Below are 72,089 nucleotides of genomic sequence, written 5' to 3' on the forward strand. Positions count from 1 at the left end.
TCTTCACAGCTGGAGGTGGGGGTCGGGTACCAAAGACTCAGTTAAGCCTGATTCAGCACCTGCAGTTGCCTTAGTGTGCAAGAGTGAGACAGGAAAACTACATTCAACACATCAGGATTCAGCCCTGCCAATGGCCCCGAGGGTGACAAGTTACACAGACAGGGGTGGGGGGTAGGGGGTGGAGGGTAGGGTGAGCTGGGGTGGGTGCCCAAAGGAAGCAGCCTGATCTATTTATTGGTGCTACCGATCGTCTGAGCCACAGTCCCTGCCTCCTTTGCCTTTTCTCTGTTCAGATCTCCTTGTTCAGGCCTATTCCAAAGACCATTACTTCAGAGAAGACCCGATTCCTCACAATGTTGTTCCAAACTGCACCACTCTTCCCAGATAGCTACTGTAAGGAAGGACTGCTCAATTCTATTGGTATCTAACTGTTCGGCTCTGGACTAGTTAGAAGGAAGGATAATGTGATTAGTTGGGTGTTAAGTTAGGGTGTTATTGTTGTGAACAGGCACCATGACCACAATAACTCTTAAGAAGGAAGACATTTAATTAGGGCTGGCTTACAGTTCAGAGGTTTAATCCATTATGACCATGGTGGAAAACATAGTGGCATGCAGGTAGACATGGTGCTGGAGAGAGAGCTAAGACTTTTCTATATGTGGGTCCATGGGCAGGAAGAGACTGTGACACACCACCCAGGATTGGGCTTGAGATCTCAAAGTCCGCTCCCAGTGACACAATTCCTCCAACCAGGCCACACCTACTCCAACAAAGCCACACCTCCTAATAGTACCACTCCCTATGAACCTATAGGGGCCATTTTTATTTGAACCACCGCAAGTATATTGTTTTAGGCCTCTAATCCCAGTACCAGGAAGTAGAGGCAGGAGGATTGCCTTAAATTCGAGGCTAGCCTGAACTATTAACACATAATTAATTCAAGGCCAGTCCTAGCTGCAGAATAGGACGCTGCCTCAACTTCCCCCTCCCCACACACAGAGGTCTATTTCACTGGGCATGGTCGCTCATTTCAGCACTTGGAAGGCTGGGGCAGGAGGATCACCACATCCAGTTACATATGAGCTGTGCTAAAAAAAAAAAACCAGAAGATCAAATTTATCCAAGGAGAGAGGAAGGCCAGCAAATAATGCAGTTCCTATTGCCTGAACAAGGTGCCGTAGGTGAGGCACAAATGCGGATGCTCAACATGTCCCCGAGGGAAGAGCTGCGGAGCTTCAAGTTTCCCAGCCCACAGAAACACCAGGGGCGCGCAGAGTGGCCGCTGCGGGGCGGAAGTGCATCCCCGGAGCCGTTCTAGGAAACCGGGAAGACCCTGCGCGTCAGTGGTCCCGGACACAGTGGGTTTCGCTAGGTGCACTGGGACATTGCCACAAGCCGACCCGCCCTGCCCGGCCTGGCGATGATGGGGTGAATCAGGGCGAGAGCAGCAGACGGGAAAACTCGGACCGACATGGGGGCGTGCACCCGATGGCCACCTGTTCCTCCCGCGAGTGCAGCTCGCGCGGATTGGCCGCAGTGCCGCCCGGCACCGGAAGTGGCCGGTGTGGGTCGCCGGTGACACCAGACAACAGCTGCGGTTCTGTGCGCGCCGCGGTGCAGCGCCCCGGGCCCAGCGGAGTGAGCGTGGGCGGTATCCGCCAGCGGTGAGGCCTCTCTGGTTCTGTCATGCCCGGGGGAGGAGGGCGCGGGGCTCCCAGCATGGAGCCGGAGTCCTGACCGTAGGCCCGCCCCTGACTCGGGTTTGCTGTGTGACCTTGGACGTGATAGCACTAGGGGCTCCTGCTCCTTTGCACACGGAGAGGGTGGAGCCTGGGCACTGTCAGGGACGATTCTAATTCTGCTTCCAGGCCTTGTCAGCCAGGGAAACTGGAGAAGCAGGGTCCGATATGGGCATGCCTAGAACCCATGCCTATTCTTTTCTCTCCCCTCCCCCGCCCCCCGCTTTGGTATTCCATTCCGTAAGCCTACTGCTAGAACGAATAGCAGGCAAAAACCGAGGCCCCCGTGGCATGTTGTGACCTGTGCTGGCTGACAGGACATTGGTTTATTAAGGTTAAAGAAAGACGATAGAATTGGGACTAAAGAGATGCCTCAGCAGTACTCGCTGCTTTTCCAGAGGACCCCGGTTTGGTTCCCAGAACTCAGTCTCATATCATTTGTAACTCATGTGCATACACATCTAAAACTCATACAGCATCATACATCTACACATAATTAAGCGTAATAATAATTATAAAGGAGACTAAATTGAGCACAGGTTGCCAGAGTTCCCTTGATCCGGGGTACCAGAGGAGGAAGATGATAGTGTCTTGAGAGAAAGAACATTATTTTTTTTTGTTGTTGTTTTAGTTTGATTATTTTTGAGATAGGGTCTCACTACATATCTCTGGTTAGTCCAGAACTCACTATGGAGATCATGTTGACCTCAGACTTTCAGAGATCACCTGTCTCTTCCACGTGCTGGGATTAAAGGTATGTGTCACCATGCCTGGCTAAGAACTTAGTTTTTATAAAAAAAAATGATTATCAGTTATCTATCAGACACTGCTGTGGTCTCTTTAGGGACAACGGTGAATGGGATCTCCAGTTAACCTTCAGAACAACTGCAGGTTTGTCACCCAGATAGCACACAAACCTCACTTAATATTTACCAGGTATCAGAAACGTGCTAAGCACTGAAATTAACAAGATGAGGAGAACACATCCTTGTTCATGGTCTAGAGCAGTGGTTCTCAACCTGTGAGGTGCAACCCCTCTGAGAGCTGAATATCCCCATTACGGGGTTGCCCAGGACCAGATATATACACATTACCATTCAAAAGGGCAAAATTATAGTTATGAAGTAGCAATGAAAATAATTTTATGGTCAGGGGTCACCACAACATGTGTGTTATAGAGTTGAAGCGGCACTAGGAAGGTTGAGAACCATTGCTCTAGAGAAAAGCAAGTATGGTGGCATAATGTCTAAGTATTGATTGTTGGGGCTTGCAGATCAGAAAGAGGATGGAAGGGGGCTGTCCGTATGAGCTGCATCTGGAAGATGTTTTTGTTACGGGCACAGGTGAGCAGCAGTATCCCAGGAAGTGAGAATGGTTTGTTTCCAAAGGCAGAGACATTTTAAAGACTGGCTGGTGTTTGGTCTGTGGGGTGCTGAGCACACCTGCAGCTGCCTGTTGTTGGAGAACATGAGGTAGGATATGGGGAGAGGAAACAGGCTTGATTAGGAGAGCATTGTGAGCCTTAGGAAGTAGTCATTCTGGAAGCTTCGAAGAGTAACAAACAGGAAGTGATGTGGAAACTGTAGTTAAGAAAAGGTGAGAAAGGGATTAGGGGAAAACCGGCCTTAGAGGACTGAGGGCTCCTTCCTGCAGATGTTCCTGAGGACTTCCAGAGGAGGTGGGCCTTGTGCCAGATGAGTAATGGAATTTGACTCACCCTGGCTCAAAAATAGGCAGTTTTCTTTCTTTTTTTTTTTTTTAATTTTGTAATTATATTTATGTACAGAAAACTTAAGTGTACATTTAACCCAGTTTAGTGGCGAGTTCTTTAGCCTTTGCCTTTTCTAGCTTGGCAATTCGAGCCACAGACTTAGGACCCAGAACGTTGCCTCCCCAGTGGCGGTGGGTCTCGTCATATCTGTCATTATAATTGGTCCTAATAGCTTCTACCAGCTTAGCCAGAGCACCCTTGTCTTCTGAGTTAACCTGTGTGAAGGCAACAGTGGTGCATGTCTTCCTGTGGATCAGGCACCCTAGCCTGGCCTTTCCCTTGATGATGCAGTAGGGCACCCCCCATCTTTCGACACAGGGCAGGCAGGAAAACCACCAGCTCAATGGGGTCTACATCATGGGCAATCACCACCAGCTGAGCCTTCTTGTTCTCCACCAAGGTGGTGACTGTATTGACTCCTGTTCAGAGGACAGGTGGTCTTTCAGTTGGGATGTCCCCTTTGCCAGCAGCTTTCTTCTCAGCACGGGTCAGTAGCCTTTGCTTCTTCTCTTGCTTTGTCTCTGGCCTGCACTTGTGGGCAAGCTTAAGCAGCTGAGTAGCTGTTCGCCTGTCCAGGGCCTGGGTGAACTGGTTAATGGCTGGAGGTACTTTGAGCCGCTTATAGAGGATGGCTCTTTGCCTCTGCAGCCTGATGTAGCGTGGCCATTTGACGAAGCGTGTTAGATCTCTTTTGGGCTGGATGTCCTGCCCAATGCCGAAGTTCTTGGGCCTTTTCTCAAACAAAGGATTGACCACCTTTTTGGCCTCTTGCCTCTTGACGACGGCGGGGGGCCGGGGCCACCTTCTTCCTCTTGGCCTTCTTCCCTTTGGGCATCTTGCTCTGCTGGAGGAGAGAGCGGCAGTTTTCATTAGTTGCTGTTGGTTAATAGCTGTGCTGTCAGAACTCTACGATGCTAGAGGTCTGCCTGTCATCCCCCAACATGAAAACCAACTGTGTTCAGCCTCCCTCCTCAGATGGTAGCCTCCATTTTCAGGAATAGCTCGTTTAGTAAAGAGACGGGAGGCACAAAGATGAGAAATGCTTAGGAATACGCATCTAGGCTCTGGGGTCTTTCTGTATGAGAATGAGGGTTCATGGATGGCTTTGTTTCTGAGAAAACTTAGTGCAGAGTGTCTCTGATTTCCATGTGAGAGCACACCTAGAAATAACACTGTCATGTCGCTGGCAGCATTCAAAGTAAACATAAAAATTCAGGAGACTGAATCTGAGCCCCCTCCTCTTTGTTAGTTTTGTTTGTTTGTGATAGGGGCTTATTGTAGCTCAGGCTAGCTTCAATTTGTAATCTTCCCGCCTTAGCCTCCTGAGTTCTAAGATTACAGATATGGGGTACCACACCCAGCTCCCATATCTAACTTTTATTCTGTCTTGTTTTACGATGATCAGGTGACTATCCATATCTTGTACAGGTATAGATTTTCCAAGTGCTGGCTTCCTTTAGAACAAAACAAACCCTAGAAGGTGGTGAGCCAGGTGTGACACGATTGTCTGTAATCCCAGGCACTCGGGGTGGGGGGGAGTGTGTGGGGGGGCTGGGGATTTGGGGGGGCTGAAGCAATAGCATTGTGAGTTGGAGGCCAGCTTTGAAAACTTAGTGGAGTTTGTCTCAAATAAAATAAAAATAAACAGGGTGTGATGACACATGCAGTTAATTCCAATACTTGGGAGGAGGCAGAGGCAGGTAGATCTTTATGAGTGCCAGGCCAGGCTGGTCTACATACAGAATTCTAGGCCATCTGGCACTATGTACTGAGACCCTGTCTCCAAAAAAAAAAAAAAAAAAAAAAAAAAAAAAAAAAAAAAAAGAAGGGAAGGGCTGGAAGTACAGCTTAGGTTCAATCTTTAGAATTCTAAGGTGAAAACACCTATCAAAAGCAAAACTAGAAGATAAGCAACTATAGAAGACATGAAGGTTTGAAAAGGAAGGTCGGAGGGAGGTGGGAAGTAGGTACTGAAATACCAGCTCCTGAAACCTCTTGGCTGGGTATTTCAGAGACATTCACTTGTGGGAATAAATTATTCTCTTCTGTTTTTATTTTTATTTTATGCAGCATCCTGTATGTAATCCAGACTGGCTTCAATTCACGAGTCTTCTGCCTCATCCTCTTACACGCTGAGATTAAAGACACTGGGAGGGAATTTCTGTAAGACAGTACTTCCCAAATGAAATGATGCCATGGGTAGAGAAGAAGCTAACAGCTCGGCACGATGGTGTGTGCCTTTAACCCCAGTGCTCGGGACACAGAAACAGGCAAATCTCTGTAAATTTGAAGTCATCTTGTGATTTCTAGGCCAGCCAGACTTACATAGTTCCAAAAACTATGCAAGTTTTGATAGTCACGACTCCATAATATGTATCTTTGCAGTTGCACAGATCGTGACAAACGAAAGGAGACATCTAGTTTTGGGAAACATGAGGAGATGCTGGGGCTTCTGGCTCACTTTGAGGGAGATAACAGAGAGCTTCCTAGGCTCCATGGTTCCAGCAGAGGTCAAGTTCTTGTGGTGGGTATCTCCCCAGGTAGGGTGGTGGTCACCAACCTCTTGTGGCTAAACATGAAGCTAGATATGGAAAAGGTCAGACCAAAGGTCACCTGCAAAATCACTTCCTTCTCTCATCTTGTGATTCATCCTCCAGTCTCTCCTGCCTCTTGGGTTCTTTATTCTAAAGTATTCCTGTATTCCACCCCCTCTAATATTTAAATCTAATATGAACCTATTTAAACCAGAGAAAATCCATGATCTTATAACCCCTTCATATTGCAGCAAATTGATTTCTCAGTCACTGTCACTATTGTTGTAGGATATTTGATGACACCGTGAACCTCAAGATTGTGTTATTTACTGGGGGAAAAAAAGAGACCTTTTTCTAGTTGTGGTGTGGCTCAGCCCTTAGCACACACCTTTAATCCCTCTGGCAGGAATACAGATATGCCCTTAGTACTCACCCTTAATCCCAAACAATGAAGGTAAAGTTAGTTTGTAGAAGGAAGTGTCCATGTTTGAAAGTGGTGTTTAGACAAGATGATGAATCAGAGATCAGTTTGACGGAATAGGATGTGCCCAACTCTCATGAGGAGAGGAAAAGGAAGCTACTCTTGGGGCAGTGCAGCTAAGTCAGTTTTACCAGGACAGTTGTACAGAGACAGGTTGCAGAAAGAGAACAAGCTAGACACAGACAGTGAAGACAAAACAAGCCAGAGAACGAGAAAGACAAAAGATTAGAACACATTGCCAAAGTTAGTATGAGGCTAAGTAGAGGAAATCAGTTAGAAGGTGAGAGAGAAGTCAGATTGAATTAGTCAGGTTGGAGAGGAATTTTGAGCCAGAGCAACTGAGTTGAACCAGCCAGCCAGAGTTCAGAGAGAACTAGAAAGGGTGAGCTCATTCAGCGGTAAGTCTCGGAGGATGCCATATTCTAGACCTAGATAAGATTGTATGGAGGCAAGAAGCTTCCAGAAGCTGCCTAAGGTAGCAGAGTGAGGCAGTAAGCCTCAGATGACAGTTGCACCAGGAGACTAAAAACACTTTTATACACTATGCTTCCATTTCATCTGTGGCTCCTTTATTGTCCCAGTAGACAGCTTCTCATTTGTAAACTGTCCATTCTGGGGCTTTGCATGCTCTGGTAAATGTCACAGCTGTGTTCCCAGGCTTTGTTTTGTTTTGTTTTAATTGAGGGGAGCATGGTTCTTGTTAAGTCGTCCCAGTTCACAGCCCTTCACAGCTTTCAGAGAGACTGGGATTCCTGGCATATCCCACCATACCTGGTAACATTAGATGCTTTTCAGTTCCCTTTCATGACCTTGGTGACTTCTGTGACACTATCGTGGCTCTTCACTACCCATTGTTTTTCTCTTGGTGTCAGAGTTCTCTTCTCTACTTACCCCTTATTTTCAGACGATGAATAAGAAACATCATCTACTCAAGTTAGGTTCATTTTAGTTGCCAGGAGGTTAATTGTATGAGACAGGACTGAGCAAAATGTTGAAGAACTGGGCAGAATAGACTCCCGGAGAGGACTTTTACTTGAGGGACACTGACAGCCTATGGCAGTGTCACGGGAAGTGGTCAGGAGGGTAAATCCTATGACCATCCTCCAGAGGACCTATTAACCTGTGACGTGCCTGTCGTACAAGCTGATGTAGGGAGGAGGAATTGGTAGGGCAGTGTTCTCATCATTTTGGATTCTAGGTTTCTGTTCTCCATGCCTGATTGATGGTTCTCACATTACACACGTGCTCAGTCCTCTCAAATCTGTGTCAAGTGTTGACTATTTAAAGCTTTTAGATCAGTTTGAAAATGGACTCTATATGGATATCTCAAAACACATCTCCAAAACAGAGCTCACTCACCACCTCCCTGCTTAAACAAGCCCCCCCTCAGGTATCATTGTCTATCTCATTACCATTCCTCAAATTAAATGCGATCTGACACATTCTTTGATTCTTACACTTTTTTAAAAAAAGATTTATTTATACATAAGTACACTGTAGCTGTCTTAAGACACACAGAAGAGGGTATCAGATGTCATTACAGATGGTTCTGAGCTACCATGTGGTTGCTGGGATTTGAACTCAGGACCTCTGGAAGAGCGGTCTGTACTCTCAATGATGGAGCCATCTCTTCATCTCTTTACACTTTGCTACTGCACACCAAGTGTTATGAAATTTGACCTTTTAAATATTCCTCCTGCTTTTCTCCTCTTCATTCCCACAGCCTCTGCTGCCCTCCATCTTGTTTGTTTTCGCCTGGATGGCTACACTAGCCCCCCAATCATCCTGTCTACTGATTCTAGTTCATCTATTAAGTGGCCACTAGAATGCATCTGATTTGAAGAGACTGTACTGTAGGTTGATGTTAAGGTGATCCATGATTGGACAGAGGAAAGAGTCGGGAGGAGCAGAAGAGAGGGAGAGTAGGCGCAGATTGCGGAGCAACTTGGAAGCAGATGTGAATGTTTCTCTCGGTGCATCTCTAGCTTGATAAGGTTGTTATGATTATTTCTAAGGGTTTCTGTGGGTCTAATTTATCTCATAGATGGGCAGCTTACATCTTTGTTCATTGGTTGTAAGCTTATTGTGTAGAGGGTTTGTGGATTAAGAACCTAACATATAAACCTGTTTAATAAGTTAATGGATGTGGAGTCATGTTTGTATGGGGCGGTGGAGAAAAGAGAGTGAAATCGACACGTTGGAGAGGTTGTATCCACTCAGGACAGAAGCAGCAGGGGCGGTAGAGTGAACCGCGCCTGAGTTCTCAGAGGCAGCATGGAGCGCCAAGTTAGAGATCCCCGCAGTGCCAGATGGCCCCGAGGCTGCAGGCCCTAGCATGGGATCAAAGGCCTCAACTTTTTAATATTTACTGCAACACTCCTCAGCTTCAAATCATTCTACAAATAATACTTAAAAAAAAAACTTTTATTATGGGGGAGTGTGTTAAAGTTGGGGTTTCTCTGTATGTAACCCTAGCTGTCCTGGAACTCACTCTGTGGATCAGGTTGACCGTGATCCCCCTGACTCTGCCTCCCACATGCTGGGATTGAAGATGTGCACCGCCACCAGCCAAATCTACTGTTTTCCTGCTCGTTCCCCCATAAGGGTCACCTTTGGATTTATTCAGTGATCTCGTGTGTGTGTGTGTGTGTGTGTGTGTGTGTGTGTGTGCGTGCGCGCACACACATATCTGTTCCTGGGGCATGATGTGCTACTTGGGACACCACCTTTGATTGTGATGTCCCCACATGTTCTAAGACTAGGAAGGCCTTTACTACTCTGTCATACCAACCCTGTAATGCCTACCTTCGGACTTCTTTTATGCAATACATAAATAAGTTAATGCCTTGGCTAAGGCATATGGTTCTTAACAATCTTACTATTGCTAGGCATGGTGGCACATGCATCTAATCCCATCATTTGGAAGGCAGGGACTAAACAGAGAAACCCAGTTTCAAAAATAAATTATATTTAGGCATAGTGCCTATAATCCTGAGGCAGAAGTAGGAAAATCCTGAGTTTGAGCCTAGATCAGACATAGTGAGACTCTGTTATTTTTGGTTTTTTTTTTTTTTTTTTTTTTGGTTTTTTTTTTTTTTTTTGTTATTTTTTTTAAAGTATACATACATTAGTATATGAAGCCAAGCCTATTTCTAACTAATATAATAGTTCTGGGAATTTCACTATCCCTGCCACAGAAGTGAGTTCGAAATGACAAAGTGAGCCTGGCCTCTGCTCAGCCAATGAACACCACAGAGATAATCTTAAAGTGGCTCTTTGGGGAGGTCAGAATGCTAGTGCAGTTCAGCAAACTTAGCCTCACTTCACCCAAAAGTAAGGCGCCTAGAAGTTACTCAAATCACCCCTTTGAGTAGGTAATCCCCCTACACTGTGCACTGCTCTATAGGGCTTTTGGGTAATACAGATAAGAATACATTTTCTTGCTAAACACTGTGGCTCTTTCATCTTAATCTCAAAAGTTATTTCTGCTATCACTTTGTTTTTCTTATTAATATGGCCATTGATCCCCTGTGGTGCTTTCTCTGTCACTGAGTTTTCCTGTAACTCTCTCAGTGCCAGCATCTCTGCGCCACACACTTCCTGTTGCTATCAAACGTTCTGCCTCGGGTGGGTTTTACCAACTCCTTTAAGTCAGTATCTACCATGCGGACAGCAGCGGTCTGCCGCTGCCTCATTGGCGGGGGCTGTCTTTGTCCAGGCCCTGGGTTCCCACCTGCAATGTCTCTTGGATAGGACACAGAGCAACCTCACAGAAGTGCTCTCTCTCATTCCAGGTTGTGCTATGGGGACTGAGAAAAAGGAGGTGCTTCCCAAGGAAGACATTCCTGAAGACTCTGAACCGCACGGGCCGACATTAGAAAAACTTGCACAGGAAGTTTACCGAGGCCATGAGTTTGGAGCAGCAAGTGAGGAAGACATATTAGAGGGACATTTGAGAGAGTCCTCGAAAGAGATTATAGAACAAATGTATACTCAGGAGAGAGACTTTGCATCAGGGTTAATTGTCTTCAAGAAGTCTTCCTTAGGTGAGAAAGACCAGAAAAACGGCGAGAGTCCAAGAGGCTTCAGTCCTAACACAAGTGTACTGGTGTGTCGTGGAGATGCTACCGCTGAGAGTGTCAGCGCATGCGCTGCCTCTGGCCAGAGTTTCCCGGAGCGGAGAGAGCTTACTGAAGCTCAGAGGACGCCTGTGGGAGAAAAGCCTCACACGTGTAAAGAATGTGGGAAAGCTTTTAATCAGAACTCACATCTCATCCAGCATATGAGAGTCCATAGTGGAGAAAAGCCCTTCGAATGCAAAGAGTGTGGAAAGACCTTCGGGACCAATTCCAGCCTTCGAAGGCACCAGAGAATTCACGCTGGAGAGAAGCCCTTCGCTTGCACTGAGTGTGGCAAGGCCTTCATTCAGAGCTCGCACCTGATCCACCACCACAGAATCCATACCGGAGAAAGACCTTACAAATGTGAAGAGTGTGGTAAAGCCTTCAGTCAGAACTCAGCCCTTATTCTGCACCAGAGAATCCACACTGGAGAGAAACCGTACGAGTGTAATGAGTGTGGCAAGACCTTTCGGGTTAGCTCACAGCTCATCCAGCATCAGAGAATTCACACAGAGGAGCGGTACCACGAGTGCAGTGAGTGTGGCAAAGCCTTCAAGCACAGCTCCGGCCTCATCAGACACCAGAAAATCCACACAGGAGAAAAGCCCTATCTGTGTAACGACTGTGGGAAGGGCTTCGGTCAGAGTTCAGAGCTCATCCGCCATCAGAGAACCCACACAGGCGACAAGCCCTATGAATGCAGCGAATGCGGGAAAACTTTTGGCCAGAACTCAGAGATTATTAGGCATATCAGAATTCATACTGGGGAGAAGCCCTATGTGTGCAAAGAGTGTGGGAAGGCCTTCAGGGGAAACTCTGAGCTCCTGAGGCACGAGAGGATTCACACTGGGGAAAAACCCTATGAATGCTTTGAGTGTGGGAAGGCTTTCAGGCGGACCTCCCATCTGATTGTCCACCAGAGAATACACACCGGAGAGAAACCCCATCAGTGTAACGAGTGTGCAAGAACCTTCTGGGATACTTCTGAGCTTCTGCTTCACCAGAAGATTCATGTCGGAGAGAAACCTTATGAGTGTAGCGAATGTGAGAAGACGTTCAGCCAGCACTCCCAGCTCACCATCCACCAGAGAATCCACACTGGAGAAAAGCCATACGAGTGTCAAGAATGCCAGAAGACCTTCAGTCGGAGCTCCCACCTCCTCCGGCACCAGAGCGTTCACTGTAGCGAGTGATCTACCAACCAGGAAGGTGGTGTCGGGAGGCTGGAGGCAGACTTCTCCACTGCTCTGTACCCAGGCCCTAGGATCACATGAAAGGACAGGGCCTCCCCGGGCCATCTGCTGAGCGTGTGTTAGTCGTTGGCTGAAAGTGATGAGGCAGCTTTATGAACTTATTTATTGAGAAGTTTCAGTGTACTAAATTAAATCATAAAAGTTGTTTCAGGCCTTAATCCTCCTCTGGCCATTCCTTCCTTCTTTCTGTCTCCACAGGGGTCTGTACACATGTCTAGCCTAAACTGTAGTTCTTAATGAAAGTGAGGACAGGATTCACCACTCCTGAGAACCAGAGAGTTGACTCAGTGTCCCCTGAAACATGAGAAAGTTATAACCCATCCTGCCCGCTGCTTAGTTTTGGAGTACTTTAGTAAACCCTTCCCTCCATTTCTTCTTTTAAGCCTCAGAATCTCCCAGCCATAATGAACACGTTATCATTAACGAGCAAACAGGAAGCTTGCCTCTTTTTACACCCCCTAATTGGTTCCTTATTTATTCGAAGAGGTTCCCATGGAAAGAAAACAGTTTACAGGACGTGAAGGCCTGAAAACTCCGAGGGTGGAGAAACTGAAAAGCAGGCTACTGAGTGTGGCGGGAGAGGCTCCTTAGTAAGCAGACTGCCCAGGCACTCCCGCACGGTCCCAGCTCCTGCTGTTCCAGCCATCCTGTCAGGAAGTAGTAAGCAGGATCCTGTGGCCTTTCCCTGCCACACTGCTGGCCATGTTGAGCTGGAGAACCGGATTAACCAGGCCTGGGCCTTCCAACTTCGAGCTTTCCTGACCACCCAGCTGGAGGCTGAGTAATGGATGGAGATTGACAGCCTTTTCAGTTTGTCTGATGGTCGTAGATTTTTTCTTTTTCTTTCTTTCTTTCTTTCTTTCTTTCTTTCTTTCTTTCTTTCTTTCTCTTTCTTTCTTCCTCCCTCCCTCCCTCCCTCCCTCCCTCCCTCTCTCTCTCTCTCTCTCTCTCTCTCTCTCTCTCTCTCTCTCTCTCTCTCTCTCATCTCCGCATGTCTTCTGTGCCCTCCATCTTTCATGTTTCCATGTTAGGGTTAGGTAGTGGGAACAGCAATGGCACTAAAGAAAACCGAGGAACCTGAGCTCTCGTCTCGTCTGAGAGTTATCTCTTCAGGAAGGCCCTTCAGTCCCTGCTCTCTGGTTCTCTCATCTGCAAAGGGAGGGGCATTGAGTGACATTTCTCAGTTCTTAACCAGCCTCTAAGAAAATAGACTAATCTCAGTGTTCAGCACTTGTGTTTAACAAGTCTTGGGGCCAGGCAAGCACTACCACTAAACTACAGTCCTAACCCTACTCCCCTCTTCCCCAACACCCACTTCAGAGACAGAATCTTGGTGACTTGTCCACGCTGGTCTTTTACTCACTGTGTAGCTCACACAGACCTTAGATTTGTGATCCTCCTGCCTCAGCTTCCTAAGTAGTTGGGATTACTAACCCTTGTCTGCACACCAGGTTTCTGATCATCAGTATTTATTATTAAGTATGTGCCAGGCAGTGTGCTGTCAACTTACATTTATTTCCCATGATATCTCTATGGTGTGGGCACACCTCTTAAAAATAGCTTTTTTAAGGTACAACTTACATGCCATAGGGTTTGTGGTGTTAAGTGCTCAGTCCTATGAGTTTTAGTCAATTACAGACTTTCAAATTTTTCCTCAATGAAGTGTTCTGGAGCCAACTTAAAGATGGGCGAGTTTGGTGGGGCAGGGGATGTTAGACAATTTACCCGTGATCGTATTGGGTCTAGAGCTAAGACTATTAGCCACTGTTCTATTAGCCACTGTACTGTGTACAGGCGGATTCATTACTCATAAACCCTTTGCACCCCTTTTTTTCCCCTTACCAGTCACTACCTAGATTTGAATATAAAGAATTTAAACCATATCTTTGCAGATGTAACTCACCACAGCTCAGTTCTGCCGAGCAGGCTTGTTCTACAGCCTGACCGGTTCTCAGGTTTACACACCGGCCTTGAGAAAAGGCTGATCACTCCATTCCCAGCTCTGCAGGTAGCACCGCTGGCTCAGTGTCTGGCAGGCGGCTCTCTTGCGGCCCTGGGGTGTGGCCTCATTCTACGGATGCTTTGCTCATGCTCAAAGTGAGTTGTGCTCACACCATCTTTCTCACATAACACCAGGGCATCACCCACTTTAACTTCTGGTTTCTGTGTGGCTGTACTTTACTTCCAAATTCATCCCTTCCCTTCCTCATATAGAACCAGCACCTTATAAACCCTATTTGTAACGTGATTAAATAATTATAATAAAAGTTAAAAAGCCAGGTGAAAGCCCTGTCTGAGAAAGGCATCAGCACTCTGGTTCTCCTCAAAGGAATCTTGCACAAAATGCCCAGGACTTCACTGCAGGTGAGCGTGTCATAGAGGGTGAGGTGAAGGTTCGCACTGTCCCTCCTGTTAGACGTTACCATCAGAAGTTCTTTCGTGTTAAAACCAATGGCGCAGGGTTTGTTTTGTTCTGTTTGAGACAGGGTCTCTCTGTATACCCTGGCTGGCCGAAATGCTGTGTAGACCAGGGTGATCTTGAAATTGGAGATTCACTTGCCTCTGCCTCCCTGTGGTAGGATTAAAGACTTGGACCACCATGCCCAGTCCTTTTGAGGATTCCATCGGTTTGGGCGGTTACTGTTTTGGCTTTTGGTTTTCCCAGATATCCAAATTCTTCCACCCAAGTTTAGCACATACTTTCCTTTTTCCTTCCTTTCTCTCTTCCTTTTTCTTTTTTAGACATGTCTCAAATAGCCCAGACTGACCATGAACTCCATTTGTAGCTGGGGATGACCGTGAGCATCTGAACCTCCTGCCTGCATAGTGCTGGGTTGCAGTCCAGTTCATGACTGCTTTGAGTGTGATCGGCAAAGCACCAACTGGGCCGTTTCCAACCCAGTTTCCTTAAACCCTCGCTGCTCAGCAAAGGAAAAGGCCTTTTACTCAGTTTGTTCACCTGAATATTAGTGACAAGTTGTTATTGTGCCCGACGTGCTTGGAAGAGAGCGAAGGCCTCACGTTCCCCCAAAAATCTGTGTGCCCGTTGCCCGAGAGGAATTCTGGTTGACGAAATAGTCTTCGCCTTACGTTTGTCACACGTATATTCTCTGTCCTCGTTTGTTCATCCCTCTGCCCGCCACTTGGTTGTTTCAAGGAGATTTCTCAATTTTCCTCATTTGCTTTCCTTCCCCCTCAACTCACCTGGTGTCAAACGTCCCCCAGCGTAGCTGTGGCTAGCAGTCACAGTTCTATGCAAGGGGAATCTTGCCAAAGACAAGTCATGAGTCCACTTCAGACCCACTTTCATGACATAAAGTAGGCCTCTCAGTCTGGAAGCCGTTAACGACCCAGAGAAATTCTGCAGAATCTTCAAAGGTACGTCAACATCTGTTTTCTCCCTTCCCTAGCATTTTAAGCAAATAAAGTATGTCTGTGCAGATGTCTCAGTATGCTTTCCTATTGTGTGTTTTTCTAAGCTGCGTTGTATTTCCTTATGCTCTCAGCATGACTTCGGGTTTCGTTCCCACCTTGGCTCACCTTTCCCTAACTGCACCAGCGTGCCTTGTTTTCAGGGTGCAACCTTGCTTCCTGTTCCCTCTGTCTGCTTTGCTGCTTCAGATTCTTTCTCTTTCATAACAAGATGTTATCTTTTGAACTCGTGTGTGTGTGTGTGTGTGTGTGTGTGTGTGTGTGTGTGTGTGTTTGTGCAGTACCCATGGAAGCCAGAAGAGGGCATTGGGTCTCTTGGAACTCAAGTTCCAACCAAAGCTTCTTGATTTAAAGTATTAGGGACATGCCTGAGAACTGGTGTCACTAAAACACATGCAAAAACAGAGTGGTAGACAGCTGCCATTGCAGCCCTGAAATATCAGCCAGGGGTGATAATTAAAAACAAAGAGCCAGGACTCATAGGCTGGAGAGATAGCTCACCATCATTCCGCACCACAGCTAATTTTAGCGAAGGTCAGAAGCACTGTGCAAGATTGGCTCTGGCAAGACCTTACGTTGGCTCTAGTTTACCTCGCAAACAGTCCTATAGCTATCGGTGTGAGCTTCACTTGTCCCAGCAGGCCTCAGCCATCATGGACCAAAGAAAGCAGCTCTTGGTGCACAGGTACCTGGCAGAGTTAATTTATGCCTGCTGGTTGACCTTGCACCCAGGTGAGATGCGGGCCAACAGAACTGTAACAGGCACGGAAAGGCATGCACAGGATGAAGGTCCTGGGTAGTGTGCAGTGAGCCCATCCCCGTGCACTTCGCACCGCTGCTCTCCGTCCCTGTGACCTTTGGCCTCTCTTGGTCTAAGGATACCAAGGGGCCCCCGTGTCTGTGAATGCAGCAGAATCACTTTCAGACCACCCCTACTTCCAGCTCCACCAGGGGACTGACTGACTTAGTATCACGTTGAAGCGCCCAACCTCAGACCCCAATACCCTGTCAACCTCCACTCCCGGGGCGCTCTCTAACTCGAGGGGTGGTGGGTCCCTTGAACCCTACCCTGCTGAGCCCACCCACCCTCAGCTGCCTTCCACAAGCTGGAGTGTGCTGCGTAGGTGATGGTGCGGGCTGTGCCCGGTGAGCTCCGATTGCGGAGAGCTGGGTGGGTGGAAGCTGCCCTCTAGTGTCCATAGAAGCATCTGCAGCGATAGCGCCGAAGGAAATCGCCCTGCCCCTTTTAGAAATCACGGTTTGTTCATTGTACGTATTTCATCAGGACACTATACAAATATGTAGTGTACTCTGAGCACACTCTCCCAGTCTCCTCCCATTTTCCTGCTCCTCAGACCCGTTCTTTATACCGTTACCCTTCTGCTTTCATGTCATAGACTATCTATATGAAATCCAGGATTCTTAAAAAAGATGTGATAACTGTCTTTCTGAGACCGATTCAGTTTGTTTAATACGATAATCACACACACACACACACACACACACACACACACACACACACACACACACACATCCCACTTTTCTACCCAATCTTCTGTTCAGAGACACCTAAGTTGATTTCATAAGTAAGCTATTGTAAGTTGTGTTGCAATAGATATGGGTGTGTCTGTAAGTGTCTGTAATATGTTAGCTCAAGAGTGCTTTGGGTAAATACCCAGGAGCGCCGTAGCCAGGTCCTGTGGTCCATGCATTTTCAATGTTCCGCAGATTGTTCATACTGTCTCAGGCGTTGGGCCCAGTAGTGTATAAGGTTTCTTTGTCTCAGCATCCTTGTCTGCACCCGTTATTTTCTGTTCATCTGTGTGGGCGTGTGTGCGCCTGTGGATGTGTTTCCCTGAGTGCAGGGGCACCCAGAGACCAGACGTGTTGCCTGACCCACTTGACATGCGCATTGGGAAAAGAGCTCGAGTCCTCTGGAAGAGCATCAGGTGCTTTTAACCACTGGACCATCCCTCCATGACCTGCTGCTGTTGTTTCCCCCCCCACTTCCCTTTTTTTAATGAAACAAAAAGGGGGGGATTTGTTTCGGTACTTTGAGCTCATTATAAAAGTCAAGACAGCAAGACCTTGAAGGCACTGGTCATATATTATCCACAGGCAGGAAGGAGAAACCATTACATATTGTTTAGCTAGCGTTCTCTGTCTCATGTAGTCTGAGAACCAAGACCAGAAAGTGATGCTACCTTCTTTTAGGGTGAGCGTTCTACTTTAGTAACTTAATCAAGGTAATCCCCTGAAGGGATGCGTCCCCAAACAAGTATAGTTTAAATAATTCCTCATAGGGGATCCAGAAGGGTTACCTCCTGGATGACTTAAGATCTTGTCAAGCTCACAAACACAGAGCTTCACAATCTACAATACATTTCCTGACACACTTATATAAATCATTAAAACACCATAAAACTTAAAATTCATTATATATCTATATTTTTCTGACTACTTTTATAGGTGTAAGTTTTATTTTTTTACTTATTCACCCTACATCCTGCTCACTGCGCCCCCTGTCACCCCTCCTACAATCCTTACCACCACCCTCCTTCCCCTTCTCCTCTGTGTGGGTGGGGGCCCCCTGGGTATTCCCCCATCCTGGCACACCTAGTATCTGTGAGGCTAAGTGTATCCTCTCCCACTGAGGCCTGACAAGGCAGCCCAGACAAGAACATATCCTATGTACAGACAACTTTGGAACACCCCCAGCTGCAGTTGTTGAAGACCAAACTGCACATCTGCTACATATGTGAAGGGGGGCCTAGGTGTAGCCCATGTATGTTCTTTGGTTGGTGGTTCAGTCTCTGAAAGTCACAAGGGTCCAGGTTAGTTGACTCTGTTGGTCTTCTTGTGGAGTTCCTATCTCCCTCAGGGTCCCAAATCCTTCCTCTCACCTAGCAGCTGACTCAGACAGATGCAGACACCCACAGCCAAACAGTGGATGGAGCTTGTGGTTGTTTTCTTAGTGACTGTCATTTCCACTGGGCTGAGAAGGAATCTCGATGTAGTTTGGACTTACATGTCTCTAATGGCTGATAAGGTTGGATTTTGTCCTTGTTTGTTGGTCATCATTTTTGGAGAACTGGCTGTTCATTTCATTAACTCATTTACTGATTGAGGTTTTTTGATTTGTTATTTACTTTTATGAGTGTTTGTACATTCTAGGTATTAATAATCTGTAAGATGTGTAGGTGGGGAGAAAGGATTTTCTGAGAGAGAAACTTTCCATTGGTTCAAAGACCTGCACATTGGCATTTTCGAGAGCTTAGGTCCTCCAGGGTCCTAGACCTGCCCAGGCCCTACTTTGGCCTGGGTTCAGAGTAGACAATCCATCCCAGAAGTGATTTCATGTTTTTCTTCTCTCTCTCTCTCTCTCTCTCTCTCTCTCTCTCTCTCTCTCTTTCTCTCTCTCTTTCTCTCTCTCGTTTACATGTTTTTCCTTCCTTTTTATTACCTTCTGTTGGTCTTGCCCTGCTAAAGTCTTATGATACAGAGATAAACAAGAAGAGCATGTTTAAAAAAATTCTAGGTGCACGAGAGTGTGTGTGTGTGTGCGCACGTGCTCGAGTGCGTGTATGCATGTGTAAATGTGTTTGCATGTGCATGTGTGTGTAGCAATTGCTTAGTAGGTAAATCTGTTTGCTGATTCCCAGAACCCACATAGTGGAGAGAACCAGCTCCCAGCTCCTTCAAGTTGTCCTCTGTTTTCATCTGCACACGAGTACACTCCCACTCCTCTGCACACAAGTACACTCCCACCCCTCTGCACACTAGTACACTCCCACCAAATAAATAAATAAGTGTAAAAAAATTAAAAGGTCAAAAATCATGCACTAAGAAAGCCAGAGCCCTTGTCCCTCCACTTAGGGGCTGTGTATCTTTGGGAAAAAATAGCTTTATCTCTTCAAGCCTGATTGTGTCTTCTGTAAAGTGCAAGAAATGACAGTTCCTCACCTCAGAGACACAGGACTGTGAAATCCTAATGTAGAGAAATCGGTTAATTGTTAGTGTTATTGGTACATATTTTAGAGGATCATCATGGGAGTCCCATATGATGCGTGTAAAATGTAACTCTAAATCTTTCCCCTTACAAATACTAGCGTGCAGAGCACGTTGGATTTGGTCTCTCCTCTCTGAAGTTTCCACTGCACAAATTAAGTTTTGTTTCAAGGCAGCAGGTACACCTGCTATTTTTCTTTTATTTTTCACAATTAGTTTTGAGATAGTATTCCCTTCTATGACATCATGTGTGTGTGTGTGTGTGTGTGTGTGTGTGTGTGCATGCCTGTGTGTATGTGTGTGAATAGTATGTGTGTCCGTGGGTGTGTGTTGAGGGGCTGGTTGGAGAAAGCTATTTTCTGAACAAAATGGCCACGTGTTTCTTAAATCAGCGGTGCCAGTTTGCAAGAAACTTTGAGGATCTGGGCTTGTTGATGGTTGACGTCCCTCCTTTGTGGGAAGAATGGAGGGAACCTCTAGGCCCCACCTGAGAGTCCTGCTGCTCCTAGCCGGGTCTGTACAGTTCTGCTGTGATCGCTCATGGCCTCGGCATCTCGGCACAGTCTATAGGCTGTGCGTGGAGGGAAGTTCATCCGTGCGTGTGGAGAAGCTGTCAGCCATGCTGGGTGAGGATTTTCCACTGCTGACACTGAACTCTCACTAATACCCTGTAAGCTCAATAAACTCACGTTTTCCAGGGCTGGAGAGACAGCCCAGCTGGGTAAAGCACTCGCTGATTCTGCAGAGGACCAGGTTTGATTTCTAACACCGCTGTGGGCAGCTTCCCACCATCTGTAAGTACAGTTCCGGGGAACCCAGTACCGTCTTCTGACATCCTTGGCCACAAGACACAGTGTACAAAAATGCACGCTGGCAAACATTCATAAACGTAAATAAATACATCTAAAAACACAGCAAAACCCAAACGTAATAGTTTCCCAAGGTGACCTTTGGTAACTCGTACTCCCCTTTGTCGTTGGGATTTTATGAAGAAAGGGATCCTTGAAGTGTGGGACATGTGCCATGAAGTCAGAGGCTACTGTGGGAGTCAGCTGTGTCTTCTAATGTCTCCAGCCTTGTATCAAATTGATAGAATGCTAGCCAGCACACTTAATGGTATATCCTGTAATGGGAACACAGTCTAAACATGAAATTAGTTTATGTTTCATTTACACACACACACACACACACACACACACATATTTTACAAAAGATTTCTGTTTGTTTGCTTGAGACAGGTTCTCATTGTATCATCGTTTAAAACAGTAACAGTCTCTGTTCACAATGTGTTGAGATGTTGATTCACCTGTAGGTGGCAGTGTTTGCAACCTGTGTTTTTAAACCATAGCTTCAGGTCAAGACATTGGAGATAAACCTTCATTTTAGAATAAGTAAATAAATAAACAATTCCCCAGACAGGTGTGGTGGCTTACACATGCAATCCACATACTGGGGAGATTAAGGCAGGGAAATTGAAGGGTTGAGAGCTGCCTGTGGCTGCAGAGTGAGTTTGATGTTAGCCTGAATTACCTAGCAAGTGTCTGTCTCCAAGAGAGGTGTGTGTGTGTGTGTGTGTGTGTAGGTGTGTGTGTGTAGAAGTGTGTGTGTAGGTGTGTAGGTGTGTGTGTAGATGTGTGTGTAGGTGTGTGTGTAGGTGTGTATATAGGTGTGTGTGTATGTAGGTGTGTGTGTATGTGTGTGTATGTAGGTGTGTGTGTAGGGGTGTGTGTGTATGTGTGTAGGTATTTGTGTGTAGGTATGTGTGTGTAGGTGTGTGTGTGTGTGTAGGTGTGTGTGTGTAGAAATGTGTGTGTAGGTGTGTAGGTGTGTGTGTATGTGTGTGTAGGTGTGTGTATGTGTGTGTATGTAGGTGTGTGTGTATGTGTGTGTATGTGTGTGTATGTAGGTGTGTGTGTAGGTGTGTGTGTATGTGTGTAGGTATTTGTGTGTAGGTATGTGTGTGTAGGTGTGTGTGTGTGTAGGTTTGTGTGTGTAGGTGTGTGTGTAGGTTTGTGTGTGTAGGTGTGTGTGTGTAGGTTTGTGTGTGTAGGTGTGTGTGTGTGTGTGTGTGTGTTGGGAGCTAAGTCGATGGTTCAGTGGGTTAAGTGTAAGAAGGAGGCATTGAGTGTGTATCCTCAGAACCCATTAAAAAATCTGTAATCCTAACTGAAGGGTAGACATGGGTGATTCCCAGACCTCACTCGCCAGCCTGGCCAAGCCCCAGTGAAAGACCCTGCCTCAGAAACTAAGGTGGAACATGACAGAAGAAAACACCAACATTGGCCTCCACGTGACCACGTACAGGTGACCACACACATGCACCAAGCACAGCTTTGTTGTTCTTTTCCCGTTTGGTCAGTGTTAAATTAAAATGTCAAGTTTCAAGTTGTCCCTAATTTATTGCCTTTCTTCCCCTCTCCCACAAAACCTTAGCAAGCATCATGTGCTAACCCAGGCTAAGTGACAGAAATGTAACATTTGTGTGGCTTCCACAGAGTGGAAAGTCCCTTACTGATGGACAGGTATGCTGACTCCACTTTCTCACGGCAAGTGGCAGTACAAGGGACATCTCACACAGGCTCTCGAGGACATTGGTTCTCAAAGTGTGAGCTGGGTCATGAGACGAAAACTATTTTCGTAACGCTAACAGGTTATTTCCAGTTTACTTGGTCTCGTATGAACACTCAGTGGAACTTACAGAGAGACCATGACAGGGCATTGTGACAGACTGACTGTAGAAACAGCAATCTAGATGTTCTCTGTTTAACTATAGCAAAAGATTTGGAAAAGGAATATAACACACACAGTGAGAATCTTCTTCTTCTGTTCTTTTTTTTTTTTTTTGGAAAATATATGTTTTTATTATATTTTATTTGTGTGTATGTGTGCATGTGTGTGCACATATGTGTATAAGTAACAGAGCACAGGCTTCAGGGAGTCAAGATAAATCTATACACATGGCTGAATTTTGCAGTAGATGGGCCACGGGTTGCTTTTTGTACAATAGTTTTGCACATGGGAACTTCCCTATTCTTGCTTTAGTAAAATGAAAAGAGGCCACAGTCAACATTACCTGACTGTATCTAGTGGAAAGCCGTCTACAACCAAATGGGAACTGAATGAGAGTTCACTCAGCCACTCAACCAAGGCAGAGCGCACGTGTGTCCTACGGGAAAGCAGACAGGCTAGGTTATCCATGGAAGCACACCCCAGTCCAGGAGACATACTACTGAAGCAGTGTGTACCACATGAACACACAGAGGTTGGCTTTCATCTGTCCTTAGCAGATCATCCACACTACCGGTGGGACTGAGTGAGAAGGGATTTACTGTATTTGTGTGTGTGTGTGTACACATGCATGTGTGTATGTGCGTATGTGTGTCTGTATGTATGTATGGTATATATATTTGTTGTTTTAAGACAGGGTTTCACGCAGCCCAAGCTGGTCTTGAACTTGCTTTGTCACTAAGGATGGCCTTGAGCTCAAGCTCTTCTTCCTTCTACCTTCCAAGTTCTGGGATTACTAGTGCACACCAGGCTTCGTTTATCCATCCTATCATCTGGGCTCTAAAGCTATTGATCCAGGTGTGAATACGGCTTGAAGTGGAATCTATGTGGAACAGTTTTTTCTTTCCATAATATTTTTCTTAATATATTCTGGAATTTCATATCATGTACCCCAATCACACTCACTTCCCAGTCCTCCCGGGTCCATTTGTGACCCACCCCCAGAGGAAGAAGAAACCCATTTTGTGTCCCATATACTCACTAGAACATGGTCAAACTCCCAGTGGCCAGCCCTTTAAAGAAAGCTGAGGGCTGGAGAGATGGGTGGTTAAGAACACTTCCAGAGGTCCTGAGTTCAATTCCCAGCAACCACATGGTGGCTCACAACCATTTGTAATGGGATCTGATGCCCTCTTCTGGAGTGTCTTAAGACAGTGACAGTGTACTCACATATATTAAAAAAAAAAAAAAAAAAAAAAAAAAGACAGGACCTATGCTCCTATGCATGCGATTAATGCCCTTATAAAAGAAGCCCCAGAAAGCTGCCTTCCACCCCCAGCATGTGCGAGCAAGGCAGGCAGGCACCATCTTTGAAGCAAAGCGAACACTCTGACCAGACGCTGAGTCGGACACATTTTGTTCTTGGATTCCTTGCCCTCCATGATGTTGAGCAATAGATTTCTGTTCCTAAAGTAACTATGGTTTTATTTTGAATGTCCTCCAAAGGTCTATGTATTAAAAACTTGCTCCCCAGGATGGTACTTTTGGGAGGGGATGTAGTCTTTAAGTGGTGGTTCCAAGTGGGAACTCCCTAGTTTATTCAGGGGAGGGTGTCCTCAAATGGATTAGGAAGACTCTGACTCTTTTGTTTTTCTTTGCCTCTTGGCTCTGAAGCGTTATGATTTTGCGTTAGCACCCCTCCTGGTTTGATGTAAGCTCACTTTCCTACTGGTTTAAAGCAACAAGATCAAACCAGTCATGAACTAGAACCTCCAATGACTGAGAACCAAAATAAACTTTTTATCTTGACAAGTGTTTAGCTCAGGTATTTTGTTATAGTGATAGAAACCCAAGTAACACACACATAAGTTACCTTCTTATGGCTGTCCATGGACTCGGACAAAAAAGATGGTACCGAGAAATGGTGTGCTGTGCTGTTAAGAAATACCAAAGAATGTGGAAGTGTTTTGAAACGCATGTTGGACAAAATCTGAATTACTGTTCACATACCCTGAAGGGAAGTTTTCTGTAGGCTCAGAAGAGGCTAATTACAGAGAAATCTCAGAGGTCACATGAGAGGCAACAGGGCAGCAGAGGAAAGAGGAACAGCAAAGGTTATTCTGGTGGGTCATCATCTGGAGATGGGAAACAAGGAGACTGCAAAGCAGAGGAGGGGTGAGCTCACTATAAAAGCTCATTCATGCGTTGGCGTTTTCTGAGCTTCTGAATGACGAGGCCAGTTGGCAGATGGAGAGGAAAGAAAGTCTTGTGTGTTTGACTTCTTGTAGAAAATGTAAAGAAACAGAAGCAGAACTTAAAAGTCTGGAACATTCTCGGTCTGACCCATATTGAAAAGAATGAAAATGCGAGTTCAGAAAACACCAAAGATCCAGCCAGGGGACTGTTGGTAGGAGAGTCGCTCGGCCAGCCTCTTGGGATGCAGGAAAACAACAAAGAAGGCATCTCAGAGATCTTGGGGCCCGACCCTTCCCAGGACACAATGCTCAAGTCCCAGGGGTGGAATGGTTTCTGGGCTCTGTTTCTTGCATTATGACTCAGGCTCTGTGGCCACCAATGGTACACCACAGATGCCTGCAAAGTGTCATCCTCATGAACAGAGAAGCATTCTCTGTGGCAAGGATACTTCCACCTCAGTTTCGAGAGATGCCCCCGATATTCTCAAGGCCGGGTAGAGGAGCTGCATCGGGGAAGAGACATCAGAGAGTCCACAGCTAAAGCCCAACACAGCCATGAAGAGTTCCAGAATTTTACAGACACCAGTGGGTGCCTGAAAGACCAATATACCCTCCAGAGCCAGAGAGGCAGGGCTCTAGAACAAGAACAGCCGTCCAGTCCCATAATTTTGTTTGTTTCATAAAGAAGACCAGACTGTAACTATTGTCAAGGGAACAATGGAGGGGCTGGAGAGATGGCTCAGCAGTTAAGAGAACTGACTGCTCTTCCAGAGGACCCAAGTTCCAACCCCAGCAGCCACATGGCGGTTCACAACTGTCTGTAGTTCCAGTTCCAGGAAACCTAACACTGTCTTTTGAGGACAGTGCACTCATATGGTGCACAGACATACATGCAGGCAAAACATCCACACACACAAAGGAGAGAACTATGGTCCTGTGATTTGCGGTATCAGTTTTCAAAATGGTTGAGGCAGCAAACCAAGAGCTGTTTTATTATGATATGTCTGCACCTTTGGAGTTACCACACCCAAGGAGAGAGCTCAGGATGGAACCTACCTTCTTACATCTAGGGTCTTCTAAATCAGTGACTATATAGCTGGTCACTTGGCTTGGGTTCTGCTGTGTGACTGGTATACACACTAAGGTCCTATGAGGTCTTGATGTGTTAAATTTTGTCACCCAGATTGGCAGTAGCAAACACAGTCTTGGGCTGGAGAGATGGCTCAGTGGTTCAGAGCACTGACTGCTCTTCCAGAGGCCCTGAGCTCCAACCAGTGTTTTGGAGTCTGATATGCCAGAGGCGGGACACTACTTAGAGGTTCTTATAGATCTCTTTGGGACCCGCTGGCCATGGGCTGATCTCAGAGTGATGGAGGCAGAGCAGATCTCACTGAGGCACAGTCAACAGGAGGTGGAACACTGGTGATAAAGGATGTGAGAAGGGACCTAATTTCTGCCCTCAGCAAGGAAGGAAGTAATCCAGTGTAAGAAGCCCAGGGTGGACATGGGCTGTCAGTTCTCAAGGGATATGCTTAACTTGAGGATCCCATGGGCTAATCAGATGGAGGTGTCCTTAAGCCTGAAACTGGAAAGATAGGGGGTTCAACTGGAGCCTGTGGTTGGGGAGACTCTGAGCTCTGTGGTGCCGGCAACATCACTTGGCAATGCTGAGAGGGAATAGGAGACAACAGCATCCCAGGAAGGACAGGATTGGGAAATCACAAATGGCACTGAAGATGTGGCAGCGAAAGCTGCAGAAGGAATACCAAGCCCTGAACAATCATCTTGAATATGCTGCTGCTGGATGGTGCTGTCTGGACTCTTCCCGGGGAAACCTACCTTTCCCGGCACGGCCAGCACACCCACTGCCAAAGAAAAGACAGCCGAAGGCCACTTGTGTCCTTTGTTGATCACAGAAATGTTTAGAAGCAATATCTCAAAACACAGGAACTAAGCTTGTGTCAGAACTTGATTCTCTTTGATGGGTTTGGCTCCAATTCTTTAAATGATCTGTGTGGGTTGAGGTGTGAGTGGGTGGGGCAGCTTCACAAGAACCAAAAGCACTTTCTCACCTGTGCTCTAATGAACCCTCAGCTCTAATGACAAGTCTTGGCTTCTAAGAGGTTCAGGGATGGGTGGGGCCTGAGAGAAAGGAGACAGGCATCCTTAAACCGTGGCCTACACAGGGTTGGGATTGGGGAGGCTCCGCACAATCAGATATCAAGACTGTGATCTCTAGCAGTGACTCTTTCTACATATGGGTCTCAGCCTCCTTAGGTAGGGTAGGGGTCGAATATCAGATACCCTGGATATCAGATCTTTACATTACAATTTATAACAGTAGCAAAATTACAATTATGAAGTAGCAACAAAATAATTTTATGGTTGGGGGTCACCACAACATGAGGAACTGTACTGAAGGGTCCCGGCATTAGGAAGGTTGAGAAACAGCCACACTCACCAAAGGAGCAAAGGGGAAGGTTGAGAAACGAGTCAATTCTCACAGGCCCCGTGGTCTGCACTAAGGAAACTTCCTTCACAGAGGCGCCAAGGCTACACCTTCAGAGTCTCAGGGCAGAGCTTCTGCCATGTTAGAAACATCAAGAACATCTGGAGCAACAGGAACGGCTGTAGTAATGGGCACATCTGGAGCAACAGAAACATCTGGAGCCTCGGGAACATCAAAGCTGCCCTGTCCTCGGCTGAGACGGCTTCCTCTAGGGAGTGGGAAGTGCTTGTGTTACAGTCCAGCCTTTCTAGATTGTTCTAAAATGAGCTGTGTAAGCCCATTTCAGCTTGCCAAAAAGGTATGGTTGTTTTAGAGTGCTAGATTTTAGTGGTTGCCGGAATCTCAACATCATCGTAATCATTTTCTGGCTCAGTGGAGCCCAAGGTAGCAAAGACCTTCTTGTTTCTAACTTTCTTCACTGATGAGTACCAAGCTGATGGTTGTCTTGGAGCTTCCTGTGGGACTAAAACACAGAAAATGGTTGCTATACACAAGGCTTCTCTGTACTGTTATATTTTTGGCTCAACATGAGCTTTGAGCACATTACAGATCTTCCCACTTCCTGGGTGATCGGTTCCCCATTTCACCCAAGAAAACCAGTCACAGACATGACACGCGTCTCAGGACCACTCAGGTGTACAAATGACAAATGTTGGGCAGATCTCTTGGCTTTCACATCTCTGCTCTAAGACTCCCCCACTTCAAGAGAACCATGATGCAAACACTCAGGAAGCAGGCCACAGCCAGTCGCTAGGTGACCACAGTTATGCCCACAGATCCCAGATCGCAAGGTTCTGACGGACTTGTTGGTACGTCTCTCACCATACCGTAACCTAAGCTGCTCCCAGGACTGTTTGGTATCGCTTACATACAAATCTGCCTGCTAAGAAGGAAGGAAACGGGGGTGGGGGAAAGGGCAGTGTTCAAAGATAGACTCGGTACAGAATGGGTCTATAGCAAGAACTATAGTGGCTCCTGCTTTTTGTGTATGACATAAGAGTGATTCTCCTGAGGTTCATGTGTAGAAGTCTTGGCGTGTTACCAGTATGGTAAAGGGGTGTGTGGGAAGGCATGGCTCAGAGTTCCTCCTGCTCTGCAGGGAATCTGAGTTCAGTTCCCAGAAACCGCTTCAGGAAGTTCATAATCACCTCTAACTGCAGACCCAGGTGATCTGAACACATGTACTTATGCTACAAACGTGGACAGACACTCAAACACATACGAACACACAGCTAAAATAAGGGTAAAAGGTGGTGGGACCCTAACCCAGTCACAAAAGAACAGACATAATATGCAGTCACTGATAATGGGATGCTAACCCCAGAGGCTCGCACTGCCCCAGAAACAACTCACAGACTGTATGAAGTCCAAGAAATAAAGAAAACAAAACAAAACAAAACAAAACAAAAAATGTCTATACAACAAGAAAACTTTGACTATTTCCATGTTACATTTTGTTTTACGTGTACTTTATGCTCATTGTAACTATTAAGTTTTCAATGCATACTATCAAACCTTTAAAAAAATCAAGTACTGACTAAAAAATATACTCATACAGTTTTATGTAAAAATTATTTTAAAATCTGGAAAAAAAAGTACTGACAAAAATGTATTGTATAATTTTATGCAAAAAATGCTTAAAATCTGTACATTTATCTTTGTTTTGTAAAATAAAGTTGTTAAAAAAAATTCAAACAAACAAAAAAAAGGTGGTGGGACCTTTAATAGGTGGAGCCTACTTAGAAGCAGTATAGATCCTTCCTTTGCTCTGCCACCGAGCCCTAAGATGTGATTTCCTGCTGTCACACAGGCTCCTACCATGATGTCATGTTTCTTGCATGATGCACTGTTCCAGGGCCATGCTGTTTGGATACCCAGCCACCAAAACTGCAAACTAAATAAACATCTTTTCAAAAAAAGCTACCAAGCCTCAAGCATTTTGCCATGGCAACAGAAAATACAGTGATGAAGAGCTCAGCTATACCTAGCATGAGAATAAGATTTGCCTTCACAATGATCTTATATTTCTCCAAGAAAACGGGAAAACCTCTGCCATTTTATTTCCTGAATAACTGAGTTCATGTTTGGACTCCAGTAGTTAGTTAACTAATTAACTTGGTAGCTTGAATTATGGGTAAGTCACTTAATGTCTCTGGGCCTCAGTGCTGTCAGCTGTCAAAGGAACGACCACAATCATCAGTTTTACAGAGTCCTGAGGGTTTAAATGAGATCATGTCTAACGGGCCAGACACGGGAGCCAGGGGACGTCCAGGTGTGGTGATCCTCCCATGTAATCACAGTGCTGGGGAAATGAAGGGAGGAGGATTAAGGAGTTCAGTTAATTAGTTCACCCTTGGCTACTAAGGGAGCTTGAGGCCAATTTGGGCTACATGAGACTGTCTCAAAAAAGGGGGAAGGACAGACAAAATCTGCAAAGTACTTGGCTCACAAGTATGAGGACCCAAGTTTGATTCCCAGAACCCATATCTATCTATCTATCTATCTATCTATCTATCTATCTATCTATCTATCTATCTATCATCTATCTTTCTATCCATCTATCTGCAGGTCAATTATCTATCATCTATTTGTCAATCATCTATCATCTATTTACTTGTCAATTACTTATCTATCATGTATCTGTCTATCTTTCTGTCAATCATCTATTATTTATCTTTCCATCTATCTATCTATCTATCTATCTATCCATTCCCTATCATATGTCTATCAGTTTATCTATCATCTATTTATTGATTAATTATCTATCAATCATCTATCTGTCTATCTATCTCTCTATCTATGTTCATGGGTTGTTGTCATGGTGATAATATCACATAGTGCAAATCCCTGCCTCACCTGCTTGGTGAGTTCCAGCCAATTACAGACTGCCTTGTTTTGTTGTTAAAAAGGTTGATGGTGCCTGAGGAATTGCAGCTGAGGGCTGTCCTCTAGCTTTCATAAACATGCAGTTCATTCTTGAGCACATGTACACTTATGTGTGTACATGCCTGTACACATACACACTCACACACACATACACTCACATACACATACACACACACACACACACACACACACACACACACACACACGTTTTTTTTTTAAAAACCACCATCCACAAGTCAGGAGCTCTCCCCATATACCAAACCAGCCAACACCTTTATCTCAGACTCTCAGACTCCCAGCCTCTGCAACTGTGGGGAAGTAATTTTCCCACTGCTTAAGCCATCCAGCCTATAGAATTTTGTTAATAAGCTAAAGAAGATATATTCATACATTCTCTCTCCCACCCAGAATGATACTGTTATCAGCAGACTGTACTTACCTAGGTCTCCTGGAAAAGGTGAATCCCTGGGTGGCAGAGCAGGTAACTGATCTGGTGAAGAATTAATAACATTCCTAGGGGGAGAGAGAATGAGGGAGGGACACACACAGAGAGAGACAGACAGACACACAGAGACAGAGAGACAAAGAGAGAGACAGACACAGTGACACAGAGGGAGAGACAGAGGGAGAGAGACAGAGTCAGTGGTTGGTCTGGATCAAACCTACTGTCAGCTGCTTCATAAGAGAACAGGCAAGTAAATGGGTTGAAGATTCAAATCTAGATCCCTCCAAGTTGGAAACATTTTCATACCTTTCTAGGCTCTGCATTTCATTTCTGTTACCCTAAAGAAACCATTTCCTCTAGCCCACATACACAACGGGCAGGGACTGTGGTTAGAGCACAGAGCACAGCCTCCTGTGTGAATGAGTGCTGGATTAGGTGTATTTCAATTTGCAAGGCAGAAAGAAGTACTTCCTCCTGATGCTAAGTATCAACACTGACCAGCAGCACCACTGTGAATTTACCACAGATGTGTCCAGATATTTGAAGAGGGCTGTTCACATGTTACAGATGTGTCCAGATATTTGAAGCAGGGCTGTTCACATGTTACAGATGCTAAATGGCCCCCCAAAGGCCAGATTAGCACTGTTGGAAAGTGGGGAAAAATTCAAGAGCTGGAGTCTTGTGAGAAGTTTTCAGATGTGTTCAAAGGGGACTGTGGGTCCCGAGTTCCTTCCATCTCCCTTCACCCTCCCTCTTGTCCCTGACTTTGTTCTACACCACACTCCTTCCATGATGCCTTATGACAGCATTAGGACCAACCAGCCATGGACTAGAAACTCACAAACCGTGAGCCAAAAGAACCCCCTTCTCTTTATAAACTGCTTGTCTCAGGCATTTGTTACAGTAACAGGAGCTCACATACAAGTCACCATCACGCTGCCCAAAAGCTCATTCACAGTAGAAGGGACAAATTTCCTATGGCTCACTCCCACAGTGGAATGCTCTACAGCAAGCTGAATGAATAGTCTACAACTACACTCAACAAATCTCACAAAAATCATACTTGTAGCTCAGTAGTTGAGCCTGGCATAGTTTATGTGAAGCCCTGGGATTGAACTGACCCCCCTAGTACTGAAAAAAAATAGGTAAAAGAATGAAAAATACCTATGTTATCCCACTCACATGAAGCACAGAACAATCAAGAGTCTGGCTGATTCCTTCTGGCTTGTAGGGATTTGGAGATGCCATGGCTGAAGGGCTTAGAAGTATCTGATGTTAGCAAGATCTAGTCTTGAGCTGGGTATCTTTTCCCTGTGTCTGTTTCATTCATAGCAACTTGCTGAGCTGTGTGCTTCCTGCAAAACATATTTCTGTAGTGTGCTGGCTGGTTTTGTGTGTCAACTTGACACAAGCTGGAGTTAACACAGAGAAAGGAGCCTCCCTTGGGGAAATGCCTCCATGAGATTCATCTGTAAGGCATTTTTTCAATTAGTGATCAAGGTGGAAGGGCCCATTGTAGGTGGTGCCATCCCTGGGCTGGTAGTCTTGAGTTCTATAAGAGAGCAGGCTGAGTAAACCAGGGGAAGCAAGTCAGTAAATAACATCCCTCCATGGCCTCTGCATCAGCTCCTGCTTCCTGACCTGCTTGAGTTCCAGTCCTGACTTCCTCTGGTGATGAACAGCAATATGGAAGTGTAAGCTGAAAAACCCTTTCCTCCCCAACCTGCTTCTTGGTCATGATGTTTTGTACAAGAATAGAAACCCTGACTAAGACACGTAGTAGTAGCACATTTCTGTGGGAAGCTTTCATATTGTACCAAGGCCTTGGCCATCTGGCTTTGTGATGCTTGGCTGACTTACGCATCAGTGGGATCAGATTGGACAAGGAAAGGTTATATTTGCTGGTCTCTTTGAGCTCCAATAAAATCCATTTTAGAAAAGGGTAGATTTTCTTGCAGATAGGCAAAGGCTGTCCCTTCACCAGGTTCTGATCCTGGGTGACCACCTCTCAGCTTTTAGAATATCACATTGTTAACCACTGTGTTTACATGTCTGGGATTTTGACCACTCCTGATGGCCGTGCCCATAATCTCATCTAAGGGGCATGCCTGCTTCTGTTCATCTGAACTCCTGAGTCATGTTGTGTCACCTTGACTCCTGGAGGGGCTGGGGACTGAGTAGCTTAAGTCAGTGATGAGTTCTCTATCTCTCCCTGGTAGGTAAGGCTCAGCTGAGCTGCTTGGGTCTGTGATGCTTCACGAGTGTTGACATACATGGTTGCTGGGATCTGTCCTCAGAATTACCAGGGACGGACGGCTGAAGGCTTGTGGCTGGTTTCTCCTAGATTCCACCTTACGTGTCCTTTTTTCCTTTGCTGATTTTTATCTCTCTTTTATTATCTTTTATCTATCTGTATTAAACTATAGCTGTGCTGGACATGGTACTGCACACCTCTGATCCCAGCACTCTGGAAGCTGAGGCAGATGGATCTATGTGAGTTTGAGGCCAGCCTGGTCTACATTGCGAGTTCCAGGCCAGCCAGGACTATGTAGTAGAATCCTGTCTCAACCGAACACATACAAAACTGTGTGAATGAGATAAGTCCCCAGTCCCATTGGTCCCCTCATGAGGTCCTGCTCCTAAAGGGTAGCCTTGGGGACTCATCAAACATTAATAGCAAGAAATGACTCCCAAACATATCACAAAAAGCAAAACGTAAAGCCAATAATCAGTGCTAGAGGACCCAGGTTTGATTCCCAGCCACACGGTGGGTTTAGCTGTCTGCAATTCCAGTCTTAGATCTAGATGCCCTTCTTCTTGGGCACCAGGTACACACGTGGTACAGACTAGCACAGAGGCAAAGCGCTCATACACATAAAATAAAAATAAATCTTTAAAGGGGGAAGCAAATGCTATACTTTTATGCCTCATTTTTAGATGTGTAATCGGCTTAAAGAAAAAAGGTATTACTGAGCCTGGGACACAAAGCCTAGACAGTAACCTCTGTCAGAATAGATACGACCAGGGAGCCCATAACAGAGTGCCAGAGGTGCCCTACACCCACAATTCCCCAACCTTCTTCCTCAGATAGATGGAGAAGGTTGGCAGATTCATCTCAACAACTCCCTAGGGAAGGCATTGCAGCCACACCAAAACAATGTCAGAAGGACCCTGGTGGCAGCGAACAGTTAATTCTCAGAGTTGAACCGAAGGGTTCTCCCCTCCCCACTTACTCGTACATCTTTTCTTCATCTCTTCCATCCTGTATTGAGGGCCTGGCCATCTCCCAGTTCCTGCCTAAGAGAAGAAAACCATGTTCATTAGGGCACATTAATGAAAGTTGTGACTTCAGAATTTAGAAGTCCTTGGAAAATAATCAGATCCAGGGCATTAGGAAGGAAACGGCCTAGAGATGAGAGACTTAGGGACATCTAGTTTGCAAGTGACGGAGTCTGGGAGAAAACCCTTGGCCAACAACAGCAATAAACAACAAACAAACAAATAAGTGGAAAAAAACCTTAAAGACAGCCAATGGGTAAAGAAATATATGAGCCCAGAACCTACTTTCTAAAAATTATATATTAAAAAAAAAAAAAAAGCCAGGCATCGTAGCACACACCGTTAATCCCAGCACCTGGAAGACAGAGGCAGGCAAATTTCCAAGTTCAAGTCTGGAGCCTGTTTATATAGTGAGTTTCAGGATAGCCAAGTCTACGTGGAGAAACCCTGTCTCAAAAATTAAAAAAAAAAAAACCTAATAAATATTTAAATACATATGCATATGTGGTATTTTATATATAAAATAAAGTGATGGAGTTCCGAATAAATCCTCTACTTTTATTAAAAGTTAATAACTTAAGGGATAGTGGGAAAAGAAGGTCAAATCGAGAACCCAGCATACCTGAGATCTGACCCCACTTCTGCCTCTGAGCCCTGAGCAGCTCCACTGAGGTTCTGTCTCCCTGTGGGTTGGGGACCAAGCTCAAAGGACTGCACTTCAGCACTCTCAGAGGGACAGTCTCGCTGAGGGACAGTGTACTGAGCACCCTGTGTATTGCCCAATGTGTTACCTGGGCATGCTCCTGTCTTGGACCACTTTTCATTTTCTTTTAAAGTGCTAGGATCTCAAAGGACTATACCACTGATTGGGGGGATGGGAGGAGGTCATGTTTTGGGAGATAAACAACAAACTGAAAAGCCCAGTTGTAGATAACCTGAAATTAGTGTTCCTCTCCAAACAGTCACTTTATCTGAGGAGGGCAAAAATTTCTGCTCAAGACGTAGAAAATGGCGGAAAACAGGTCTTCGAGGGAGAAGGAAACACGTTCATCATGAATCGGATCTGTGTTTGTTTGTTTGTTAATTCTCACATATATTACATCCCAAATGAAGTTTCCCCCTCCTGCCCCTCCCCCAGCCTCTTCCCCATCCCACCCCCCCCCTTCCCAGACCCACCCCTGCTCCTGTCTTCTGGCAGAAAGCAGCAGGCCTGGGGACAACACCCAAACATGGCATAACAAGCACAAAACCAGCACATGACATCACATGAAGGCTGGATGAGGCCACCAAGTAGGAGGAAATGGGTCCCACAAGCAGGCAAAAGACTTGGGGACAGTCCCTGCTCCTCCTACCATAGATTCCCACAAGACCACCAAGCTTCTCAGCCATAACAAACATGCAGAGGACCTAGGTCAGATGCCTTCCAGGCTCCCTGATCTCTGTGAGACCCCATGAGTCCCAGTCACTTGATTCTGTGTGCCATATTCTCAATGTCCTTGTGGTGTATCCCTGACCCCTCTGGTTCCCCTGATCCCCCACTTCAGGACTCCCTGAGCTCTGCCTAATGTCTGGCTGTGGTTCTTAAACTCCATGGAATCTCGAGAGTAACCCTAGCAAATTAGTAACGGAGGACACGTAGCCCACACTTGCCCTCTTTGGTAACCAGGCAAGGCCTCAAGTGGAGGGATTGGGACACCGACCCAATCATAAAACCTTTGGCCTACAGTTTGTCCTGCCTGCAGTGTTTTCTGGGACTGGAGCCTCCCAGAATTGTCATCAAAGAGACCAGAGACTTCACCTAGCAACGAACTGAATCTGTATTTTAATGCTCGAGACAGTTGACTTTCTACAGACTTCTGTCTGCTCTCTTTCGAGAGCCACAGAAATGATGGTATTGGTGCCGGGAAGACACGGGGCTCCAGTGACCCTGCATCTGTTTTTACACAAATCCTCTGACTTAGGAATTAATCTCCTCCCCTTCGCTATGCACATGAGAAACCGAGGCCCAGGGACAGAGTTTGCGGCAAGGCTAGAAATCACACCCAAGGCACGTGATACTCCACCTAAGCCCATGCAGGCCAGGCTTATCCTGAGTTTTGCCGTACTGACATCACCTCCGCCCACCCTCCCCACCAGGTAAGATGGCCACCATTACCTTTTCTAAGCTGCCACCTGCAGACATAGTACAGGATGAGACCCAGGACCAAGGAGATAAAGATGATGGCCATAGCTAAGATGATCCAGAAATTGCTCCTCCACCAACTCATTGCTGTGAAAGCCTAGGAAGAATAGAGACTGAGGCATGAGTGGGAGGCTTGCAGGGTGGGGCTGTCATCTACCATGCTTCCTGATACCTATGCTTAGATACATAGTCAGACCTTACAGACAATGCCTTAGCAGACCACAGGCAAGCCGCTTACCGTCTTCCGAGACTGTGTCTCATTTGTACCATGGGACTGATGCTGCAAAGTACTCCATAGGGGTCTGTGAGGTTTAGCTCTGAGTCGTATAACCACTAGACCCTCCAGAAATAGGCCATAGCCATGGTTCGCTTCTGCCGCCAAGACACAACAGAGGGGAGGCTACCACTGAAGGCACTCTCCTGTTGCAGTTCTTTATATCACAAAGATACACTTTTTGTGACTGTGGAGAGAGAATTTGAGAGCGAGAGCTTTTGTTGTTGTTTGTTTTGAGGGTAAGGCTAGGCAAAGTACTTTGCTAGTTATAATTTGAATATGGCATGTTTCACTAGAACTCACGCGCGGAGGCTTGGCCATCCATCATGACACAGTATTGAGAAGAGATGAGACTTTTTTTTCTAATAAAAAATTATTTTGTATGTATGCGTATTTTGGCTGCATGTGTGTCTGTTTAACCACATGTGTTCCTGACATCCGTGGAACCAGAAGAGAGTGGACAGTTGTGAGCAACCATGTGAATGCTGGGTATCAAACCCTGACCCTCTGGAAGATCATGAATGTTCAGTGCCCACCATGAAGAATGCCCTGAAACCACCCCTTTCTCCATGGACTGCTGAGAGATGCTTTCTCAACAGAATAGGCTAACTTGTCTTTCTGAGAGTGAAGCAGACAAAGAGGGCCCAAGAGAATCACATTCCATTTCTAGTGTGATGTCAACTGAGACCAGCAAGCTAGTTCAATGGTTAAGGTGCTTCCAGACAGGAGAGGTATTCAGGGAGAATGAGGGATACATGCCGGGGAGTGCATGGTCAACTGCAGGCCCTGGAAAGAAACAGAAACTGAATCTTACTCTGGCCCCAGGCCTCTGGCCAAGTTGGTAGATAAGGCTGTAGGTTGCAGGATTGCTGGAAGCCACCAGATCATGGCACAAGCCAATGACAGGATGCTGAGAATCAGCCCAAGGCTATAGTCACAACTGTCAGAAGGCTACAAAGGAGGACAGACTTCTCAAGAGATGACTGAAAGGTTGAGTCAAGAGAATGACTTGAACCCAGGACTCTGGGACCAGGTTGAGCCACCTAAGGAAACTAAGTATCTTTAAAATGTGTTATATGAGGGCTGGAGAAATTACTCAGTGGTTAAGAGCATTGACTGTTCTTCCAGAGGACCTGGGTTCCATTTCTAACACCCATGTGATCAGTTCCAGTGTCAGGGAATGCAGTGCCCTCTTCTGGTCTCAGCAGGTACTACACATACATGATGCACATACATAAGTGCTGGCAAACCATCATACACATAAAATAAATGTTCTTTTATTTTATTTTACAGTTCTGGAGATCAGAAGCTCATAAATATCTCACTTGTAAGTCTAAAACCAAAGGGCTGTGGGCCTAAAGGCAATACCTTTTTAGGTCCTCTAGGAGAGAATTCATTTTTATCTCTTAGGCTATGAGAAGTCACTTACAGTCCTTGGCTCACGACCATTCCCTGCCTTCAAAGCCAGGCCTGTTACGCGGCTCTGACCATTCTCTGTTGTCATATCTGCCTCTGATAGTCCTCTGCTGACTTTCTTCCCAGCGTGTAAGGACTCTCTGAGTCAGAACAATTTCCTCATCTCAGTCAGCTGATTACAAGCCTTGACTCCCATTTTTTACGAACTCTGATGTAATCCATTTTCTGGGGATTTGATGTGGAAGTGTTGAAGAAAGCAAGGGCTCTGACACAAATGACTCCATGTTAACTCCTTTATGAAAGGACACTCTTTGATCAAATCAGATCCATGGACTCATATTGTTATATTAAAAAAATAAGTTTGCCTTTTTAGTGATAGTTCAAGAAGGAGAGGAAAACAGTGTGATGATTTCACCATCTTTGATTCGAAGTCAGTCACATGATGTCCGTTCGATATCATCACCTTGGTCACACAGCAGCAGGGTCTTGCTGCAAGGAAGACTTGGGATGCCACACAGAAATAACCTTTGGTATCAAGAGGCAGGAGGGTTCTCAGGAATGGGATAAGGCCTCAGAGCCATGGGTCCAAGAATGAGTTAGGCTGGGACAGCAGAACTGTGGTCCAATCCTGACCCGGATGCATAAGTGAGTGAACCACTTATGTAGAACAGTGTATGAGCAAACAAGTCTTTGTATAAGCCTATGCCTCAGCTCACACTCGGGACCACCTGTTACAGTCTTATGTCACAAGTGCTGTATAGGTAGTTGCTACAATGTATCACTAAGGGAAAAAGACAAGGGGGGGAGTGGGCACCACTAGTGGAGAGGTACTTGGTGCCTGGAATATTCCCATCCTTTCTTGGCTGCATCCACAGATGTAGAACCTGACTGCGGAGGGATGAGCACATTTCCGTTTCTCAGAAGAGGAAGCAGAACTTGGACAGAGTGAGCACCGTGCTAATGGTGACCCAAGACTCCAGCTCAGACACTGGGGTCCGTTCGTCCTGCCACCTTGACATGAAACCCACACATCCCTTCTCTTCACACCAAAAACGAAAGCAGAACCATGCTTAAAACTTTCCAACATTTGCAAGACTTCAGTGTCTTGGTGCAACTTGTTGCTCATAAAGGAACCTCAGTATTACAAAAAAAAAAACAAAAAACAAAAAAACACTTAGAATACCCATGGGTAGCAAGGTGTGGGGGGCACTTGCCTTTGATCCTAGGTCTCAAGGGATGGAGGTAGGTGGGGTTCTGTGAGTTCAAAACCAGCCTGCTTTACATATCAAGTTCCGGGACTACATAGTGAGACTTGTATCAATCAATCAAACAAACAAACAAACATCAAGATCAACCAAACAGTCATATGCACTGTGTGCTGACTTTTCATGAGTTTAATTACTCTACATGCCCCAGCCCACTTAATCCCCACAATAGCTTCAGAAACTAAATAGTCATCATTATCATCCCACTTTACAGGTTAGAAAATAGAGGCCCGGGAGAGCTTAAGAAGATCATAGAGCAAGTAATTGGAAAAAAAAAATCAGAAATCAACGTTTGTCTGACTCTAGCGCCTTAACTTTTGACCATTTTAGCCCAGGCATCTCAAAACTGTTCAATATCCTGGGTACTAAGATGCTCTTAAACACAAGTCTTGTGCACCCGCTTTGCTTCCAAGTTCAACTTCCAACTCTTGTGGGTCTGCTATGAGAATCTGAATCTGCATTTAAAACAAGCCATCTAGAAGGCTCTCTGTAGGGCTCCTAAATGGAGCTGGTGAGACCATGTGCCTACTCCTTGGAGCACACATAGATGGGGCAGCCGGAGCCAGAGGGAATAAAAGGCACTGAAAAGATTCCTTGGACCCAAATGCCTTCCTTGTGTGCTTGTCATGGCCCCTCAAAGGCTACCACTAAGGAACACGTTTCCTCTCAACCAGCAAGGCTCCAGGCTGACCTTTTCTTCTACTTCTTCATTTAAACTCACTTGCCTCCACATTGAGGAAGAAAAGCTAACTACCCTGGTGCCTCAGGTTCTCTTTCCAGGACTCGACTCTCTGAAGTCCTTGGAGGACAGTTACAGACGATGTGATGAGGACGCAGAAATACAGTGCCTAGAATGTGAAGTGGTCCCAGGAAGCCCCCTGTGTCCTCCCTGATTGGTGCCACCTCCCTAATGCATAACATGTCCCGTTCAGGGGTTCAGAACTCCCGAACTCTCTTCCCTTTCTCCCCTGTCATCCTGGGGAGTCTCTCAGAGATTTACAGATTCTGTAGCTCTGTAGCTCTGGGGAGGTGGATGGGGGCGTGGGTGGAAGCCAGATCATCAAGATGGAAAGGAAGAGGAAGAAGAACTTAGGAGGAGGGTTTGCCACAGGAATAAGGAAGGGGGAGGGTGTCTTCACGGAAAAGGAAACCCTGTATTTCAAAGAAAGGAAGGATCCAAGGCCCAGTGTTGTTTACAATGTGAAGACCTTCAGCCTAATGCAGGTTATGAAGGTTCCAGAAGGGAGGAGAAACACCGATGCAGGGGTGGAGGAGAGAGAAGGAAGAAGAGTCAGAACAGAGATGGGAAAAGAAATGGAAGAGTAATCAGCAGAGAGGAGGGATGCTGGGGGGAACTGGAGGAACAATAAGGACATAGGGACAGAACGCTGGCAGATCACGCCAAAAACTTCCATTTTCTCCAAAGTAGGAAGCAGAGTCAATAACCTGGGAGCAGGGTTAGGCCAGGGCAGGAGGCAGGCAGGCTCCCAAGTGAGGACAGTGCTCCCAAGCGAACCACAAAGTGTTCCACCTCTTTTCAGCCCAGTGGTTCCCACCCTTAGTCTCCCGGTGGCACTTCTGGTGCCTTCCTTCCCTCCCCCCTGAGCCCATGAGTGCCCCTCAGCTACAGGAAGGGGCATCTCAGACCTGGGTTACTCTGTGGAATACAGATGAAACAGGGCTTCCCCACCCACGCTGGCATCTCCTCCCTGTGGGCTGTGTGTTTTTGTGGTCACTGTCCCCCATGCTGGTACGTAAGCAGGGCCCTGGCTCTTGGGCACAGCAGGTACTGCATGCATATCTGTAGAGATCTAGATGAGTAAAAGATTTGACAGCTCTTCTCTCCACTGTGGGTAGACATCCCTTGTGGCCATGGAGCCAAGGAATGAAACAGTAGCCATGCCTTTGTGAAATGCCCTTTGCAGTTTCTGCCCCTTCCTTTGCAGGTTAGCACTCTTCCCTTAGCCTGACACTTTAAATTCTAAACATAAACTACTCCTAAATGACAAAGACAATAACTGGGGCTGAGGATGTGGCTTCGTGGTTGATGGCGTGCCTCTTACACAAAAGCTCAGAGATTGATTCCTAGCACCACAAAAAAAAAAAAAAAAAAAAAAAAAACACTAAGAATCTTTATTTACAATTTAGATTTACAGAACCCAGAACATGTGCTGATCTTGGGTTACACCAGAATATGTAAAATAATTCTCTTTTTTTCTCTTCTGTCCAACACAAAGTGAGTCGAGTACTACAAGGCTTGACTAGTAGAAAACAGATACAGCTGTCTAGAGATAGAAGCCAGTATCAGAAGGCTGCTACATTGTAGCCAGAGAAAAATAAGAAAGGAAGCAGGGGCTCTGAATGATGACCCACGCAGCAGTAGCCTTCCTGCCCACTGATCCCAACACTTTCTTCATGTACCTAACTTCTCTGGGAACCTTGAAGGACAAGTATGAGAATGGGAACAGGAGAAAGCTGAGCACAAGCCAGAAACTAGTAGGAGCTTGAAGAAACCAGTGACAGAAATGGTGGCAAAGATGGCTGTACTGCATTCAGTCAGGAATTGCTCACAGATGCACTGGGCACCCCTCTGGTCGTCTCCTGCCCAATCTTTAATAAGGTCTCTGCATCTACCAATGCTTTCTTGAGCAGGTTTGTTTTGGGAGTGTTGGAATCAGGAAAGGGGTTTGGCACATGAGTCAGTGCAGTACAGTCTTAGCCACAGAAGCTGTAAGCCTGTGGTGACCTGGAGGAAAGAGGTGCCTCCTAAATTCATGCGCAGGCTTACTAGGAAGGGTCTTGGAAAGCAGGGCATGGGGTGAGGATTTGAACTGATTTCAAAGGTACAGGAAGCTAAACACTCATCAAGCCTGTCGGCATGAGCAGTTCTTGCCTGATTCCTCTCTCGTTGCCTGTCAGTCCGTCATTAATGATGGTCAGGATGACCATATTCCCACCTGGCCACCTTGCTGCCATGGGAATGGCCATGTGGAGACTAAGCGGCATCTTAAAATGGAGTGTGGACAGGGCGGGGCTACAGAAAAGCTCCGCTGTCTGCTCCTTCTGTAGTCTTCCATTTCTGAGGAGGGCTGGCAAGCTCAGCCATCACATCTCGTCTCCTCCCCCCATCTTCTCATCCATTGTCCTGTATTTCCACTCCCAGTGCACCAGCCCAGGTTCCAGACACCTGTGCAAAGGGCCAGTTTGTTGTTCTGTGTTAGCTGTTTGGCTCACTGCTGGCTGCCATATATAAATATGACCCTTGTCTTTCTCTAGTTCTTTGCCATTGAGACAGAGTAAAATATGAACTCCTTAAAGTCTGCCCAGCATGGTCAAGATCAATCCCAACCAGCACCCACCGACCTCAGCAGCCTCTGGACTCCCCTATATTTCTGTGTCCCGCTGAGCTTTTGCTCTGCCGGGGACCTGGCTCTCTTGCGCCTTAGTCTGTCAGCTTAAAGCAAAGATGCTCAAGAGTCCTGAATGGACTAATAATCCTCCAGTTGGTAACAGCCCCATGGCTCACAAACAGAAACTCCCCGGGGACAACAGCCTTCTGGCTATCTTGAGACTCCATTTGCATACCAAAATTATGTTTTTTTTATTTAGATATTATGCAAAAATCAATAAAAATGGAAGCACTTCCTATAGACGCATAATTTACAGTTTAGAGAAAAAACGGAAACAAAATGGAGAAAATGTCAACTCTCCATCCCCAAACCTGAAAATCCTTTTATTCTGTTGCCTTGGAGATGAGATAGTCACTTCTCCTGACTAAATCCTTCCCTCCACCCATTGTCTAGTGCTGAGAGGCCTGGGGTCCTCCAGATGGGCCTTAAGCAGGTCATTCTCTTGGAGTCAACCTTTAGTTCTCCTGTCAGATGGGATACAATGTATAATTTCCACTTTTATGTAAAGAGAAAGGGCTACTGTTTACAAGTAACTTCTTACATTATGAATAGCTACTGAAATGCCCTGTTGATGTTCTTAAACTAAAATACCTGGCTCCTAGAGTTTGTTGAGGACTCCAAATAATATTTTGCCAGAAAGTCTAGACACCGTGGCTCCTGGGACTGTCACTATCACAGCTCTTAGAAGTGCAGACCTTCCACCTGGAGGGAAGGCTGCCAGGCTGGAAGGGCACAGTCATGACTAAGGTTAGCTGTTATGACACATGGGTTTTATTTGTTTGTTATTTTTGGTTTGGTTTGAGACAGTGTCTCTCTATGTAGCCCTGGCTATTCTGGAACTTTCTCTATAGATTATGCTGGCTTCAAATTCACAGAGATCTACCTGCCTCCCTCTCTCCAGTGCTACCATATCTGGCTTGATACACACATGCATGCATACATACATACATACCTACCTACACACACACACACACACACACACACAGAATCTAATATGCATAGGGTATGAGATGAGAAGCCTAAAGTGACTGAAACTTATGTCAAACTTAAAAATAGGGGTTTGGGCTTCTAGAGTAAAAGAGAGCATGAAGTCTGTGAAGGACTTCAGTAGAGATGCAGAGAACAAGAAAAGGATTTCAGGTGATTAGTAATATTGTATTATGACTGATATAGCTTCTTCATCAGTATATTTATCATGGGTTATCTATGAAACGCACACATGTTAACACCATGTATGGAGCCAATGACTTCAGTAAGTTGATACATTTTGCTGTTTGAATATGCATCATGACCATTAAACCTGTTGCTAAGGAAGACATATTTGTATAAAATACAGATTCGTCTCTAAGTATTTGTTGTGGATGACTTTTCCTTTGCGAGCTTCTGTGGCTTTGTTTGTTTCTGTTTGTGTTGAGAATAAACCCAGGCTCTTGCACATACACTTCACCACTGAGCTGCATGACCAGCCCGTGCCTCTTTAAAATAACATGCAATATTTTACTAAAGTGAATTCGAGAATCAAGGTCCTTGCAAATGAATGTACTGACATTGTTTTATGTGCAGAATTATACATTTTGCAGGGGAAGGGTTGAGGCAGGGTCTCTCTCTCTCTCTCAACATACCCTTGGGTGTCCTCGAAGTCACTTTGTAGATGAGGCTGGCCTTGAACTCACAGAGATTGACCTGCCTCTGCCTCTGCAGTGTGTGATTAAAGGTGTGGTTATAAACTAATGTTTCAATAGAAAACCCTGTGAGGAAACCTCTATTCTGCTGCACTGAAGAACGGAAACCACTGTAATCATATCCTGCTTCTGTATTCTGGCTCCATGACCGCCACAGAATGATGACATCATGATTAGTATTCCATTAAAAACAATGTCAAGCTGGGCAGTGGTGGCATGCACCTTTAATCCCAGCACTTGAAAGGCAGAGGTAGGTGGATCTCTGTGCATTCAAGGCCAGCCTGGTCTACACATCGAGTACCAGAACAGCCAGGGTTACACAGAGAAACCCTGTCTGGGGAAAGGGGGGAGGAGAAAAGGGAGAAGGGGGAGGGACTCCATTGTGACAAATTTCTGGAGAAACTAATCCTCCCACATGGTTGATGGCATAATACATGGATTAAAAAGTGAGTTTTGAAGAGCTAGAGACAAGGCCCAGTGGTTAAGAGCAATGACTGCCCTTTCAGAGCATCCCAAAGTTCGATTCCTAGCACTGCATCATGGCTCACAGCCATCCGTAATTTCAGTGTCAAGGATGTGACGTTCTCATCTCACCTCGGAGGATGCCAGGCATCTGTGTGATCCATGCAGAAAAAATTCCCAAACACAGAAAACAAAATGTCCTCTATTAAAAAAAAGAATTGAGAAAATTGATTTTTCCAGAGGTCAAAAGCACGCGGCTCCATTAAGGTCTCACACCGGCTGAACGCCTCTGAGTCCCGAGGCTTCTGAAAGTAAGTAGGCAGGAGCCCAATAAATCCCAGACACCAGAAACTGAGTGACAAAGGTACAGAGAGCCATGCTGTTCCAGTTGTTTCATCCGAGAGCACTGAGACATAGCCTGAGTTTCTGAGGCACAGTGCAGTGAGGGTCCTCTACCAGATATTACAGACATTACCCATCAGTGCTAATTCCTGACACTTTACACGGCCCACTCCCAACTGTGACTTCATCCTTCCAGGTAAACTTATCACGCCGGGCACACTCGCTGAGCGAGCAGAGAGCCGGCCAAGGCCACTCGCAGCAATGGCAAGTGGACTCTTCAAGGCCACCGTTTCTCCAGTTGAGCCCAGCTGTGTGTCACCACAGCCTCAGGCAACAGTCACCTCAGCCCGTGCCCATGAGGTTGTCTATTTGCTTACACGTCTAACAGCAACATGAACAGATGACTATGGTGGAAAAATCGAGAAACTGTTCTTAGGAAAGTTGAAGCACTTACCTAGGCTGTCAGGGTGTTTGCCGAGAGCAGCCGGGGAGACAGCTGTGGACTGAGGGCGTTACTTAAACACAACTGGAGAAAGCCTTGGTCGCCCACATACCCTCACTCACCCTTGGAGGCAACAGGCACCAGCCTGACCACACTTCCTCTTTCTGGTCAGCCCATGGCAGTTATCCCCGTTCTAATGAAGCTAACTACCCAGGTTTTCTTTTTGTTGTTGTTGTTTGTTTTTTAAGCTAGAAACTTCCCACCGCCCTTCGTGGCTCCAGCAGAGGCCTATGAAGGCTGGTCATGGTGTGGAAGGGGGTCCTGAGAGGGATCAGACTCCAGTTTAAGTAAGGGGTTGATCCAGGAGAAGTCTCCCTTGGACGTTCCTGGGCGTGGCCATGTGAAGAAGAGAGACAGGGCCCCGAGTCCACCCAGCAGAGATGCATGGCGGGAGACAGGTGACAGCTGTGTCATACCATAAGAGTGGCTCTTGAACCCCTGAAACTGTTGGCCCAACTTCTGTTTAGAGGAGTCAAGAGAAAGGCTGTTGGTCTCTAAGAGGGCATGATGGTGATACCTAGGGTGTGGCCTAGGCTGTTCTTGAACTTGTGATATCCCTACTTCTGTCTCCCAAGTCCCAGAATGCATGCTGTCACACCTGGTTAGTGGACAGTACTAATTGAACCGAGTCATTTCCTCCCACACTGTGAGACAGAATTCCCAGTGAGGCTCTTAGCCTCTAAAAATGGAAGTTTGGGGTGGGGAAACCAAGAAACCGCTTAGTAGAACTAGCTGCTCATGATGAATTGTCACTTGAGTGCAGTTTGGGTGTGCATGGGGTCAGCCTCAAGGAAGGGGGTGCTCTGGCACTCAGGAACAATGGTAACAACCAAAAACTGGGAAAGGTCGCCCCACCTGCCCAGGAGATGCCCACAAGTAGCTTTCACTGGTGTTTGTGGTGTAAATATTCCTACCTTGGCCAATTTCAAACTATCAGCATGACATCAAGGGACTTGGAATTGGGAAGAAAGTGCACACAGGAGGTTCTCCCTCCCAAACCTTCTGGGCCAACTGCATTGCATCTCTGGCAGCCATTGCTGGGCACTGCTGAAGGTTAGGGCTCCACCAGGGTTTCATTTAATTGGATTATTTTCTTCGGGTTTTGTTTTGTGTTTCTGGATACTGGAGAGTGTGGAGGGTCTGCCATGGTCTCAGCACCTCATGCTGCAGAGGTGACCTTAGACCCAGACCTGTCTATATGCAAAGCTTGTGCTCCTGCCTACTCAACTTAGCTCAAAAATTATCCTAAACTAGGCATGGCGGTGCATGCCTGTTATCCCAGCACTGGGGAGGCAGAGGGCAGAGGCAGGAGGATGGCTGCCAGTTCAGGGTCAGTACGGGCTATGTAGTAAGAGCCTGTCTCAAAACAAACAGAAGCCCCACCTTTCAAACAGCGAATTTAAAATGGCCGTCTGAGAAGTGAGCCAGAGCTCCTGTGGGAGCAGCACAGCCTAAGCCAGCAGGCCTGTGGTCTTCAGCTTGTGCTCCCTTTATCCAGTGGTTCTGCCTTTTGGGGATCCCCAATTCAGCTGTGATACTGTAAACTCTATAAATATACTGTGTCCATTCCAACAGTCTAAAGCAAGTTCAAGCCCTAGGAGGCAGAAGATCAAAATTCCCAGCCCAAATTGTCAAGCGACTCTCAAGCAAACCCTTCCCTTCTGTTGTGGCCTGCTGTCTGTAAAATCAGTTTTCAGCAGATGAACATTAAGTTGCTCTTGAGATTCTGCTATGAGATCTTTCTTCTGCCCCCTCCTTTGCTTTTTGGTAACTAAAAATGACATCTATTTAAGAAACACAATGCAATGTGTGGCTTGATGCAGATGCTCTTTAAAATGATGACCTCACTCAAGCCAATTAACAAACCCACCACTTGACGTAATTAAAAAAAAATTAAATTAGGATTTAAAAAAAGATTTATTTTATTTATTTAATATAATTTATTTAAATTATTTATTTATTTTAGTTATATGAGTACACTGTAGCTGTCTTCAGACACACCAGAAGAGGGCATCAGATCCCATTACAGACGGTTGTGAACCACCATGTGGTTGCTGGGAATTGAACTCAGGACCTCTGGAAGAGGTCTTAACCACTGAGCCATCTCTCCAGCCCTAGGATTTATTTTTTAAACATTATGCAGTGTGTGTATATCTATGTGAACATGCTGCATGCGTGCAGATGCCCTTCGAGGTCAGCAGAGGGATCAGCTTCCCCAGAGCGGAGTTAGAATTGGCCATAGGCAGTCTGATGTGGGTGCTGGGAACTGAATCTGGGTCCTTGGCAAGAGCAGCAGGGGTTCCTAACTACCGAGCCCTCTCTGCAGCTCCCTCCCTCCTCGTTCTCTGTGTGAGGAAACTTAAGCAGACTCTCTGAATTTCAAGTTGTACGGAAGGTCTCCAAACCTTTTATTTTTATTTTTAGTGATGGAGTTAGAACTCAGGAGGGCATTGCTCTTGCCAGGCAGATATTCCATCACTGAACTCTATCATTTTACTTTTTATTTTGAGACAGATTTGTCATTAAACTTGTCCAGACTGTTTTTGAGTGAATCCAGGCAGGCCTTGAGAATCCTGGCCTTCTGCCTTGGCCTTGAGCATACATGAAAGCCACAGTTTTAACATGTGAAGTGTGAGGGTTTACTTCATCAGCCTGCTGCTGGACAGTATAAGGATTAGAGAAAAGAATCAGACGAAGAACCCACCACCGAGGGTCGCTGGGGTCTGGGGACATAGCCCAGAAGTATGGCAAGAGCCTCGCACATTGAGACACTGGAGTCAATTTGAAAAAATGAAACAAACAAGAAAGGCAGCTAAAGAGGGTCCCTTTAAGGAACTTGGGAAGGGGAAGACATGGTATTACACAGGCAAAACCTAGCACTCTGTGCTAGGTTCCACACTCGCTGGGAAGACACACAGCCCAGCAGGTTGTTTATAGAGCTCATGTTTTGCAGGACATCAGGGATCATAAGTAATGACTAACCCAAAGGATAGGTTCGCGTGGAAGGGAAAATGACAGAGATAAACGAATCCAAGTGGTTCCATTGGGTCTAGGCCTTCAAGATGCTCAAGAGGTGGACAGAGTGGGGACAAACAGATGCCAAGTGGAACAGCAGAAGACTGTGGTTGACCAGGCTAGACCACAGTAGGCAGATGGCTATCTAAGAGCAGTTTAAAGTCTACCCAGGGCATCTGGACCTATATCCATTTCCCTGCCACCTTCCCATGTCCCCTGAATTCATCACATCTTGTTTTATTACCACACAAAAAGGTCAAGAAATTAAGGTAGAAATACTTAACCTTCTTTTCGCAGTTCTGAAATGCCATCTAACAGATCTCTGCTACTAAAGAATGCCCCAGGGGTTCTAGATGAACTCATCGAGCATGGAGAGACGAAGTGCGCCCTCCGGTGGTCATATGTGGTACTTCTACTTGAGAAGCCAAATCCCTCCCTTATCTCCCAAGGAACTATCTAAACACAAACACGGAAAGCTAGGAGTGAGACTGCTTGTCTGATTAAATAACACCCAGATTCTCGTCCATCCCTCATCCCACAGTTGTATGCTTTCACTGCTGATGCTGAAGGCTTTGCTTGTGGTATGCGGTATGGATTGAAGTCCTTTTGGCAGCAGCTGATGCACTGAAGAGTGGGGGGGGGGGAGGGCTGAAAGTTTCATATAATATGCTTTGCTACCTTGAATCATAGTACAACATAGTAGGACAACTTCTCAGGAAAAAAAAAGTCATTCCGTATAAATAAAAGATTTGACTTAAAATATAAAATTACAGGGGACCGGGGAGGTGGCTCAGTCAGGTAAGTACAAATGTGCAAGTGAATCCAAGTTCGATTTCCAGAACCCATGTGAGAAATCAGGTATGGTGGTACACGTCTGTGATCCCAGCACTGAGGAGGTGGCAACAGGAGGATTCTTGGGACTTAGGATCTCTGGAACTTGCTAGTCTGCCATCCTCGACTAATTGGTGAGCCTCAGGTCACAATAAGAGATCTTGTCTTAAGCAGAGGCAGTGGATACTGAGAAATAACACTTGGGTCTGACCTCTACACCCATGAGCTTCCATGTGTGTGTTCCTCAAGTGCATGCATGCACACTGACGCTCACATATATGCACAAATACAGATGCAAATGAAATGAAAAGAATAGAAGAAAATATGTGTACTTTTCTTTTTAAAATGATCAAGAGAGGGAAAGGACTTCAGAGTTTGCTACAAAATTTTTTAAAAAGGGAGGAAAAATATTAGTAGATTTCAGGCTATTTTAGTAGGTGGCTTCAGCTCTCAAGCCAACACACACCTAGAGTCACCCAGGAAAAGGGACTCTCAGTTGAAGAACTGTCCAGTGAGTCTGGCACGTGGCCATGTTTCTTTAGTTGCTAATTGATGCAGGAGCGCCCCGCCCACTGTGGGCAGGTGGGCATGGGTTGTATGAGAAAGGAGCTGAGCAAGTCAGAGGAAGCAAGCTGCTAAGCATCATTCCTCCACAGCTTCTGCTTCAGTTCCAGCCTCTCAGTTCCTCCCTTGAGATCCTACCCTGGCTTCCCTAGGTAACTGACTTCCTTTCCCAAGTTGTTTTTGTTTATTGTCTTAGTTAATTTTCTACTGCTATGACCAAGTACCACAAAAGAAAGCTTGGAGGTTTGCTTGCAGTCAAAGGGGTAGTTCATGACTATTATATAAGCTTGGTATCAGTCAGGCAGACATGGCACTAGAGGAGTAACTGAGCACTAACATGGTGAGACAACAACCAGAAGGGAGGGGGGGAGGAGGAGGGGAACAGGGAGAGAGAGAGAGACTAAGAAGAAAGAAGGGCTTTGAAACAACAATGCCCACATCCAGTGACACACCTCCTCCAACATGGCCATGCCTCCTAATCCTTCTCAAACAGTTCCACCAGCCAGGACCCAAACATTTGCACATATGAGCTTATTGGGGCCATTCTCATTCAAACCACCACAGCCATAGTGTTTATCACAGAAGTGGAAAGCAAAATAGGACATCATTTTCAAAAGTTTTGGAGAATGATCGAAACCAGCTTTCTACATGGCTAGATAACTGAGTGGGGGTAGTAGCTACTTACCCCCTTAATAAAAAAAGAGTTCCAGTTCCTAACTTGTAAACACCTTTTTCAAACCAAAAAGGAATAAATATTTTTGTAGAAAACTGGGTAAAAGGTATGAATAGTAAATTCACAGAAGCAATACAAGCTGATTGGCAATTATATGAAATGATTATATGTCACCAACAAGGTAAGAAACATGGGGCCTGAAGAGATGGCTCAGTGGTTAAGAGCACTGACTTCTCTTCCAGAAGTCCTGAGTTCAATTCCCAGCAACAACATGGTGGCTCACAACCATCTGTAATGGGCAGTTGCTTTTAAGCTGTCTGTGATTGCATTGTTTGATCCCAACAGATGGCCAAACAGACCTTTCCCTTTGTTCATAATCACCATTCCAGATGTAAGAAGGTGAATGTGTAAATATGGGGGCCAAATTGGTGTCTCTTGTGCTCTCTCTCTCTCTCTTTCTCTCTCTCTCTCTCTCTCTCTCTCTCTCTCTCTCTCTCTCTCTCTCTGTGTGTGTGTGTGTGTGTGAACCTTTCCTCAAACCCATGGAAAAAGTCACTGTAGGGGTGGTTCTGAGGTTGTGATACTAAGGTCCTGTTTCCCCAATTGGTTCTTGATCTGTCAATAAAGAAGCCATAGGCCAGTTGTAGGATAGAAGAGATAGGCGTGACTTCCAGGTCCCTGGAGGCAAGCAGACAGACACAAGGCAAGGAGGCTTCAGAGGGAGAAAAGGTGACCAGCCATGTGAGATCTCAAATGGAGCTCCTACAGGCGGGCAGTCGGGGGTATTTAGCTGGGACTAGATGTAACTGATCAACTACAGTTGAGGGCAGGTGGAGAGGTGCGGAGCTAAGAATATCAATAAGAGCACGCTTCTCCAGGCAGACGATAGTAGTGCCCAAAGTGTGTCAAAAGGCAAGTTGAAACTAAACAACTCTCTCTCTCTCTCTCTCTCTCTCTCTCTCTCTCTGTGTGTGTGTGTGTGTGTGTGTGTGTATCTTTTATCCATGAATTCAAGGGAACCTGCCTGAGAGCTCTTAGCACAGCCCATTTCTGGAGCTTAGGGGGATAGCAAAAGGTACATGCAACAAGACACAACTTTGCTTTCATGGCATGTTCACCAACATACCTATTTCTCTGTAGGGACCAGAACACAGAAGTACTCATCTCCAGGAGGGGCCAGAGGGAGCCAGGCCACCTGTTTTCTGTCTAAATGAAGGAGCCTTCTCAGTACTGGAATGCCAGACTTTTATAGGTGTTTAATGTTAAAAGGTTTTTCGACAAAGGATTTCTTTGTGTAGCCTTGGCTATCCTGAAACTTACTCTCTAGACCAGGCTGGCCTTAAACTCAGAAATCTACCTACCTTTGTCTCCCAAGTGCTGGGATTTTTTAAATTAAGAGGTAAGATCCTAGCTAAGGCCACATAATACAACCCTATCTCACCCTACCAAATTGAAAAAAATTCTTAAAACTTACAGTCTGCTTGGAAGCAGAGGCAAACCCAAGACTACATAGAGAGACCTTGTCTTATCCAGACAGACATTATAATTTGGCAGGTACCAGTAACCCCTGCTTCTGCCTCCATCCAGGTTCTTCCTGAGATCTTTCCATAGAAATAATAAATTGCCAATTTTTTTTGGAAATATTTCCACTAGAAGATGTCCGTTGTGCCTTTGCTGGCTACTGTTAAATTATACAGCAGCCTTCTCACCTGGAAAGGAGCCCGTCAGAGCCCTGTTCCCATAGCACATGTGCAGAAAGCACGGGAGCACCTGGCCTGTGGTTGAGAGAAAGAGCAGAGGAAGGTAGTTACAGCCTGGAGAGCTCAAAGTCCAGACAGGGAAAGAACAGCCTTACCAGAATCAGAATCCTAACACACACACACACAGCAGACACACACACACACACACACACACACACAGAGAGACAGACACACAGACAGACAAACACAGAAAATACACACACAGGCACACACACATAGACACAAACACAGACAGACAGACAGACACACACACACAGAGGCACACACATATACACACAGAGACAAGACACACACATATACACACACAGACACACACACAGGCACACTCATAGACACACACACAGACATGACACACACATATACACACACAGACACACACACAGGCACACACATATACAGACAGACAGACACATGCACACAGAGACAGATACACACACACACACACACAAACACACAGACACATGTATAGACACACACAGAAAGACAGACACACAAACATAGTAGACATACTCATAGGCACACAGACAGACAGACACACATAGAAACAGACACAAACACAGACACACACACATATACATAGACAGACACACAGACAGACAGACACAGACACACACACTGCCCTTATTTATTTGTCTCACCTTTATTTTATATAAAGACTTGATTTTCCAAACTTAAAAAAATTCACTGGTAAGCCAGGTACACACCTATAGTTCCAGTTTATGCAAGAGGCTATGACAAAAGGATTGTTAAACCCAGGAACTTGGGATAGGTCTGGGCAACATAGTAAGTGTCATTTAAGAGAGAGGGAGGGGAGAGGAGAGAGAGAGAGGAAGTTTTTTGTTAGAATAGATGTGATCCAGAAAGTAATAGAATACAGTCTCTGAGCACCAAAAGGGAGAGGGAACACCCCCTGTCTAGAGTCCTACAGTCGACAAACGACATTGTCCCACAAAAGAAGCAGGGCAATGAGGACGGCGTTAGTCATAAGACATAGTATCAGAGCCATGTGTGGTGGTGAATACTTGTAATCTGAGAATGTTAGAGGCTGATACAGGAGGATCTGAAGCCACCTGGGCTACATGGTGGTTTTCAGGCCACCCTTGGCTGCATACCAAGACCCTACTTCAAAAAACAAAAATGAATACATGAATCCCACTTTGAGCTTACCTGAACTAAAACAAATGCTAAAGAAATACTGTCTGTGTAAGACAGTGTTTCAGATGAAATTCTAATCTTACCGAAGAGATAAAGATGCAGATAAATGTAGAAAACCTTCAGAATTATGATAGAAATCTTTTTCAACCTGGATGAGAAGAACCAAGGAGAGCTTACAGCTAACATCAGGTTTCATGCTGGTGTACTGAAAGTTTTAACTCTGTGATCAATACCAAGTCAAGGCTAAAATCATTTTTGTTTAGAATCTAAACGGAACAATGGGAGGGAGTAAAGGAAATCTAGACTTAAAAAAAAACTACCACATTATTCCCAGAAGATATAAATGACAGGTGCAAACTTCTGAATAGATAGAAAAGATGTAAGAACCAGTGGGTGTGATTAATGACGCTGTGGGGTATAGAGTGAAATTATCCTTTCTGCATAGATGCAATGATTCATCAGATATTGACATCTAAAAACACTCTTACAGGGACTTAGCAGTCAAGATCAATGAATGTTCTCCAGAGGACCCAGGTTTTATTCCCAGTACCCTCATCAAATGATTCTCTAACACCTCCAACTCCAGCTCTAGGGTATCAAACACCTTCTTTTAGATCCAGTGGGAAACTTCCCCTATATCACACACACACACACACACACACACACACACACACACACACACACCACACTCAAAAATAAACACCTTTAAAATGTGTATGGCTTTTCCATTGAAAACCATAAAATCTTACTAAGAAAAATTAGAAATAAAAATTTTAAATTCCACAAATGGAGTGCTATGGTATATTCACAGGTCATGTGATATCATAATGCTTGCTTTCTTCCACAGTTTCTATTTTATAACTCCCTTCCCAAGGCTGGCTATAAAATCTTGAAATTCTCTTCCTCAAGGCAGGTCATAGGAACTCTGATTCCCACCACCCACCTTTTCTGACTTGGAGGTGGCCATAAAGAAATTCTCTGACCTGCCCTTGCTTGACAATAGTTCCTAAAGCCTGCCTCATTCCACAAAAGTCTTGCTCATACCCTGGCAGGAGAACTGTTGCCCAGAGAGGCCAAGAACACTGAAGACCAGCCTTACAGAGTCCCTACCAAATCTATTAGCATTATTTAATATCCTCATCCAATCATTCTTCACCTTGGTTATTCATGCCTCAAGCAAATTGATTTTACTCAAGGAAGGGGCTTGTGTCTGGTTGGTCAGAGAGGCATCTACATGGTAAGGAGGGCAGTCCTTAGACTGAGTATCCAACCTGTGGCACCTGACATTGTCTGAGGCACATGGTGTCTAAGTTGGATTGCATTAAATGACAGATAAGCATTGCCTGCCAGTGGTTAGAGTCCACATCTGGTGTTTGAAGTCTTCTCTGTTGTTTGTGGTGTGATACGGAGGGAGAAAGGCCATTAGGTTTTTACTAATGTATTTCAGAAAATCCAATAGCAGTAAGATGGCCTTGCTCAAACGGATCTACGAAGTTAATACGGTTCCAACTGAAGTCATAAGACAGGGAGCCACAGAGTAGCAGAGTGATCCTGACACTCAGATGGGTATGTGAAGGAGTCAGAATGGCCAAAATAACACTGAAGAAAGCAACGTCAGCAGCCTTAACACGACCTCATGCAAGACACTAATAAAGCTGTAGTCATAAAAACAGTGTGTTAATTGGTGTGAATAGAGCCAAATATATCAGTGGAAAAGAGCCAAGAGTCCAACAGACCTGGACACATATGGTTGATTGTCAGTAACAGATTAAAGGCAGCGTCTTAGAATGAGAATAGTTTTTCTGTACTTAAAAAAAAAAAAAAAAAAAAAAAAAAAAGATGTATTTATTTATGAGTGTACCGTTGCTGTCTTCAGACGCACCAGTAGAGGTCATCAGACCCCATTAAGGATGGTTGTGAGCCACCATGTGGTTGCTGGGAATTGAACTCAGGACCTCTGGAAGAGCAGCCAGTGTTCTTAACCGCTGAGCCATTTCTCCAGCCCTTTTCTGTACTTTTAAACAGTATAATAGAACAGAATAGATACCAAAGCTAGACCTATACATATATGGCCAATTAACTCAATAATGATACAGAGATAATTTGGTGTAAAAAGAAAAAAAGAGTCTTGTTTGTTTGTTTGTTTGTTTAGCAGCTAGTGCTGAAACCACAGGGTAGACAAATAAGACAAAGCAACAACAAAACCAGACTTCACATGGATTATAGAACTAAATGCACTAAAGTCGAAATTATAAAACCTCTAGCCGGGCATGGTGGCTGCATACTGTGATTCCAGCATTTGGGAAGCAGATGCAGGAGGATCTGGAGTTTGAGCCCAGCCTGGGATACATAAGACCCTGTCTCAATAGTTCAAAGGGGTGTACATGCACTATTTGCACACATACTTCAGCAATGAAGACATACAAATAGCAAACAATCGTAAGAGAAAGTTCAAGATTGTTAAGTAACTAAGGAAATGACAACTGAAACGTCAGCAAGATTCCCACTTCTGCTTTGCTCTGGTGATACTGTAACAAAATACCTGACACAAATAGCTCGAAGGAAGAAAAAAAAAGATTTATTTTGGCTCACAGTTTCAGGGGGTTTGGTTCACGGTAACAAGGCTCAGGCCTACTACAAGGCAAAATGTGAATGGCGGGAGGTGAGGCAGGCCTTCACCTCATGGTGGACAGAAAATGGGAAAAGCAGCACCTCACAGGAAGGCGGCAGGGCAAAGAGTAGCCCCAGGTTTACATTTAGTATCTCCCTCCTCCAGCCGGAGAGAGCCCCAAACAGCTCTTCAGGTTCTGAGTACAACAACAGTGGATGAAACTATTTACTAGGTCAGGACCCTCACAATTTACTAGTCTCTGGAAAAGAGATTACACCTGGCTGTGATGCAGGCTTCATAAATCCCCTGGGTGTTTTTCTTTTTTAGTTTTAATTTAAAAACATTGTTTTTAAGTGTGTCTTGAGGCCTGAGGAGGGCATCAGATCCCCTGGAACTCTAATTAGCAGACAGTTGTGAAGCACTATCTTGGTGGTTCTTGCACTTGTTACATGACTTTAGCTATTGGCTCTTTTGTTTTGGTTTGTTTTTTTTTTTTTTTTTTTTTTTGCCCAAGAAGTAGAAAGATAAAGATGCTAATGTTCATAGTTATTTTGAACATTTCATATCTTTATTTGGAAGAGCAAAAAAAAAAAAACTGGGAACATCCAAACTATTCATTATGTGCAAAGAGGTAGATTAGAATGTATTCATACAAAGGAATGCAGCCATAGAAAGAAAGGGAGTTATCGATACACTCAGCAATTCGGGTGATCCTCAAAATACTTACACTGAGTAAAATGGGTCAGCCCGATAGGTATGCAGATAGTAACGCAACAGTAATTGTAAATTAATCTGTAGCAACAGGCCACAGGCTAGTGGTTGCTGTACTAAGGCTAGGGTTCCGAAGAAGAGGGCAGATGGTATTCCAAAGGGCAGGAGAACACTATGATGGGCACACACACACACACATTATCAAATTACAGATAGTTTACAAATTATAGCTATCTGCAGTTTATTTCATGTCAAAAGAAAATATTGAGTCTGGTGTGTGTGGTATGGGGGCCGGGTTGGAGGGACAGGGAACTGGCTGTCACAACATAGATGATTTCAAAGCCAGAAGGGTAGCGTGGGTGACCTCAAGGTAAGAGGAAAATGCCCATGAATTTCAGGTAGGACTTGTCTGTTGGAAGGATCCAGAGCAAAGCAAGGAGCCGTGATCAGGACCCTTGCTTGGTCCCATCAGAGTGAGGATGACAGCAGAAAGGGAGCAACGGGAACCACAGTGATCTAGGCCCCTCCCCCACCCCAGTCCTCAGCTTAGTCATTTGACAGATCTGGGGCAAAGAAAACCCTTTGGGGCTTGGAGGTAAAATGCATTTCTGCTTTTTTCTGGTTTCTCTTTCTGAGTGGTTTCCTGTGACCCGAGCTCCTTCCACTGAAGGCAGAAAGGTGTTAACACCTGCATTAGGGCCACTCAGCTACAGCTCACTTAGCTGGGCGGAGCTTGGGAGGCAACAAGCATCCCGAGGGACCAAGTGCTCTTCCTGCTAATGGCAGCAGGGCCACTGTTACCCTGGCAATCTAGGAGCTGAAGTCCAGTGTCTGGAGTCAAGTTCTTTTGTTTCCTCCAACTCTGGATGTAATGTAAGCCACACACTATGACTCTCCCTCAGGACTCGATTAATGAGTCTGGGGTCAATGTCCAGTCCACTTCCTTACATCTCATCCCACCATCTACTCCCTAAGGCTTGCAGCTGCCACACTGCCCTCATTAATCTATAGCCCCATCAGATGACAGAAATCTAAATATAGCTCTGGCTGACTGGCTGGTTGCCTGTTTGTTAGGGCATCTGTGTCTTGCAAATCCAGATACTGGCTGACTGGAGCAGCCCTTACAGTCCAAGTTCACAATCTAATATCAGAGTGAGAGTGCGTGGATGGGGTGGGGGTGGGGGTATCAAAGGGAGAAGAGAGTGGGGACACTGAGGGATGAATTCTAAACAAGAGGCAAAACTAAGTATCGTGGTGTGACTTAACATCCCATCCAAAGCCAGCAGGGCGGTGGCGTCACACACCTTTAAACCCAGCACTTGGGAGGCAGAAGCAGGTGGATCTCTATGAGTTCCAGGACAGCCAGGGCCACACAGAGAAACCCTGTCTCGGGAAAAATAAATCCTAAGCCTTGTATTTCTCTAAAGCAGCAATTTGCAACCTGCAGCTTATGACTTTTGGGGGTGGAAGGGGACAATCCTTTCACAAGGGTCCCTTAAGACCATGGGAAAACACAGATATTTACATTATGATTCACAGGCAGTAGATTCTATGGCAATAATGTGGTGGTTGGGGGTCACCATAACATGAGGAACTGTATTAAAGGGTCACAGGATTAGGAAGGTTGAGAACCACTGCTCTAAAGATTGTTCTGTTTAATGTTGGGGATTGGTTCTAATGCTTTGAATTAATCCGGCCCCCAAAATCGGGAATCTGCATGTCCAAACCCTGAAGGTCCTTGTCCAATTGATTTTTGATCAATATGGCTGGGCAGGTAGGCTGAGGCGGGAACCTTTGATTTGCACGAGAGGGAACTGGGGGAAAGGAAGGTGTAGAATCTCTATGATTCGGAGGGAGATGGATCAGTCTTAGAGCTGCAGAAGGGAAATTATCTGGAACATAGGTGAGATGGAACACAGCCCCTGGAAGGACTGCCTAGGAGGGAAATATGTGCTAGCTGTGGGGAAGATTAGAACTGCCCAGTCTTTGAGCTAGCCGATGCATTTTAAAAGTAACTGATGTGTGTGTGTGTGTGTGTGTGTGTGTGTGTGTGTGTTTCATTAGCAAATCCAGAGTGCTTTAGTTGGTGCTTGGGAGCGAAACCCACTGGGAACACAATGTGATAGAGCTAATTCGCAGCAACATTTTAATAGGGAACCTGCAATGGACCTTTGATTGGCATCACAGTAACTAGCTGGGATCTAAACACAGTGTGAAGCCACGTGATTTACTTCTTCATCCTTTTATTCACTAACACAGCACATAGCTACAGAAGCCCTGGTTGCCAACTTACATACCCTGCCTTCAGGAGACTAAAAAGCTCACAGACGTAAAGGTTATAAGAGGATCTTAGCCTGACCTGGGAGAGAGTGAGTTAGGGAAGGTGTTCAGGAGGAGAACTCACTCGTATGAAGGTCCTGAAAGGTCAGTGGGAACAAGTAGAGATGGCTGTGTGAGGCTTGGCAGAGTGCTGGAGGTATCCTTAAGGAATGGCTATTGGTCACTTAGGGGTGGGGCATGTTGACACTTCTGGATCATGGAGACCTTGAGTCCTCAATTCTTTCCACAGACTTGCTGAGTGTGTACTGAGTGCCTACTCTGGGTCAGCCATTGTACTAGGGAAATTAAGAGTGGCTTGAGATTTCTTAAGACATTTGCAGTCAATGGACCGATGGAATGATTTCTAGACTTAGGCGAATCTACTAATGACCTCTCTCCCATTTGGAGCGGAAAACTGAGCCCAGGCCACACCCATGCCAGTATTTGTTCCTAGTTGCTTGTATGGATTCTGTTACAATCCCCCTTTCTCTCAAACAGACTGTGAACATCAATGACAAGGATGTAGATACCCGCTTCAAGTGTCCTTTTAAATAATCTCTCTGCATTCGTCTTGGCCTCATAGCATGGCTGACAAATGACTTCCACTAGGACTTAACAGAGCATTGGGTAGGCCTGACATTTCCTTGTCCGTCGCTCATGCTGGCTTTATTCATTTATCTTCAATCTGTGCATCATTGTGAGCCACATGTCCATTTTTTTTGAGGGTTTTGGCAGTGACAACTGGATAATATAATCAGAAAGCCTACTTTTTGTTTGTTTGGCTGGTTGGTTGGATTTGGTTTTTCAGGACAGGGTTTTTCAGTGTAGCCCTAGCTGTCCTGGAGCTCACACTGTAGACCAGGATGGTCTTGAACTCCGAGTGCCTGCCTCTTGTGTGCTGGGATTAAAGGTGCGCATCACCACCACTCGACTGAAAAAATCTGTTTGACTGGAACCCTGTAAACTACAGTATAACACAACACAGCCAATCGAAAAGTATGGTGGAGAGCTAGGGAAGATGTCACATGGCTCCACAGTCTAAGCTACTTGAGAAGCTGAGGCAGGAGGATCACGTGAAGCCAGGAGTTTGACAATATGAAGATTCTACCTCAAGAAGAAACCGTGGTTGCCAGTCTGCTTCCCCATCTACAGGTGAGCAGCTCCAGTTCCATCTTCTATTTCGACACCTGTGCACCTGTTATGCCTGGAGTGACCTGGTCCACACGACAGGATGCCTGTGTCAATCTGCAGGGATGTGCTTGTGCTGTTTTAACATCTGAGTCTTGTACAAAGCCATACCTTAGTGGGTCATTCTGTGGCTCTCTGGAAACAGGCTCATGCAGACGTCTGAGCTCTCTTATCTCAGGGGTTGAGTTTTCCTGTTGTCTGTAGGAAGCAGCCATATGGAATCGCTTTCCCTGAATAAAATCCTCCAGTGACCCCCTCACTGAATCAAGAAACATTCCCAATCTATCTCTATGACCCTCAAGTAGGAAAACTGTATAATTTATTGTTCTACCTTAAATACTTAAAAGAGGAAGAGAGCCAGGAGGTTCACACCTTTGATTCCAGCATTTGGGAGGCAGAGGCAGTTGGATCTCTGTGAGTTCCAGGCCAGCCTGGTTTGTAAAGCAGGATGAGGTAATGAATTAGGTGGGAAGGTTGGACATCCTGGGGATATAGTGAGGATGTCACTTAAGTAGAGGTTTGTTTAGGGAAATCTCTCTAAAGAGGTGATGGTTGAACCTCTAGCCAGAATCAGCTAGGGCTACATAGAGACCCTAAATAAATAAACAGAAGAAGAGGAGGAGGAAGAAGAAGAAAAGAGAAAGGACAGCTGGAACCTGTAGGGAGGCATATTGGATTTGGGCCTGGTCGTGACTCTGGGCTGTATAGCCACAGATACTCAGCTCTAGGATGACTGCCATAAAGTCATGAGATTGTTTGACAAAAGTCTCTCCTGATATGTTGGCAGCACAGGAAGACTCCGAGAACAACCACAGGATGTTCCTGTCCCAATCACAAACTGCTCTAACCTGAGCAAACACCAGTTATCTCCAGAAGATCCTCTCCTCCCCACCAGATGATCTCCTCACCCCATCCCCCCTAGTGAGAGCATGGACTTTTCCCAGGGCCTTGGTGCTTAAACAAATTAAGTTACAACTCCACTAATGACTGTGAATTCCAGGGCTCCGCAATTGGTGGTGCCCAGATGTCCCGTGAAGGCAGTAAAGCCCTAAATCTTCTAGCTAACAACTGACAAGATACCTCCGTCTGTGTGCTCACCCCGCATTCCATCCCCTTGTATAAAAGAAAGAACCTGTGTCAATTAAATGAGACCTTGACAACAGAACCTTGCTTGGTCTCCTTTCTCTCTCCACCCCCTTGACCCTCAGGTAGCGCCTCTTCGGGACCCTGAATAACTGGACCTGCTGGACGGGTCAGGAACCCAGAGAAGAGATGTTAATCAGAATGGAAAACTGCTTTAGAACATGACCCCAGCCTCACCAACCTCAGGTGCCATGGCTTCCTTCTCCTTACAGAGCCCTGTGTTGCTCTTCTGGGCCTTGCACAATGCTGTTTCCTCCCTTTTGGTGGCTTCTCACTGGCTGGTCCCCCAGCTAGAACACTGGTCCCAGCTTTTTATGTGGTGGCTCCTTCTCTTCGATGCTGGACCCTCAGTTTAAACATCACCCCTTTGGAGAGATTTCCCTAAACACTCTACTTACATGACATCCTCACCATGCCCCCAGGCTGCCGAATCTTTCCATCTAATCCATTTCCTATTTTTCTTTAATGTTTAAATTTTACTCCTTTTTCCCCCTCTTGAGACAGGGTCTCACTATGTAGCTTTGGTTTGCCGAGAACTCTGTGTAAATCCACCCACTTCTACCTTCCAAGTGTTAGAATTAAAGGTCTGTGTCACTGTGCTCAGACACTACCTTTATGTTTTGAGATGTGTCTCATGAAGCCCAGGCTAGGTTTGAACTCACTGTGCAACTAACTCTATTGGTTAGGGTTTCTACTGCTGTGATGAAATACCATTTAACCAAAGCAGGTTGGGAAGGAAAGGGTTTATTCATTTTGGCTTACACTCCACATCATAGATCATAGTTGAAGGATGTCAGGACAGAAAAATTAAACAGAGAAAGAACCTAGAGGCGGGAACTGATGCAAAGACCACAGAGAAGTGCTGTTTACTGGTTAGCTCAGCCTGCTTTCTTATAGAACCCAGGACCACCAGCCTAGGGATAGCACTGCTCATAGTAGGCTGGGCCCTCCCCCAGCAATCACTGTGGGTCTTATGGAGATAATTTCTCAGTTGAGGTTTCCTTTTTTTCAGACGATTCCAGTATGTCAAGCTGACATAAAACTAGCCACCAGAGTAACCATGAATGACTTTAGAGTTCTAATCCTTCTGTCTCTACTTCCCTAGTACAGGCAGGCACCACAGTGCCTAGTTTATGTTGTGCCAAGGAGCAGACCACATTAGGCAAGGACTTTACCAACTGAGTTATGGCCTCAGCCCTGGTTTTTGTTTTAAAGTGGAAAACTGCCATTTAAAAATGATTTATTTTTATGTGTATGGTGTTTTGCCTGTTTTTATGTCAGTACACCTTGTGTGTGCCTGGTGCTTGTGGATGTCAGGAAGAAGGTGTCAGACTCCCTGGGACTAGAGTAACAGATGGTCATGAGCGGCTAGAAGGGTTCTGGAAATCAAACCAGGACCTCACGAAGAGCAGCCAGTGTTCTTAACCATGGGACCATCTCTGCAGCCCTAGTAAAGCTGACTTTTATTTCTGTCATCTACATGTTACATTTTCTCTATTGACATGAAAGCATGCTAATGTTTGTCATCGAGCTGCCCTCAGTGCCTAAAGCAGTGTTAGAAAATGGAAGTCACGGCTGGAGAGATGGCTCAGAGGTTAAGAGCACTGACTGCTCTTCCAGAGTCCTTGAGTTCAAATCCCAGTAACCACATGGTGGATCACAACCATCTGTAATGAGATCTAATGCCCTCTTCTGGCCTGCAGGCATATATGCAGGTAGAACACTATATGTAAAATAAAAATTTTTAAAGAAAGAAATTAGCCAAGTGGTGGTGGCATGCACCTTTACTATTAGCACTCAAGGAGGCAGAGGCAGATCTGTGAGTTCAAGGCCAACCTGGTCTATAGAGTGAGTTCCAGGATAGCCAGGGATACACAGAGAAACCCTGTCTTGAAAAATAAACAAGGGCTGGAGAGATGGCTCAGTGGTTAAGAGCACTGACTGCTCTTCCAAATGTCCTGAGTTCAAACCCAGCAACTACATGGTGGCTCACAGCCATCTGTAATGAGATCTGATGCCCTCTCCTGGTGTGTCTGAAGACAGCTACAGTGTACTTATATATAATAAATAAATAAATCTTACAAAAAGAAAAACAAACAAAAACAGATCCTAAAAGCCACTCTATGAATACTAACGGAATAAATACATTCATGCACAGAAGTAACAATATTCTTGGATCACAATAGCTTGGTCTAGATGCTCTGTCTGGGAAGGGCACAGCTGAAGCTTACCTTAGTCTCTTGTTTTCTTTTTTGGTCTTCAGATTCCAGCAGGAACAATCACAGGGCTCTGGGGAAAACATGAGGCCAACTTTGAGGATGCTAGCCTAGGTAAAAGACTCCAAGCCTGTCTGTGCACACACATTCTTCTGTCTGTTTGACAGCCAGGGTTCCTACTCTTGGAGCAGAAATTTACAAAGTCATAAGGGGAAGAGTCCAGAACTGTTTCCATGGCAATAAGCTAGAATTGGAGGCATCAGTAGAAGCTTGCATTTGGCTTGAGATGATTTTGTACTAGAAACATTTACAGATGTGTGCAGATATATGAGCTAGTATGTCTACGCAGTTCATTCTCTATCTCCGTAGACCCCACAGATAGAAAATACCCAAAGCATTCAAAATGGAGAGTTGACTCAATGCTTAACAGCAGTGGCTGCTCTCCCAGATGTCAAGGTTCACTTCCCAGCACTGACTGATACAGAAGCTCTCCACCATGTTTAACTCCGAGCACAGGGGATCTGATGCCCTCTTCTGGCTTCCACAGGTCCTGCATGCATGTGGTGCAGATTCAGGCAAACACTCGTACATGTAAAAAAAAAAAAACTAAAATCTCAAAAAATAGTTTTAGAAAAGAAGATAATCAAAATAAAACTAAACACAATAAAATTATAGCTGTATGGAACATATAAAGACGCCCCTTTTATTTCTCCGTTGATACCATTGAGCTACGTATGTCTCTGGCCCCAAGGACCCCAAATCTTTTTTTTTTTTTTTTTTTTTAAGAATCCCAATCTTAACATTGGAGAAACATTACATTCCAATAGTGAACTATCCTGGAAAATAGTTAGCCAGTATTTTCTGAAGCTATCAAAGTCATAAGAAATACACAGAGTCTAAGCAGCTGCTGGAGTCAGGGTCGGAAGGACATGACTGTCACTGTGGCTTCCTGGAGGAGACCCTGGAACAACAAAAAGAATCAATCACTAAGGGATGGGGGTGAGGTGAGTTGTAGCCACTTGTATGCCCATCTTGTATGCCCAAAGCCCTGGGTCTTGTCCCTGTCACCAGTGGAGCTCAGGGAGTGTTGTAATGGTGGACACTGTAGTCCCAGTGATATTAAGTGGCTGAAGCAGGTAGATTACTTGAGTCCAGGAGTTCAGCTAGTCTGGACAGCATAGTAAAGCTCTATAAAAACATGAGGTTAAAAAAAAAACCTAAGGAGATATAGGTTTTAAAAAGGACTGTGGTTAAGAATAACACAGGGGACAGCAAGATGGCTCAGAAGGTAAAGATGCTTGTCACAAGATTGACCATCCGAGTCTGATCCTTGGGACCCACATAGTGGGAGGAGAGAACCAACTCATTCAGTGTGCTCTCTGACCTGTGCTGTGGCATGCAAACGTGCATACACACACACACACACACACACACACACACACACGTAATAAATGTAATAAAACTTAGAAAGAAAATAATGGTCCAATAGTGGTCCTTTAGTTGTAACACATGCATCTTATGCTGGGCAGTGGTGGCTCGTGCTTTTAATCCTAGCACTCAGGAGACAATGGCAGCTGGATCTCTGGGAGTTTGAGATCAGCCTGGTCTACAGAGTGAATTCCAGGACAGCCAGTGCAACACAGAGAAAGCCTGTTTAAAAAACAAACAAACAAGCAAAACAAAAACAAACCTCACATACATCTTATAAAGAACAGATTTACTGTTGGGGAAACTGGGTTTGAGGTGTATGAGACTATGTGTACCATCTTCACTTTTTCTTCTGTGCATCCAAAACTATTGTAAAAATAAAGCAGACCTTTAAAACTAATATATAAATACATACATACATACATACATACATACATACATACATGCATATGGCTGAAACAGGACAATAATGTTCCAGTACATTACCCAATCTTATAGTTTGACTTTCCACGATGTACACATGATCCTTACTAATAATTTACTTCCTGAGGAACGCCAGCGAGTTTGGGAGCAGGCAAGAATACACGCAGACGAGGCTCATCAAACAGAACGTACCCTGTTGGATATATATAAATTATAATAGTGTAGGTAAGGGCTGGAGAAATGGCTCAGTAGTAAAGAGCTATTCCTGCCCTTCAAGAGGACCTGAGTTCAGTCCCCAGCACCTATGTCTAGGAAGCTTACAAACCTGCTGTAACTCCAGCTAATGGTGATCCTGTCACCCTCTTCTGGCCTCTGAGGACACTATTTGCAGGTGGTGCATAGACTTAAATGCAGGCAAAACATCCATATACATAAAATAAAAATAAATAAAACCTCAAAAGCAAATATTTTTACAAATGTTACTTCTAAAGCTCCAGGGTTAAAAAAAGAAAAACACCAGAAGTCTTCCTAACTTCACGTTGAATTTACCTGAAGGGTCTGTCTTCTATGGATAAGCCATTTGCACTGTGTTACTTCCTTTGGTGCCCTGATGACAGTGAAACAGGCTGAAAGGGTTTGGACTCGCTGCCAAAAGAGGTTGAAGAGACTTGGCTGTAGCTAATTAGCCATGTGACTTCAGATTCCAGTGTTGGAGGCACACATTTCCCATTTGCTAAACAGATTACAACAGAAACACCTAACACTGACTAAATCTCAGCTGCTCTGGACACTTAGGCAGAAGGAACGCTTGAAGCCAGGAGTTCAAGATCAGTGTGAGCAGCACAGCGAGGCCTCTCAGAACAAAAAGGAAAATAATGCAAAAACCAAACTCATGTAGGGGATTTGTGAAGCAAAGGCAGGACATCTGTGTTCCAAGGGAAGAATCCTGGGAGGTACTGAGAAGTTGGGAGGAGTGTCAGGCTTCACTCCCACTCTCTCCAAATAACCAGTTGTGGTAGAGCATGGAATTAAAATTGTCACTGAGGAAACATCCAAGCTGCACAATAAAAGGATAACCAAAGTCTTCTAGCTCATGGCCTGAGATCTGAAAATGTTGAGGTTTGGTCTTGCTGTCAATTATAATTCTAAGTGCACTTCAGCCCCAAGACCTGGAGCCTGCAGGTTGACCTGTGACTCTGCCCCCAACTTATTCTTCACTGGTAAATTAAGATGCTAACCATCAATAGTTGGGCAGAAGAGACATAGGTGGCATTTAGGTTTCTGGAGCTTGGGGTCAAAGGACAACCACAAGGGGGAAGAAGGCTCAGGAAGAGAAAGAAGGAGAAGTCGCCATGGGTTTGGAGTCAAGAAAAACCGTGAGCCTGAGGGCTGGTCAATCAGAGTTAAAAACAGCTCAGATGAAACAGTAAATAGTAAAGAGAAGGTTAGTCTGACTCCATGACAAGCTTCAAATTGTCAATTTAGGAGACTAGGCCTAAGAACTGGGCAAGTTCAGTCTAGCCCAGGCCTAGAAAATAATTCCAGTTACTAGAAAATAAACAAAAAGCAAAAACCCCAGGCTTCAGGCAGCTAGTCAAAACCTGCCCTGCCCTGCCCTCAGAAGCTACCCATGTTACCTGGCTTGAGGCAAGGACACTGGGTCAGCAGCAGTTTCCAGTCTTCCTCAGCAACAGTTTTCAGACCTCCCCAGCAACAGTTTTTAGCCCCCATTCCCCAGTAATGGAATGTCTCTAGAGATGGAGCACGATATAGGTCACCTACCCCAGAATCCCTAATGTGTTTTAAATCAGGCCTCTGAACTCCCATGGTTGTCTCTCTTGGTAATGGGAGACCCCAGCATTCTGGTTTTATGTGGAATAAAACACTCTTTGCATTTACATACTATTTGGTTCTCATTCTTCAGTGAAACATGGACCCATACAGTAAGTAATGATCCAGGGTTATCGATAGGAAAGTAGTTCTAATAGCATAGAGGGTAGGTATTTGCCCACTTCTTGTGCTTTTTAAGGCTTATTGTAAATTTAAAGGTTGTGTGTATCTTCTAACTGGGAACTAAAAGGTCTAAGGTGGGGTAGAAACCCAGGATGGGATTAAATGATTTCCACGACAAGAAGGTCCCAGGCAATGCAATGAGATTAGGAGAGGAGGTAAAATTATCAACTCAGTAGGCTGGGGAGATGGCTGTGTTGGTGCTTGGAAGCACTTGACCCAAGGAATGTTCCATTCCTTGAACCTATGTTTAAAAAGAAAAGCCTGGGCAGCGGTTGCAGTGAATGATGTTAATCCAATGGTTTGGGATGCAGACTCAGATGGGTCTCTGTAAGTCTGAGGCAAGCTAGTCTACCAGAACAGCCAAGCCTATGCAGAGAAATCATTTCAAAAAAACAAACAAGCAAAAACCTACAAAGAAACCTAAAGAAAAGCCTGGTGTGTGGTGGTGAACATATGTAATCTCAATGCTGAGGATCCCTGGGGCTTGTTAGCCAGACAGTTCAGCCCACCCAGCAAGCTCCAGGTCCTAGTGAGAGACCCTGCCTCAAAAAACACAAGGTGAGAACCAGGCATGGCAGACAGCTATGATCACGGCCCTTGGAGACAGCTGGGTTTCTTCAGATTCCAGTCTAGTCAGGTTTACAGAGTGAATCTCCTATACTCAGAACTACAGAGCTACTGAGAGAAAATCCTTTCTAAAAAAAAAAAAAAGCAGTCAACCAACGAACCAGCCAAACTTAAGCAAGCTGAGATGAGAAAGGAAGCAAATAAAACATTTAAAAATAAACTTAAAAATAAAATAAAAACTAAGGTACACAGGTCCTGATAACAAAACCCAGGGTTGACCTAGGTTGATCTCTGACCTCCATATACAAGCACACACAGAGACACAGAGAGGCTGAGGTGGGGGGCGGCAGACAGGGAAGGGGGATGGGGAGAGAAAGGGGGAGAAAAAGAGGAAGGGAGATGGGGGAGGGGGACAGAGAGACAGAGAGAAAGATTAGACTCAAAAGTATAAGAATGAAATCCATCAAACCTTTAAAAAAAATCAAGTACTGACAAAATATATTCATATAGTTTTATGCCAAAATGCCTTTAAAAATTTTTTTTTTTTTTTTTTTAAATAAAGTTGTAAGAAGAAAAAAAAAAAAAGAATGAAATCCAGCCTTGGTTAAAACAGTAAAGTATTATTGGTCACACTTTTTTTTTTTTTTTTTTTTTTTTTTTTTTTGTGAGAAACTAGGAAGAAGATTCATTTTGCCAAAACGGTTTGTAAATGATATTGTTCTGTTTAGTACTATGTTCGAAGAGGGAAGGAAAGGTTATGGTGCGGGAGGCCAGCCAGGTGTTACCAGAGATCTAATTTAGAAGTCAGTTACATTGGCTTGCCTCCCTGATCTTCCTGCTGTCCCTGCCATCCAGGGAGAAGGAAGCGATGAGGTTCCTAAGATACTCATCTGAGAGTGCACAAGAGGCTTTTTGTTGTATAACCTCGGAGGAATGTAACCTCTAACCACAAATTTGGGATGGCCAGAAAATTTGTAAAACATATTGATTGTGACAAATGGTCATGTGTCTAGTAAGACTACAAAATATGCTCGTTGGAGGCCGCCAGACTCGCCCACATAATCTGAAAAGAGTTTAGTGGTTTGGTGACAATTAGAGTATTACTTTATAATGAAGTATTTCCCAAGCAAAGGCAATTAAAGAATTGCTGGGAGACCTGGAGAGCCAGCCCTGAGGTTTTGAAGTAAGAACCACAACTAACCTTGTGGCCTACAGCTGCCCTTGTGACCACATCTCTGCCCCCACTTTTATGTTAGGAGAATTGTACTATTCACTAGGAATGTTAGAATGGGGTTTCAAATATAGGGGATACTGTAAAGTGACTCAGTACATGAGAGTTTCCAAGTATGAATAGCTAATAAAAATGATGTCAGGCTTGGAATGTAGTTCAGTAATAGGGGTGAGAACATAAGAGTTCCCAAAAGGTGAAGGTTGGAAGAGAACGTGGCCTCACCATCTCACTGGACTCACTTGCAACCCCCAGTTGCAGCTAGCAGTGGTGGTGCACCCCTTTAATCCCAGCACTTGGGAAGCAGAGGCAAGTGGATCTCTGTGAGTTGGAGGCCAGCCTGGTCTACAGAGTGAGTCAGCCAGAGCTACACAGAGAAACCCTGTCTTAAACAAATAGACAAAAACAAACAAACAAACAAACAAACAAATAAAATGAATTTGTAGACTAGTTTATCCACTGTCCTAGTAAGAAGTTCTCTTATTTTCTGAGCTAGTGTTTTGTTTTTCTCTCTCTTCAAATCTCTTACATCTCTCCATCATCCAAATGGTGCTTTAGTCCCCAGAGAAAGCAGACACAATCAATGGAGTCTGTTGAATGTTTTTCTTTCCACCAATACAACCCTTCCATTCATCTTCTGTATCTCATCGCCTCTCCCCTACTCGGCTGTGCCTGTAATCTCCCCTTTCATACTGTTCTGGATCATTCTAGTGGAATTAACACATCTCTTAATATATCTCACGACAAACCACAAACGAAACAAAAGCTTGCTTTGAGCCTGCGTCCTCTTCCACCTTCTGACTCTGTCCTCTTTCCCAGCAAGCTTGGCCATTCAGCTCTCGCACTCTACATCTCCAACTTTGCCTTAAACGATTTCAATTGAGCTCTTGTTTCGCTGTCCAATCAAGGTCACTAATGACCTACATCTTGCCAAAGCCAAGGTTTGTTTGTTTTGTTAGTGTTTTACTGAACTTCTTAGCATTCGAGACTGCTGAGTGCTTGGTCAATCCTGAAACAAGTTTGTAGGATCTCGGGGGTTCACAGAAGCCCACACGCAGGCATGCACGCGCGCGCGCGTGCACACACACACACACACACACACACACACACACACACACACACTCCTTTCTCTCCTCTTTTTCATCTACTTGCCCTCCTGAGAACTCTATCCAATCACTTCTCTCTGTTATTCATATTCTGTCTAGATGATTTATGATCCATTATTGTTTGTTTCTATGCATTTTATCCTATTTATTTTCAACTTATTTTGAAGAATTTCAACCTTACCCTCAAGCTGGAAGAACAGTAACATTGAACAATTCCTATGCACTCCAGTAAAGCTCACCAATCGCTAATATCTCCCCAAGATTTGTGCATCTATACATTTCCCTTTCTCCATCCCTCCTCATCCTGTATGCTGAATTTTAGCTTGTATATTCCAAAACTTGAGTAAAAAGATTTTCCTGAATATGACACTAATCTAAGAAATTAAGAGAATAAGGTCGGGGAACAGTAGTGTGTGTGCTTAGCATGCAGGTGCCCAAGGTGATAACAAGGAGAACGGAATGAAAGAAAATAAAAGAATTAGTAACATTTAATATCCAGTTTATGTTAAAACATTTCAGTCTCTAAACTGGGTGTAATGGTGCACACCTTTAATCTTCATACTCAGAAGGCAGAGGCAGGGGACTCTCTATGAGTTTGAAACCAGCCTGGTCTACATAGTGAGTTCCAGGACAGCAGGGCTATGTAGAGTGGCCCTGTCTCAGCAAAGCAAAGCAAAACAAAAACAAAAGCCACAAAATTCTATTTTCCAAAATAGTTTGCTATATAGTAAGTATATAATTATTTATTAAATATATATTCAACATATATTTATATATATTCTGAATAAACCAAGCATTCAACAGTCTCAAATACTAAGAAGTTCTGTAAGACACCAACAAAACAAACCTTGGCTTTGGCAAGATGTAGGTCATTAGTGACTTTGATTGACTAGAGAAGCAAGAGCTCATTTGAGATAGTTTAAGGCAAAGTGCTGACATATACATATACACATACACATACATATACATATTTATATCATATACATATATATCATATACATACACATGCACATACACATATCTGTGTGTGTATTTTTTTTTCCTTTAGGGTTGGAAAGATGGTTCATGGGTGAAAATGCTTGCCATATAACCCTGATGAGTTTGAGTCTCAGATTCTCTCCCTTTCTCTCTCTGTCTCTGTCTCTGTCTCTGTCTGTCTGTCTGTCTCTCTCTCTCTCTCTCTCACACACACACACACACACATGCGCACACACAAATGATAATGCTGCTATTGTTAGAGGTTGTCTTAGTCACTGTTCTATTGCTGTGAAGAAACACCATGACCACAGCAACTCTTGAAAGCATTTAGTTGAGGCTATCTTACAGTTTCAGAAATTTAGTCTATTATCATGGTGGGGAGCATGGCAGCATGCAGCCCACATGGTGCTGAAGAAGTAGTTGAGAGTTTTACATCCAGATTCAAAAGGAAGGAAGGAAAGGAGAGAGAGAGAGAGAGAGAGAGAGAGAGAGAGTCAGAGAGAGAGAGAGAGAGACTGGGCATGACTTGGACATTTAAAACCTCAAAACCTGCCCCTCAGTGACACACTTCCTCTAATAAGGCCATATTTACTCCCAGAAAGTCACACCTCCTAATCCTTCTCAAGTAGTTCCACTCCCTGGTGACTAAAGCATTCAAATACATGAGCCTATGGGGGCCTGTTCTTATTCAAACTATCACATGCTACTCCCTAACCCCTATAGGCTTGTAGTCACACCATAATGTAAAAATGCAGCTCAGTCCAACACTTCTAAAGTTCCCATAATCTATCACAGTCTTAACATTGTTTAAAAGTTCAAAGTTTAAATTTTCTTCTGCATCTGATTACAGGGGAAAAACCAACTTCAGCTTAAAACTTTTTCCCCCTTTAAACCCAAGATTCAACTAAGATTTTAAATAACAAGATTCAACTAAGGACCATTGTACTTGGTCCCTATCCTTTTACTGTAGACTAAAAACCCATGCTCTCCTCACCACCACTCCTACATAGTGAACCTTTGCTTTTCTTTTGCAACATTGTCCTTTTTGAAGAGTCTGCTTGTGGCTATTTGAATGAGAATGGCTCCCATAGTCTCACATATTTGAATACTTGGTTCCCAGTGGTGGAACTGCTTGGGAAAGATTTGGAGGTATGGCTTTGTGGGCGAGTCACTTGGAGCTATTGTCCCTGCCTGCCCTTGGGGTTGGGGGTGAGTTGGTGCAGAGTCAACTACACAGACTCCAGG

The 72,089-nt window shown here is 45.1% G+C and overlaps 2 protein-coding genes and 1 pseudogene across 7 annotated transcripts; 1 reads left to right on the forward strand and 2 right to left on the reverse strand.

The window, feature by feature from the left end:
- The first annotated feature begins 1,564 nt into the window (after nt 1-1,564).
- On the forward strand, nt 1,565-12,046 carry ZFP3 (ZFP3 zinc finger protein). 5 transcript variants are annotated; one of them, XM_080924138.1, is made up of 4 exons: nt 1,627-1,664; nt 2,416-2,493; nt 2,584-2,630; nt 10,320-12,046. In XM_080924138.1, exon 4 carries the CDS (start codon nt 10,328-10,330, stop codon nt 11,837-11,839), a length of 1,512 nt encoding a protein of 503 aa, XP_080780264.1. In that variant the 5' UTR covers nt 1,627-1,664; nt 2,416-2,493; nt 2,584-2,630; nt 10,320-10,327; the 3' UTR covers nt 11,840-12,046. The 5 variants fall into 5 exon arrangements, with proteins under 5 accessions (XP_080780261.1, XP_080780262.1, XP_080780263.1 ...); XM_080924136.1 differs by lacking the exons at nt 2,416-2,493; nt 2,584-2,630 and adding an exon at nt 8,249-8,519 and having other exon boundaries at nt 1,584-1,664; XM_080924137.1 differs by lacking the exon at nt 2,584-2,630 and having other exon boundaries at nt 1,612-1,664.
- Nucleotides 3,543-4,345, reverse strand: LOC308425394 (large ribosomal subunit protein eL8-like; annotated as a pseudogene). The gene has a single exon. The product of its transcript is annotated as a large ribosomal subunit protein eL8-like (transcript).
- A 15,041-nt stretch (nt 12,047-27,087) lies between the features above and the next one.
- SCIMP (SLP adaptor and CSK interacting membrane protein) lies at nt 27,088-35,647 on the reverse strand (the record flags this gene model as incomplete). Its single annotated transcript, XM_080923494.1, has 4 exons — nt 27,088-27,233; nt 30,096-30,169; nt 33,335-33,398; nt 35,536-35,647. 4 exons carry the CDS (start codon nt 35,645-35,647, stop codon nt 27,088-27,090), a joined length of 396 nt encoding a protein of 131 aa, XP_080779620.1.
- Nucleotides 35,648-72,089: the final 36,442 nt, after the last annotated feature.

This window comes from Micromys minutus (assembly GCF_963924665.1).
Source record: "Micromys minutus genome assembly, chromosome: 10".
NCBI lineage: Eukaryota > Metazoa > Chordata > Mammalia > Rodentia > Muridae > Micromys > Micromys minutus.

Bases quoted from the DNA above. Each gene is read 5' to 3' on its own strand.
- ZFP3 (XM_080924135.1), top strand. From the start codon at position 10,328: ATGGGGACTGAGAAAAAGGAGGTGCTTCCCAAGGAAGACATTCCTGAA.